Genomic DNA, 72,089 nt, shown 5'->3' with positions numbered 1-72,089 from the left:
TAAAAGATTAGCGCATGTTTGCACAGCTCGATATAAAAAAAGTCTGGACATCATCGCGTATATTTTCATGCGTGATGTAAATATATTGTCATCATCATACGTTGCAAAATCGTATTGACGTTACACCACGATCAATCAACAAACATTGTGATGTCCGCGCGATGAAATATTGAACTGTATCGGACACATATATAAAATTACAATAAATTAAAAATGAGGGCAACCGCAATAGGATAGGATAACGTAATCGATAGTTAACGACGAGAGCACGAGAGAGGCGTTACCGTGGATAACAATATTCGGAAAAATCTCGGTTGAAAATATAAAAATATCACACGACAATGAAATATCTATCACGTAGCTGTCAATACCGTAAAATAGTGAAGCTGCATTTTTACATATCTCGTCATCGAAGACTGATAAAGATAAATAATTGGATAAACAACTCGTCGCAAAAGATACAGAATGAATCATAAAATTCTATTCTGGATATATGGAAAAACACGCGAATCATTTTGGACAACATTGCCAAAAGTGTAAACTCTCTCTCTCTCTCTCTCTCTCTCTCTCTCTCTCTCTCTTACGGAATTCTTTTTTATGAATATCAAACTCATTTCATCTTAATCGACATTTAAACGAGAACCTGCTCGAATTCACTTAACGTATATTAAAAATGGTTTTAATTTGTTTGTCGTCCACATAGTCAAGAGATAATAAAATTTTATTTTTCAAATTAATTCCAGTTAATCTTAAAATTACATCTTATCAAAGAAATTGTATGAAGTTTATTAAACAAGATTGATATATTAGACTTTTAAAAGTGATAGGTACGAATTAAGATGTGTTATCATATATCTCTTATGATACTGTCACATCGAGATTAACCTACATTATTCATACAGTTCTACATTAAAACTTTTACTTATTATGGAATAAATTAATTTAAAATCTTCAAAAGTGAAGGCTGACGAATGCATTTTTATATGCAAAATCCCCAATACAGAAATTCCAATGAATATTTAAGCGACTTTTACTTTCACAAGAATCGAACTTATTCGAACTGACTGAAAATTAAACCGGCTTTTGTCAAGCAATTTAGGCTGTGTTCCAAATTTACTGCCAGCACGGAAAATGCTACAGTTTACGTGACATGCACTATAGATTTTCAGTACTGGAAGTCAATTTTGGAACATAGCCTTAATAAATGCCTTGCATCAGATGCTCATTCGTTGAATAGATAATACGATATATGTTGCAGTTGCAATATATCTAACATACATTTTAGTACAATATTACGTGCAGCACATGACCATGAAGTACATACTTCGGTTTTTTGTCACGGAAACTTTGACATCACGAGGACAAGTCGATACTACTGTCCGGTTATCATGCTAGTCCACGTTTATAATGAAAATAGTGAAATCAAATCCGTTGGTTTCCGCATATATAAATAATTGGTGGTTAAGTTGCGGGGATTACCGTTTCTCTTCCCCGTTCAAGGATTCTCGCTCTCACGCTGCTCTCGCGATTTCTGATTTCGCGCGAATTGCTGAGTTAATCAGAGCTGATCTGAATTTTTATATACCCGCTGTATATGCACAGAGATTTACTTAAATATAATTCAACTCTACGTGATTCTTCCCGAGTGCGCGATTAATCGTGGAAAAAGAGTTCAAACGTGGATTCTTCTTATTTAATACAATAAGGAAGTATTTAATTTTATTCCTTTTTATTAATCCCATGGAGAGAAAAATGTAAATATGCATTAGAATTATAGTAAATTTTATGGAATTGACAAGTCCATATAGGGACAGGTGTCGTGTGTAAAATTTACTTTAATTTTCTGGTAAATGAATGATCGTCGTATAGCCATACTAAGATACTTTTTACATTTCGTAAAATAAATTATTACACATCTTAATAAAATTTAATTTATGGATGAGTATTTATTACCTTATCACTGATAAAATCTTACTGCATAGTAAAAAGTACAATGTATAAAGTCCTGAGAGTTGTTTATGCTTACAGTCTTGAGAATAGTATGATTTATTTTACTGTAAATAATAATTACTTGAATGGATTTACTATAATTTAATGTAATGTACCTTTTATTTTATATCTCCGATATTTTTACCTTCAGGCAAGTAAAGCTTAAAGCATAAATTCGGTAAAAATAAACAGAATATATTTATTAGCCTTGTAAGGTAAAAATTACTCAACCATTTTACTCCGGTTTTGGTAAAGAACTCACATCGTTAGGGAATCGAACTCTGATTTCCATCTAGAATCAGATTGCTCTCAATCTAACCGATGATCATTATTGAACAATTGCGGGTTCGCCGCTAGTCTCATTACGAATTCGATTGACTTGCACCGTAAGAGAGACCCTCCCATTCAACTCGAGATTCTCACTTCGAGGTCTCGTTTGACCGGCTACCGCTTGCACCGGTAATGAGGAAGTAGTTTAAACTGATTGCGATCTTTGTCGGTTAAGATTGAATTCGGTCGAGCGCCGGATGTGAATCGTTTAATATTCCCGTCATCCAAGTACGCGAAGGACTCGGTAAACATGAATCGTAGCACGTAGCGCATCGTTCTTTCTCCGAGTGGGTTTTCGATGCTAATACCTCAAATTTGAGCTAATCTTGACTCGGTCAACCGAAATTATCGAGCCGAATAATTATCTTGGTTTCTTCTTTCTCGCCGCGTTAAAATCGTATTGTGTGAACTTAATAGCGATGAGATACACTTATTTTCCTGCTAAATCACGATTCTTTGATTCTCATCATTTATACGTTTTTTTCCTGCTAAATTGCGAACTTCGATTCTCATAATTTATACGTTAGGGAAAAAACATTTCAAAAGCATCGTAATGGAATTTTTTTATTTTTGTAATGAGCTCTTATTTCTTTCCTTTAAGGAAAATGATTTTAAAAAGAAAAATGACAGAATAAAGTTTATAATAAGTACTTACTAAATAATAAAAATTCCCTTGAGTAAATTTATCTCTCTTTGTTATTTTATCAAGCTATGAAGATTCACGTTATTTTCTTTCATTATTGATTATGACTATCGTGTTTATTGTTAATTTTTGAAATGGAAATTGAATTATTGGAATTACAATAAATACTCGTATTATATTATGATAACGTTTGTATAATATTTGACCACATTCATTCATCTGAAATAATATTTCCATTATCATTATATTATATTATCACATTATTGTCTACTTTCATAAAATTTTGATAAAGTAACACCATTAGTAATATCTTCGTGATGCCCCTACAAAATTATGTATAACTTGAACAATAGTTAAGATTGAACAATTCTGCTTCACGTTCTTGCTTCACGTCTTTGACTAGTTTTAATAAATTATTTGCTGCTATCAAGAGAACAAAATTAGAAATATTTTATTATTTATGGCTAAAATAAAAGGGCGGAAAATACTCTTATAAAAAAATACACCCAATTAGGTATTGGCGATCCGAAATGACATTCAAATTAAATGTTAATTTCCAAATAAACTTCGAAATTAGATTATTAACATTCAATTTGAGCGTTATTTCGGACCTTCATTATTTAATTGAATATATATTTTTGTAAAGATATACATATAAGAATAATTTCGAAAAATTCTCACGGACACTGAGGGTCGCGTCACGCACGTGCAAAGTGCAGTCGCACCGTGCTCCACACGTGGTGAGAGCGGGCGGCCTCTTCATGTATCATGCCTCTTCATTTTCTTCAATTAATGTCACACGCATGAAAAGAGTAAATGCACTAGCAAGAAGCAAATAGTATGATTTATTGTCCCATTATCCAATCTGCTCGTTTCAAATCCTCTGAACTGAACTATGTCGATGAATGTATAACGTAATTTAATTCTTCTTTTACAGGAGAATTAAAAAACAATACCGCGTAAAAAGAATGAAATCAAATCTTATATTATACAAATATATTTCAATCTAGCTTTTAACCTTTCTTAAGTTTCGAAAATACAGAAATGAAATATGACGAAGCCGACGCGAAGAACAAATTCTTCCCCAAACGTCGAGTCGATCGATCGGGTTGTGTGTAACACGAGGATGATTTATCTTAACACAACCATAAGTTCATCACTATTCAGTACAAGTAGAAATAATACGTTTTTAAATAAATTGATTAAATAAATACATGATTTAAAAAATTAATCCATCAAGCACCTCACCTTCAAAAAATAATTTAGAAAGTCTTTCTAATTTTTACAATCAAATTTTTTAAAGTTAATTTGTTTTGAAGAAATGTATGAGAAAATTAATTTCAAGTAACCCAAAACTTTCATGAAAAAAAAAACAGTGTTCCAATAATTAATTGATTTTTTAATTAATTAAATGTTTCTCCCTCTTTGGTATTTAACCTTTTATTTATAGAGAGACGGGGACTTACCCGCTGCAGCAGCCAGGAACTGGACATATTTGGAACCCTCCTCCGTCATGTCTTCGGGACCACTATGACCGTTGGTGCGTAATGACGTGCTCCGTATGTCCAATTCCACTGATTCTCTGACTGGGGGTGTATCATTCACCGTCGAAAGGGAACTCACTGGTACAGGGCTGTAGGCATAGTCTTTATAAGAGCGCCCCTCTATTTCCTCATTGCCGCGAGTGGGGGTCATTTTCTCGATCTCTCTTTCTCGCTCGACTTCCTCTGATCCGTCTCCCACTCTTTTCTTTTGCTGTTCCTCGCGAGGCGCGATCTCGATCGCGGGTCGATCGCGGTCGTTGCGGCGATACGTCTCGAGACCTAGACCCTGAAACGAGGCGCCTTGATCAAGGTCGCGCGGCATCGCCACACGCAGAATGGTGTCCACAAGAATCAATTCCATCGAAAGGGACCCTTGTCGAGAGAAGCATCGAGTAGGAGAACGAGATGATAGAGGAAAATTTTCAAATTGTTATTTGAGATCTCATCAAAATCCAATTCATATGATTTTGATAAAATGTTTGTGGAAGAAGAATTTTTACTTTAGAATGATAGATGAGATAACGTATCTTTTCCGATTCACATATATATTTGCGATATCTTCTTTGTATCAAGAAAAGAGATTCAGCTTTACAATAAGAAAATGATAGCACAAAAAAAAGCGGTAAAATTAAATTTATAGTTATATATACTTCCGTTTTGTAGAAAAAGAAAGAGAATGCAAAATTCGTCTATTAAGTCTAATTCGAATGCAGTTCCAGAGAATTTCTGTAGAAAAAGCTGCAAATACTACACGATAAATGCGCCCAATTATATCTTTCAATTTGCGTAAGCATCAAAATAAATGAAGACATTTATCTGACAATGAAGAAATAATTTGCCCCTAGATATCATCTTTCATGCTCACAAAAAATACTTTTAATATCAAATCTCCAAACTCTTTAAAGTATAGGTACGAGGATCTTTTCACCAAATTTTATGTGAGTTTCAATACGAAAAAAACCGCAAACCGTGCCAGTAAAATCTACTCTTCGTAATATACCACTCCAATTCGAAGATAATTCTCCTATCACCGGTGCTCTCCCTAATATAAGCCGAGGGAAAATCGATAGCGCGCTGTATCAAACGCGTTGTAATAATGTTAATGCAAGCGAGTGGCGCGATTGATTAAACCACGAAACAGAATCAATCGCAATGAAGCTTCGAGCCTGGACTTTTCAGTCCGTGTTTTGTGGCATTCTACTGGACTGATTAATGTACCCGTATTTCGGACGTCAGTCTCATGCTGTGAACACCCTGTGTAATGAGTCGACCGGTATTTGTCAAGAACGCCGATAAATCTCTTTTTTTTCTTTGCTTTTTTTCTTTCTCTCGCACGGAATGCGAAGAAACGGAACGTCGTATATAATATTTCTTTCCACTGATTAAATTACGCGTGGAACAAAGTAATTCGAAGAAGTTATTTTACGGCTAACTCGGCCTGCTTGTATCAACGGAAAAATCAATAATATCCAGGACGAGATTTACTCCGGATCCTACGTCGTCGACCCGTAACCGATAACCACGTTACGCACATGCGTGCCGTGTCCCGATTGCGAGTTGACGACGGTAGGTTCGCGCAGATACAAACGATCGTGTTGCTTGTAAAGAGAGAAAATAATATAACGAAAATTCAATTTCACGCGATAGAATACGTTCCGTAAATCACGCTTGGCGAAGGAGTGTCCTTTCAGTTTTAAATGCAATTACGTTACGCGCTTATTGGTGTAAAACTTCGAGGAAATAGAAGGACAACAGTTGCACCGCTTCGGTTAAAACTTCGAACGAAGATAAATAACTTATGAAATAAATGGTTTACAAAGCATAATCTGATTTACGAAGCTGATTATAATCAAATGAAGATATATAGATACATTGATCAATATCTTTACAGAAATCTAGCTAATACTAGCCAATTTAATACTGGCCAATTTATTGCTGAAAGACAGTAATTGATTACTTATTTAAAGCTAAAAACACTAGACAACAGTCCTTTTAATTATATTTAAAATAAGTAATTAATTATTGTGTTTTGATATCAAATTGGCCAATATTAGATTTTTGTATATAAAAATATAATAAATCTCAATGTGTTAATGTTCGTACAATTAGTTTTAGTAAAAGATCCTTACAAACTCGATGAACTCGGTGCACTTTAGTGTCAGTTATCCCTTTCGCGAACAATCATGGATTAGAATGTCCGCAGAACAATTAATTCAAGCGGATAAATATTATCACGACGACAAAAAATTCGGTTCTTCACACTTATTTGATTGCTTTCATCGGGAGGATCGATAATTGTTTTCCCCCGCCACAGTTTTTCACGCGCGACGAAAAAGAAATCACGTATCGATGAGATCAAATTGCTATTTATTGTTTATCAATGATAATCGCAATAGCTTCACGCGCGATTTGAAACAATGATAGTCGCGATTAATCTCACGGTGACCGGATGAGTATGTATCGGAGGGAAAATTGTGCTAACTTTCAATTGGTAGTAGTTAGGAGTACAATAGAAGTTAAAAGAACGGACTTACCGATATCGCACACGCACTGTCGTTAAAATGATCTTTTCGTTAAGTGAGAGCCGTGTTATAAATCTCCGATTATTTTCTTACGTAACAACGATAAATTATCGGAAATCTATATCGCTGCCAATGAATCGTACCTTGTATCGATGATGTGTTGATTGTTTGATATCTTTGTCACCTTACTGGTAGCTCTTGATAACGATAAACAAGTTAAACTATATAGCGGCGCCTCAATAACAATTACACGTAAATTAGTCATAAAATATATAGATCCACTGACGTTAGCGTGTTTTACGGAATACCAAACATTACAAATTGCAATTACGTGATTTATTGCGTTCGTGTTAATCAAATTTTTAATTGACATGATAAAATTCTGTTGCATTCACCAAAGATTTTTTTCATTTTCCATCGATTTTATGGAATTTACGTTTTTGCTCATATATAGGATATATTTTTAAAATTTTCTACACAGTTGGAAAAAATGTGTTGAATTTAACATAAATCGCATGTCCCAAACGGTCCACTCAAATTTTTGAGTTAATTTTACACAAGATGAATATGTTAAAAGGTATTATGTAAGAGAATAAATACAAAGAAAGATAACATCGATACAGTTGTAAACAAACCGTGGGAACATATTTTTTTCAGAAAATTAACATTTATATGTTAAATTAATACGTATTTCATCCGTTTGTCTTAGAATTTATGTTTTAAAATACATTATTTTTATGTTACGTGTTCACTTACTCATAAATTTTGTCATTTTGACTAATAGCGTTTTTGGCCCGATCGGCCCGATCCAACCCAGGTTGGTGCAAACCCGGCCGGGTCGAAAACGCTACAAGAAACATTGAATATCAATTTCACAAAAAATCTTCAAATAATATAATCACATTATGTTGTATTAATATGTTAAAAAATTCAATACAAACAATTAACACAAACGTGAGTGAACCGTTTCCAACACAAATACACAAATTTTTTTACTGTGTACGTTAAAAGAAATTTTAATTCGTTCGCGGCGTTAATAAAACTAATAAAAATGCAATTAAAGTTGAAAATTATACAAAAAAAGGTCACGAACTTCAGAGAATCAAAGAGATCAAATAAAAAGCAAGTTAGAAAACAGTTGGTACCAATAGATACGGTGCAATGTACAATCGAATGCTTGTGCATAATAAGCGAGCGTTTTATGTGACGTTTAAAACGCGATTGAACCTGTAATTACCGTGCAGAAGCGCAACTGCCGAGCAGAACAAAAAAAATAAGGAAGCAATTTATTCATTATATTAGCGTCAGAATTATTTTCAATATTTTTCAATAAACAAACATAATTGCTTCAAGTCGAAACGTGATTTATAATTTCATTCTGCAAACAAGCTTCTCTCTCTCTCTCTCTCTCTCTCTCTATACAATTTATTTCTTTTAATCAATCTTTTTGTGTGAATAAGAAGAACTGAACTAATCGGAATAAATGAATCGATTGGTACCGATTGCACACGTTTCTAAGAAAACTTACGAGCTTGTGTGTGTGTGTGTGTGTGTGTGTATAAATACCGATTAGAGTCAATGATGATTAATAAAATTCTTACCTGTTTATATTGCAACTAGGACTATATGATCTGGAAATAGACAGATCGCCAAGCAAAATTAATCAACTAGAATTGTCGATACATAACACTAATGACTTCGGAGATGTATTGCACCAATATAATATCGAGTAACATTAATCCTGGTGAATTTAATTTTCTAGCTTTATCCATATGCCGCGAGCTATAATTTAAATGGACAATCGTAATCGTTAGCGTTGATGATTTGAGGCCGCAGTTGCAACTGTCTCTGATGGAACAACGAGACAATGTATAGCGAATGAAGTGATTTATTGTTTTATTATAATTACGTTTGTTTAATATGTCCAGTGGCTGTTACAAGTCTATAAATTAGAGTGTACGCGAATTAAAAATAATCACCAGAGACACAACTCGTGATGATTCGCAAACAAATTGGATTAAGTGCGATTGGAAACACCGAGTTTCTATTGACACAACTGACAACTAAGCAAACATAATCACGAGATATTACCGACGTATGAAGTGACATTATAGAGAAGCCATCATAATGAGGGAGATTACAAAAAAAGTCCTCTTATACGTCAGTCATTTTTATGTGATTCTGTTTGTATATACGTCAACAGTGTCAACAAAAACTTGGAATTCGGTATAGAAAGGCAAATCGTTTAGATACAGTTTTAATTCGTTTTGTGTTTGCAGATCATATAACTTATCGTTATCAAACTTATCTTCGCAATTCTCTTTAATTTACGACACAACAGTTTACTTTCATTAATCACAGTCTGTGTTATACCATTTAAAGACTAAAATTACAAGAGCTCCGCTTTATTTTTAAAAAAGTTAATTAATGATGTGAATTAATTCACAATATAGAAATTCTTATCTCTTTGTTTTGCATTATCTGCACTGCTCTACAAAAGAAAGCAGCACTAGATAGAAAACTTAAAAAAAATTTGTAGAAAATTTGTGTCATTATTACAGATAATTTATTTGAAATGGCGCAACATGTTATATAAAGTTGAAAAATTAGTATATGTACGTTTCCAGTTGCAAATAACACGTTTTAGAAAACACCGATGTTTCAGTGTTTTCAACATATTGATTGGAAAATATCAAATTACAGCTCACATATTCCAAAGGTACTCGTCTAATTAACTAGGTAGTGTCCGGGAACTTTGGAGACTCGTCGAAAAAAGAAAAAAAGGTCTCTTTCTTAATGACGAACTTTGATTTATTAACATGACGCAAACTGACAATTAAAGCTCTTGCCATTTCCTAGTTTTACGTATAGTCACTGCAATGCGCGTAACTAGCTGGCTCAGTTGTTAACGAAGAAGCTACAATTTAGTTTCGGTGAGAGATATTACCTTCCCTTGACATGAAGAAGTTATTACCCTTGCCTAACCTCGGTTTTTATTCTGCATGAGCAAGAAGTCCTCGCCAATGGGATTTTCTGGCGTACGTCTCCAACTAATGATACACATTGCGGTAGCTACGTCATTATAGCTATGTATTCACTGTATTGTCAGTTTGCGACTGTATTTCGAGAAATTAATTATTTAATTTTTTCTTTTCTAACAATTAGAATGTCGAAAAGCTTAAGAAAATTTGTTTTGTGCTTGAAATGCGGCATTTAATGAAAACGACACTTTTTCTTTAAATTAACATAAATTGAATTTTTAATTTAAAATCTGCTCTAAAAATAATATATTAATTCTTTCTCTGTGAAATATTATATAATTATTTTAATTATATAATTTAAATACTAGAATCTGTGATTTAGAAAAATAAAATAATGTACCTGTAATTTCTTGTTAAAAGAAACTTGGAGATTGAATCTAAATTAATTGAAGGATAGAAGAAGAATGTGCTTGCTAGCGGAAAAATATCCAATATAGTTTATAAAATAAAAGTCGATATTTCTTTAAAGGATGTTAAAATATTTCTATTTATATAAAATTTTAATAATAAAATAGAAATAATGTGAATATAAAATAAGGATCTATTATTTTTTATTACCAAATTTAATTTCGGTAAAATATTGAAATATTTCTAGGAAACTCTGATTTTATTTGCAGAAGTAAAAGATTGTTGCTTTATATTGTACGATTTCATTATATTATGTAACGTGAACAATAAAATGCCATTGTGAAAAAATCAGTAGGAAAATTTATCTTATTACAATGCTAAATTCGAAATGGTGCTTCAACTTGATCAACAACGAAATCGACATCAATATCGTTCACCTAATCACTCCCAAGTGCGATGATAACGAGAACTCGGAATGTAATCATTGAACAACACACAATTTTCGCGAAATTATGTTGCATAATCTAATTGAAAAAATGCATGGCATATAAAAAGAAGACATAAAACTAGTGCTACAAGTGAGAGGATTAATGAAAAACGCGAAATGGGAGAATACGTGCAAGACATGATAAAGAGCGTTCATGTCGGAATGCACTTATGTTTATCGCTCACAGTACTTTGTGAGTGCATATGTGCGTTATTGAGACATGCCATTGCAATCTACGAACGATAAATAACAATCGAAGAATGATTCTTCCTAGTATAATTATTCTACAACGTTAAAGAACGAATTAAGGTAACACTTTACTACCTTATTAGGGAGTTTTTGCAATAGCGTTTATCCAGATACAGTGAACGCTAAGGTTAGGTTATCTTCTTCTTAACAATTAATTAAGAAAAGAATAGCGTGACTTTAGCGTTCACCGTATCTGAATTCACGTTATTGCAAAAACTCCCTATTATGTCAGAATAAATTAATCCAAAGCGCCTCAAAAGGAAAAAACGCATCAGAGGAAAAACACGCATTTTTTAATTATGAGTTTTAAAAAATATTAAAAAAATCTTAAAAGCGGATTATGTTTAATATCGGAAAATATTTTTCACGTTGAGAACTGATTCTCCAACATGCATTTTTCACTCATGACGTGTAATAATTCTTTTGCTTCATTCTACCATAATCTTTTTTTATTCAAGAATATTTTCTTGTTTTAATATTCTTTTTTAATTTAACAATTCATAAAATTTAATGCCGTTTCAAAAACTTGATTAATATTTTATGAATTCCAGCACTTTGTGTAACATCATGTAACACAAGCCATATATATTTTTTTAACGTTACTAAAAAATAAAGTATCGATAAATATCTGTAAACATTTTAACCGTTTGTAACCGCGGAAAATGTGTTCACATTGACTTCAGACTTGAGAACTGATATTTAAAAAGCGTTTTAGCGACAACTGGCAAAACATTTATTCACTGCACAAAGCTCATTTTAATCATAAAAGATGATTTGTGCGCCACTTTAAAAATGCAAAATCCGTGTTATTTCGCGTGGAAATTTTTAGCATTAAATATTAATCTTCCTATATATTCTATATACGGTACTGATCCTACAATATTAATCGACGCGGATGTTTAATATCTGTATCTATTAATTATATAACGATAAATTACACTCGCCATGTGCGCGCGAGGGTATCGAATAAGCGATTGACGTGTGCTACTACTGCTTTTATTATAATAAATAAGAGTGTCTCACACAAATTGTGTAAATTTAAAATTTTCCTTCTTGCAAATCTTAAATCTTCTGGAAAGTTTTATTTGAGTTTCCTAAGAAAATGACGTTATATTAACAAGATTTTGTCGATAATCCCTTATCACCGGACGAGATATGATTTTACTACATAACTAACTTTCTCGAGTGTCTTTGATAAACTTTCTAGTTATGGGATAAAAACTTTGATATACTATAGAAGAATCATTTTATCGTAACGGCTGCTATCATTCCTTTTCATACCAATAAAAATTTATATTTTTTTTTATTACATAATTTCTCAGTTTATTTATACATTTCTGAATCATTTCTTATTTAAAATTTTCTCAGAGATTATTTTTTATAAAAAATTCTAGTAAAATAATATTGATTTTGCATTCACCAAGTTTACGTATATTTATTGATTCCAATTAAACTTTTGAGATATAAAAATGAAAAATAGAATTTAGTTTTATTTTTATTTTCCATGAATTTTATATTGAAGCTTTTTCTCACAAAATTGAATTTTAAGTACTTTGTTTTATGAAAGCAAGATATAGAATACTATACCATTTATTGAATAATAGCAAAAGCGTTTTCAGTTCGCTTGCATCATAAATAAAATTATTTTATGGATATCTGATTATTACCCGTATTTCTATTCCTTGAGAGAGAGAGTTGGACATCTTAATAAAACTTTAATGAGAGATTATTATTCGACACCAGTATTGGAAGTATTTTAGAAAACGAATTAAGCCGTTAACTTTGATATATTGAAGTTTACTGTAAAATAATTAAAAGATAAAAATTATCAAAATTTTGTTAACATATTTATGTACATTTTTAATGTAAAGTATTTTTACCTGTTATATACATCATGTTAATGTCCAAGTATTTTTTATCGGTTATCTTTGCTGAGAAAAATTATCTTTTGTTTTATTTTATTTCTTAATTATGTATTAATTACAATAATAGTTTTAAATTTAGAATCTCTTACGCACAAATACATAACTATCTACATTTGCGTAAATATAAAAAAGTTAATGGCTGTTGCATTCCTTTCTAATCTCATTCGTAGATTTCACGAAAAGCGACGATGACTTCGCACTTACTACGATAACCTTAGAGCAATAAAAAGTTGAGTATCTATCAATTCAACAATCGCTATTTTATCAATACGTTTTACCGCAAGGGGAATTTCCATAATAAGTATGCGCAATATCACAAGGTCACGGTTACGATTATGTTACACAAAGTAAACTGCATACACGTAGAAAAATATATATAACAATTTTCCATTCAGATTTTAGCTACGTCATGAAATGTCGCTTTAAACATTTGTTTAAAACAGTTTATGACATCCGTTTGAAACACTTCCAATTATGTATTCGCGTAATTGTCAAGCGTAAAGCAGGAAAATAAGAATATAACACTGAATAAGTGCGCATGTTGCAAAAATCTTCTATTGCAAATTTTATACAAATCTATTGAAAACAAATTACTTTTAAGTAATATTTATTTTAAGTAATATTTCCCCCCTTTTTCTCTCTCTCTTGATATATTATGAATTATATCTGAATAATATAGGTATAATATGTAAATAATATTTAATAATACTTTCAGTTTTTTAATACTGGCGTATAGAATATTTTTTATGAATTACGTCTTTTATAACCATCTTATAAATCAAATTTTTGACTAGGTAGTTCTAAAATTTAAATGTTAAACGTTAAGTAAACGAAGACACAAAATTATGGAAGGGAAGTTAAATTAAATTTCATCACCCAATTCACGTAAAATTGTTTGTGACTTTAATCAATTGATTGCGGTTAAACAGCTCTTCGATAGCCTCAATCGTAATCTGTGTTATCTTACCGTATGATATTGTACTCGTCATGAAACGTCGTTTATGCGAACGCAAAAAGAAGATAATAGGAGTAAGACGCACCTATGTATACTGACGTTGACATTTTTTTATTCTTCAAAACTACGTAGTAGCGCTTTATGTTTATTGTATTCTAGAGCAGAAATATAATGACACTTTATATCATATAATTTTCTGAAAAAATGTAGTTAATGGAAATTGTTTTAATCGTTTTAGGAAATACATTTTTTCAGGGTTGCGCTTATCTTCTACAGTTGTAGAAAAAATAAGGTTACATGATTAGGAAAAATAAAATTTCTTTTGTGGAGAAAATGTGATTTATATATCTATCTAAACTTGAATAAAATATTACATTCGCGTCTCTATATTAACTTAAAGTAATATATCACGGAGTTTATAATAATATATTAATAGCTGTTCTTATTTTTAAAATATTTTCCAACATTTATAATAAACTAATAATTCGTTTTAAGTATATAACATCTATTATTATCGCAATTAATTCTATTTCTGGCTATAATGTAAAAAAATTGCTTGACTAAATGCATATATTTTCTTATGCTATCCTAAGTAGAATGTCACAAAGATGATTAATCGTACATTTAGTATTAATTAAAATGAAGTCCCAAAACATAAAGTGATGCGATAGTGTTTAAGATTGAGATATTACTTCTTATTATTTTCTTCTACGATAATGCACATGTGTTTAAAAAGTATAATAATTTAAAAATGTGCACAACTGATAAAAATCACACGTGTCGTGTACACATCGATAAATCTATGTAAACAAAAATTATATCTATTTTATAGAGGGATAATAACAATATGTTCAAACATGGAAAAATTTACGGACGAGAGTAAAAGAATGATAAGTCATTCATTAAATTTAATTTTCTTTTCAATTTTTGGCAGTTTATATTCTTTAAGCAGTTTTTTTCTTGATGTATCGCTGATGTATTAAAATATTTTTTTATTGTTTGTCCATATGTCATGCTACAAGCAGGTAAAAAATTCATTAATACAATTTAAGCGTTCGTCCTCTTCGATTGTACGTTGCCCTGCAACTCTTCCTGAATCTCCTGAGAGGTTTTTCCTTTGGTTTCCGGTATGAAAAAGTACGTAAATGCAGTGCCGATCGCCATGATCGTAGCAAAGATCCAAAAAGTGACGTCTGCGCCCAAGCCTTCGTTCATCGTGGGAAAGGTCTTCGTCACTAGGAACACCAGGAACCAGTTCAGCATCACGGCGATACCGGAAGCGACCGCCTTGGTCTCCGCGGGAAACAGTTCACCCATCAGCATCCATGGTATCGGGCCCATTCTACGCATAAAATGTAACACACGCAGTTGATGTTTTACTCGTTCTTTTTAGACAATTTAGACTAATTGTTATATCAAATATTTCAGTCAAAATGACGACAAATCAGTTTGTTTGCTAAAATCTTTCTTTTTCTATTTACTTATATTATAATAAAAAATCTATATTGTAAATTCAGAAATTATTATAATCTATATTATGGGTTGTGATATATATATATAATTTCTGAATTATATCTGAAATATATTTAATAGCAATCAGATAATAGAGAAAAACGAGGGTGGCATTAATTACATGGAATAATAACATGAAATGATTTTCTGGGATAGTCTACACTACGAATATGAATATGTTATTCCAGATTATTTCAAAAGATCCGAATGCAATTTAGTTGCAATACTCACCCAATAGAAAAGGAGATCATGAATAACGTCAGGGATGTGAGTGGTAGCCAGCCGAGATTACTGACATCACTTCCTCTCGTCTTAGTATTGAAATACAAACCGAGGGCCACAAGACTGATCAGCATGACACTCGAGGAAAATATTAGTAGCGGTTTCCTTCCGGCACGATCCACAATCATTGCTGCTACAACTGTCGTAATCATCTACCAGAAACGATGGTTTCAGGTAAATATACTGTGGGTACGGTCCACTTGATGCTATAAATGCTTCAAGTTTTTGATTGACCAATCGGAAGAAAAAATTTTACTAATTGACTAATCAAAAATGCTTCGAAAAGTATTTATAGATCAAGTGGACCATAGCTTGTTTAATCATCGTCCATGATAAACAGTTAATAATAATTGCAAGGGATAGTTATTGCGGTAGATATATGTTTTTAATATATACGTGTATATATATATATATATATATCATCGACAACGAATATCATATACAAGGAAAGAACAATTTTAGAATATTTAATAATTTAGCGAAATATAGGTCTGAAAATAATTTTGTTGAACCATTAAAATAATTAAAAATCTCAAATATGATGAAACTGTTTGCAACGTTTTATCATGTTTGAGAATTTAATTGTTTTAATGGTTCAACAAAGTTTTGACATTTCAGCAACTAATTTGAACGTCCTACACAATTATTTTGATATCCAACAAAATTATTTTCGAGTCTGTATCTAATTAAATTTTTAAATACTTCAGTAAAACTGTCTTCTCTGTATAAAATTCAACTGCGAAAAACAAAAAAAAACCTACGAATTGTATACATGATATCACATAAAAGCATATTCGATATAATTAACTCGCAAATATTAAAAAAAACTTTAATTATACTTTAGTAAGATAATTAAACTCCGAAAATTTTCCCAGGAAAAGATTCTTTAGGTCATATTTCTTGTCTGAACAGAAAGTATTGTTATAGAAACACAATTCGTTTTCTATGAAAGAAATTGTATGAAAGTATTCTATAAAAATTCTATGAAAGTATACAAGCTTTTGTGTAAGCTATATATACCTGAACGATCGCTACGATTATAGAAGCGACATCCGGCGACATTGAGCTTCCGGATGCCTGGAATATAGTAACAGTATAGAAGATCACCGCGTTTATGCCGGACAATTGCTGAAAGAACATGCCACCCAACGAAGCAAGCAAAGCTTTTCTAGCTGCCGAGGTTCGTATGAGATCGAATACGCTCGACTTTCTCGATGCTGCTTGTTCGGCTTCTCGCTGCGCTTCCGCGAGTTCCTCCGATGGATCATAAGAATTTCCTCGGAGGACTGACATCGCTATCGTGGCTTCCGGTTTCCGTCCTTGGTTCTATAAAGATTCAAGACATATTCAAATTTTTCTTCGTGAATAAGTTCAATCATTATAATTAAAATATTTCTTTCAATTTAACGGTTGTTAACTGTGTGTTATAAAATTATTTATAATATAATTCAAAATAACCTATACATACATATATATATATATATATAGAAAGATAATCAAAAAACGCAAATCGAGGACTGTCGATTAGACTTACCACCAGCCAAATAGGCGACTCCGGCATAAATATAAAACAGCTCAAGAAACCGACCTCTATGAGGGCGCAGACTATAGCGAACGCCGTGTAGTTCATTACGGCACCGAATATAAAAGCCAGTAAGATCCCAATTGTAATAAACAACTGAAACATGGCACCAAGAGAGCCCCGAGTTGAAGTCTCCGCAATTTCGGAGATGTAAGTTGGCACGACGACGCAGGCTGCTCCTACAGCGGCACCAATTATGAACCTAGCTAGGTAGATCAGCCATAATTTGTAGGCAAATATGATGATCACCCAGGACAGAAGAAACGGAGCAGCCAGCAGAAGAAGTGTTTTCTTTCGGCCGAGTTTGTCGGCCATCGGTCCGGATGGAACAGCGCCCAATATCGCGCCCAAGGCCAGCAACGAGCTCACCCAGGAACCCTGTTCCTTAGTGATAACCAGCCAAGAGCTCTCCTCATACAGCTGGGGTAGAACGGGAGACGTCCAAGCCAGAGCAGTGCCAACGGCGAGCGCCATCAAGCTGGCTGGAGAGCATTTAAACGTCGAATTGATTAAAGAGAACTTAAAGAGCTTTACTGAGCAGGTATTTTACTTAACATTTAAAATTAAATCTTCTAATTAATTAAGTTTGAAAACGTTAATAGGTATCGCGAATAATTACCTTTGATTATTTTTTGAACCAATTTTATTAGACTCATGTTGAATTACCGAAATGTTTGTAAATTAGTAAAGAAACTTGTGCTTATTTTAATATTAAGAATTGAATATTTTACATTCAATATTAAGAACTGAATATTAAGAATAAGAATATTATTTTTAGACCGTACCATGTGAGAAACACAATTAATAATAGAAATTCAACAGCCTATACCGGTCGAAGCTAGATCTTTAATGCTTTAAATAATTCAATGTGAATTATATATATTATATGTACTTGCATATATAACATATTTATAGTCCTTCAAACTGCGCGCCGAATTGGTTTTCCGGACTTATAAACGCAATTAAACTACTCGAATAATATCACGAATTAAATTAAATTTTGACAAGCAATTCTTAAATAATTTTGATGCACAATCAGGCATCATATTAGCAAGATGTTAATGTGCTGAAAAAGATCGTGATATTATTCGAGTTTAATTGCGTTTATAAGTTCGGAAAACCAATTCGGCGTGCAATTTGAAGGACTACAAATATGTTATACTATATATGCAAGTATATATATATATAGTATATATATAATTCATATTGAATTATTTAAAGTATTAAAGATCTAGCTTCGCGACCAGTATAGGCGGTTGAATTATGTTTATAAATTGAATATTAAGAATTTAATATTTAAGAAAATAAAAACTGAATGTTAGATTCAATATTAGAAATTTAAGAACTGAATATTTAATATCATGAGTTTAAGAGAAAAGTTTTTTGGTTTAAGCATTTAGCTTCATTGTTATCAATCGTTCTACAATCTCATTACATCATTACGCTCGTCTGACGAAATATAAATTATCATCTGTCAGAAATAATTTATCTTTTTCGATAAAAAACATGCCAAATTTCACGAATTCATTAAAATAACTTGCCGCTACATCCTCTGAGTGAATAGTTTCTTTCTTACAATGATCTATCATATCACCGGCGCCGAATGGCATATGTTCAAATATTAATGCGATAATTGTAAACTAAATCCTTTTCATATCGTGCTAATCCGCTGTTGGCACTCAGAAATGACTGTAACGCGCGCGATAAGGCGGACAGAATTATTTTATCGGGCACCGAAACTCTCCAGACGATAACAACTACCGTCGAAAATAGACAGTAGTGCTTTATAACACACCGAGAATGAATTGAGTCAATTCGTGAAATTATGCGGAACAAGGAATCTATTGTCTTTTGAAATTTCGCCAGCCATGCGTCTCAAGCGCTTACAAACATCGTCGGATTTTATTGGCGTGGCGGACACCTCCGTCTTTCAGAGCAAAGTACGATGCTGTTTCAATAAATATCACGGACTTATAACCGAAATATAATATGAGCTTATTCGACGAGATTTCATAATAACGGACGGTCTAATTATTACGGACGGTGGAACTACGACCTCGTTATATCTAATTTTGCAGGAAAATCATGAAACTTGGGAGATAGTCTGCAAACATAATATCCTCCTCTTTTTAGCGATATACATACTTGTGAAGTTTAATCAATATAATAAGCTCAATCCGATTGACTGAGTAGCGTAACGAACTTATTGGTGTCCAGTTAAATCCACTTTGTTCAATTCGTTAAAGCTCAATTCAAAATCAAACTGTAGATTTTACTTTGATTCAATGAAATCGCACTAATTAATGTCATTTTAAAATAATGTTCTAATTAATAGCACTTTATTTAAAAGATTTTTAATGACAGGTTGTATATAATTCTTTGATAGAATACATAATTTACATGGTTTTTATGTAGCTTCATCTGTTTGGAATACCAATGTATCTAATTATTTACCAGATAAAATGCAAATTTAATTATTTATCAGATAAAATACAAGTAAATTTAATTCTAAATAAAAACTGTGAACATTGCTAGAAGATAATTTTGTTAAAAGAACAAAAATATGAAGTAGACTTTGTTATTAATATCATTATCGCCTTTCTCGATCGTGGAGTTCGAGTACTTTTATTGACAGGAGAATGTAATTTCTTAACAAATTTTGCGGATAACGAAACTTTAGCGAGTTGTGTTAATCTATATTGAGATATATGTCTGATTACATCTTTAGCAATTTAATTAAATTGTGATCTAATGATCATTTTATCTCTACTTGCAATACAGGAATTTCATAAACAACAAAAAGAAGCGAACAAGAAATCTATATATTATCTATGATAATTTAATCTTCAGGAAACATAAAGCCTCCAAGAAGAAAATGACTTTCGTCAATTAGAATTAAATATTTAAGTATTTAAATATTTAAGTACGCTTGATACATGATTATTGAAGTTTCTCTCGTAGTTACGTCAATTGATAATTTATGATAACAACATTGTGATTAACGATCATCAGCTTGATAAATATACTATAGTAAATTAATATTACCTAATTGAACAATCATTTTGTGATATAAGATAAGTTTACAGTTTTTAATTAAATTTTTGCTTACTTCTGAAAACAAACTTAAAAACAAAAGGAATAAAGTAAAAAATCGTTTTATTTTTTAATGCAAAACTAACATGGCATTATTTTTATTTATTGTCTGCAAGTTTTAATGTTCTAGAAAGATAAGTACTGCGATCTATATTTCTGTAATCACTTCAAGACAATTTTTACTTATCTTTGTTTAAAAATAAATACTTTTTAATCTAATCATTGGTAAAATTATAAAATATGCATTACAAATGACATCGTAAATATGTATAAAAAATATCAAGATCAAATATATATCAAATATTAAATGATATTAAATATTTTATTAAATACAAGTAATATCAAATATTTGAATATTGACGTTTAAAACATATAGATTAAAAAATAAATTGCAAGGACAAATGCTAAATATTATTAATGATATTTCCAAGTCAGTTGCACATTTGCAATATTTACTGCACACAATTTGATATAACATATTCCATACTCTTTTCGAGCAGCAGTTAGCTCACAAATAAACAGTATAAATTGTATTTAAATACACTCTCGGATACAGCTGGCTGTTTATTGAATTACTGCTATGCGCTATAAACTCAGACACGTATACGCATTGCATTTTAAGAATGCAATTACATAATATATCGGTCATAAATAGAAGTAATTATCAGAACAAGATTTCTCACAATCTCCACTTCATCACTCAATGCAGATCCGATGCTTCCTTCGATCTGTATAACTCACCGTAAAAAAAAATATTATACCACGAGCGCTAATAAATATCCTTAAATACCGGAAATGGCTGCAAGATACTGCCACAGCTTCCTGCCTTCCTGATGCACAGGGACTCCGGTAATCATCCCCGTGCCCTCCATTCTCTCCAGCGAATTAGGTTGCTTCTTCAAAGGGTATCGAAAAAAGACAACTTTGTATCCGATGCGACTGGGTATCGTCGCTTTAATTAACACTTTAACTTGTCTCCTCCAATTTTTCGCCGCGAATAACACAAAGTTCACCGGAGATAAATGAAAGATGCAAACTGTTTCGGCGCGAAACGCACCAAATGGACAATTTGATATCGGAGTCACCATATATCACTACCATCACTATCTGGTCATCATTATCACTAATCTTTCGCTTATCTGATTCGATCGAAACAGCAAAATGATTTAGAAATCACGATAACCACTGAAATGAACGGGAGTATACGCAGAATTGAAAATCCGAACGAAAGCAACGCGCTTTCGTATAAAATTTTGTATAAAATATTTTCATATAAAAGCGCTCCGTTTTGATTTCATGATTCTCGTCACGCTTTTTGAGATTTTTGTTTAAAATAAATAGATTAAAAATTGCCAGTGAATATCTCCATTTTTATAATATCCCAACAAGAGTAAGAGAAACTGGGTCAAACTGAATTGCGGTATATTCAAGAATGTTTTTTGAAGGAAAACACAAAATAAGAAAAATACAGTAATAATTTTTCTTCATACTGATAAAATTATATTTTTCTCTGATATAGAGATTTAATATAGAGATAAATAGAAAAAGAGATAGAGAAACGAATATAAAGAGAGTTTTTTTAAAAATAATCTTTTCGTCTAATCTCAACTTTCAATGTTTACCTCAAAAATATTTTAAATTATTGTTTATGCTATTAAATTATTTTATACTATGAAAATATTTTATATTTACAAAAATTTTAATAATGTAGAGAGTATTTTTGAGCGTGCGAAATTCTACTCGTTAAAATAATTTGTAGGAATAACGATGTATTAATTTGCGCAATGCGAATCGAAAATTACGCGAGAGAACGTGTACGTTTGAATCACATAAAAAACAGAAGGATACGTATAAACAAACCGCGAATGATAATTATTTTATGCGACAATGTGGCAAAATTCGTTACGTACGTACGTGAGTCGAATTTACGGAATATTTAATAAAATAAGCAAATGTGTCCAATGTAATCGTGGCGAACCGGACGTGCAACATGCGGATTGTCCGATTTTCATAAACGGAACATCCGACGCGAAAATACCCCACGGATTTACAAGAATGAAAAGAGAAATAAAAGCGGCCCCACTAAACGCGGTTGCTTACCATTAACTGGTGAGTCTTGCTTCTAGTCATATGACAGACACTTCAATCCGATTTCAATCGCTTGCAGAGCGCAATTCTCAATTTTTCTCACCGTCGAGTCGAATTTCTCGTTTAACGTTCTCCATTTCTTCCTTTCCACGTCCGACATGTTCTCCTTCGAGTTTCCCAACGGAAACAGCTCGCTGACGTAGATTATTGCATTCCCCTTGTGAGAAAAGCAAACGGATGCATCTGAGGAACACCGCATTGTGTAACTCGTTGAACTTTCTCGCACCATTTCGCACGTTTCACCTCACGGAGACTACTGTCAAGACATTTTCATCATTTTTCTCTTCTTCTCAGCTTTTTCCTAGCTAGAATCTCTGTCTGCTTCAATGTGAAAATTTTTAATCCGTGTTGGTGTTATAACTAGACATCGGATTCTTATGCAATTTTATATTTTTTTAGAAAGTAGATTGGAAAGTAACATCAAAATAGAAAAATTTGTCTTATTAGAAGCATTTTAAAAATGCATATTTATTTGTGTATATTGTGCATATTTACATATTTGTGTAAATTTGCATATTTTGTACATGTCTACAAAAAATATCTGCATAAAAATCCGATGTCTAGTCATAACGCAAGATAAATATCACTTTTTTTTTATAAAAGAACATTCCTAGAATTTTATTAAATTTCGAGAGATTTAAGAAAACTTTCTTATCAAATAAAATCGTTGTTAAAGCTCGTTTTATTGCGTTTAATGTTAAACGTAAATATTGTAATTTTGACGCAATCGCAAATCTTGCAATAAATTTAACAGCGATAATGAAGTCAATAACTAAATAATTTATACGGTACACGATTATTATTATTATCTGTGCCAATAACTTCTGTCAAACGAACGCCCGCTTGTCATTTAATAAACATAAATTAAACCGGTCACAGAACATATAAACGGTAGCCGCGCTGTCATTCGTAGCAGGATTAAACGCGGCATCGTATTGTCGATAAATTTTCCATGACATGCGTTTCTCTGATAAATTGCACGCTATATTTAATTATGGAAATACCTAATGAATGGGACGTAATTCATCACTTTCCTACCTCTCGCAAGCGACAACATTTCTGGATTCAAATAATAGCACATTATCGTACTTTAACGTAATTTTATCCTACATCAAAAATATGACGATACAGAAAGAAATCAATACACTGAAAAAAAAGATTGGCTGCTGCAGCAAATTAGATGGTAAAATATGGCATAGCATTTAATTTTTGGTTGCTGCAGCCAATTTTTGGTTGTGTTAGCCTATCTGCAATGTCAGTAAAGGATTTTGATAGGCTAACACAACCAAAAATTGGCTGTCGCAACCAATTAAAAATGCTATGCCATATTTTACCATCTAATTTGCTGCAGCAGCTAATCTTTTTTTTTCAGTGTAGATTTTGACCTTATAACATAAAAAAAATTTTTTTAATTTAAAATTGGAATAAATATTCCTTTTTGTATGACAAATATTCATTTTAGAAAATAACTATCTCTACGGATTTTCTATTTTAAACAGAATGTTTGATGGCAAGTTAGATAAGACATACTCAATAGGAATTCCAATAAAATCACGCTAACAAATCAGTTATGTATTCGATCATGGATCGATATCGAAGAGCGATTGTGTTTTATCTATCATCTTCGCGGAAATGATGAAAAATCGATGCACGAGCATAATAGATATTGAAAAAGCTATATATGTTATCTTGATTATTTAAGCGAGAAATGCATATACTTCGGGATTTATTTAACGATTAAATCTTCTTCCTTTAGTACAACGTAATAGTCTCCAGAACAAATAAACATTTTCCTTTTATAGTATAAACGCCACTTTACGTGCCATTTACGACTATTTACTGACTATCAAAGGGAAATGATGGTGATAGTCTCGGCCCATTTTTACAAGTGTTTTACAGCGATCTCATTATTCCGTTTTATTCAAATTGTTTTTATTTGTAAATGGCATGTAAGAAAAACGTATCGCTTATAACGTCACGATTCAATATGATTGAAATGAGGATTCAGGAACTTTAAAAGATATGAGAAAAGTAGGGTAAACAATAATAAATAGACAAATTCCAAGAAAGTTTCCAAGGGATGAAGGTCAATAAATAATCTCTTACATCAAAATATAATATCCAAATTTATTGCGCTTTCGAAAGGGATTGGTTGCCCTTCGCAAGATAGAAACGCAAGCAGCTTTATTCATCACGTCAAACCTACGAGTTACAATACGCTGTAAAAAAAAGTATAAACAAAAGTAGAAAAAAATCTCCCGAAAAAACACATAGGTAATACAATGAAGTCGCTACTGTGTACAGGCGAGAGGAAAAGGGAAATATGCGAATTAATAGTTATGGAATGGTTTTCGGTAAAGCGGCAAGGAAAGCGGATTATTCTTACGAATAAATGAAGGATTTACAACTGAAATCGCGTAGCTGAATAGCTGCACGCTAAATTCATGTTAAGTGCATATTCGCGAGTGCGTAACAATTGAATAATAATGTACTTGTAACCCAAAATTATTCGCGAAATATGGAACGAGATATATATCTCTACATGTTTAGATTGTAGCACTAAATAAATACTCACGTATTTGTTTAGTACAGTGAAATTTTCACTTCCAGAATTAAATTGTGTCTTGAACCATATTATATTATATTATATTATATTATATATATATTTTGTCACTTATTTATATAGAAGGAACGTCTATTATTTTAAACTTACTTTGTTAAATTAATTAATCATATTATTAAAACTAAATATTATATATTACGCTAATATGTGACTTTTTTACACATAATAAAGTTCCATCTGTACAAAAAAATAAATAGCAAAGAGAGTGAGATTCTACATTCAAAACTACAATTTCAATTCCAGATGTATTTTAAATTCACCGTTCATCCCAAAATATTTCCTCTTGGATTAAAATCTTGAATTCTCTTGAGAGTCATTAGATTTTTATAAACCCATGATATTCATAATTTTTTTAGATCTTTTATCATAAAATTTTGACACCGAATTCCTTGATGATCAGAAAAAGACTGCCTGTTTCGCGAATAATGCACTTTGCGAAAATTCAAATGCTGTGCGTTCGCGCGATTAACAATGAAAATAATAGGATGATCGTCGCAACGAAGCTATGATCGATGCAAAGAAAATCGCATTATTAAGTATCTGTCGTGCTGAACGTTCCTAATGAATCTTATAATCGCAATAACGCGTTAATGGGATTTTAAGTCAGAAATCCCGCTTTCGTGGTGTACGTTTAATGTTAAAGGCATCTCATCCTCGTTGCTGATAATCCAATGTGCAATTTAAATTCGCTAGGAATGAACAGTTGTACTGTTATTAAGATTATCATAATTACAGATTATCATTTTAGCGTTAAACGTGCCTCACGAATACAAGTGGTTCTCATGCTGCTCAGAATTATCACGTAACTAAAATGTAAATAATGCAAAGGCAATACCTTAATTTAGATCATGTATTCTTATCTTTTTGCGCGAATGCGCATTTTGCACGATAATTCCTGAGTTATATCTTCGGACATCGAATGAAATGAAAATTCGTGATTTTTGGTAAATGAAAATTTCTAACAAGCTGAAGGGAAATTTTAAGGACTGAAATTTAATATTTAGAAGGCAAGATAATTTTCCTCTCGAAGAATATTCTCACTCAAAAACAGATTCATCAGATTTTTTTTATTGATAATCTGTAATTATCAATAAAAAAAAAGCTAATTTCTCACCCAAAATATTACAGATGGTTTACAATTTACAACTAATGGTTCTAATGTAAGAAAAAGGAGAATCTAATAGATACATCTAGAATTGTCATGTAAGGTTTGTTTTTTTTATTCCTGCACAAGAATTCCCTTTCTAATTATTTTTGCCAAATATCAAACATATATCTATCTTACTGTAAATTCCAAAAGTGTACACGAGTTTAGCCATAGAAAACAGATATAGACATCTCTGCACCGCGAACGAAGATATAACTTATTAATTTAAACGCGAGAACCACTTGCGCAGGTTTGTGTTGCTCACTACAATGTTTTAAGAAAATATCACCTTACGCGCTAATAAGGCCTATATTTTATGAGCTTTCTACAATAAGCCATTACCTAAGCCAAAGTCTTATAAGCCGTAAGAAATTAACCAGTCACAGTCAAATGTATGAAAAATAATCGATTATGATTGATCAATTTTTCATATCTTAAAACTTAAAGCTTAGATAATGGCTTATTATAAAAAGTCCATTAGGTATTACATCTCCATTCTACGTCGCACGTGTAGCATTAAATAGCGGGTGTGTCGTCGTTTCGAGTTCCGCGATCAATGCATGGATCAAACATCATGGATTATCGTTCCATCTACCGCAATTTGATCCACTCAATATGGGTAACACGCAAGAAGGAGTAGTGTTTGTAATGCAAATATACATGATGAGATTCGGACGGTCGCTCCTTCTAGTTACGAATTATTAATATTTGCGCGGCACGAATGCGGAAGCCTGGAAAATACCTGGGATTAGCTTGCTCGTTTATCACACATGATAACGCACATCGGCGCGTGTGCGGGGTGATGATTTCCGCGTTCCCTTAAAAAGTAAAATCGTCGCATTCTGCGTAAAACACTCAGTTACAGTTACTAGCTTGTATCCTAAATTTTAAAAAACCGTGCTACCGTAAAATCGTACGGGAGACGTTTCTTCTCGTAATTTTTTTGTGTCTTTCTCCCGGAAGAAAGATTAAACGTCGCAGACGCTTGGAAATCTCAACTTGAGCTCTCCAAGCGAGATTTATCGAAGTCGGATTTTCGAGTGGATTTTCTCGGACCATTAAACGATCGCGGTTCTCCTCTGAATTATCGTATCAATCACGAGTCTCAGAATCGTCCCTCAGTGAAGATTTCTCCTTTATAATCTCTAAATCCATGAAACTTCGGAGCTTTAAATGGCCGACGCGATTTCTGTATCGCAACGATTGCGAAGAGGACGGAAGGGAGGAAAGGAGTCATTACGGAGACAAGATTAAACGAGGCGTTTTTTTAGCTCAGGTACGGAGGAATTCATTTTTCGCTTTCCGCTACGGTTTCAGCCACCTGTTTTTCCTTTCTTCTAACGTAAAACTAATTTTACGTCACACAATGCCTGAGCGAACTCAACGTCCACGACAGGAAGCACAAATTAACTTCGAATATTCATCGCGCGAAAATGTCAGTTTGACAATCTATTTAACAAATATTGTCTATATTAAATTAACATCACATTATTTTCTATTGGTATAATAGCAATGGAAAGAAACGATAAACGGGTGAAATGATAAGAAATGACGATTACGCAGTCTATGTCCAACATCATATATCACCATCGTATATCGTTCTGCGAATAGATGAATTGCATACATAAAAAAAAATTTACTAAATCTCAATATATATTTGTTTGAATAGTATTAAGTAAACATTTGCTTACAATAAATAAATATTTATTGAATAAAAAAATGATAAATTTAAATGGTAGTTGAATCAAATGGTTTTTGGATCGAATAAATATATGTCTATATTTAGTAAATATTTACTCAGAGAAGTCTCAGAACTATTCAAACAAATATTTATTAAAATTTATTATTTTTCTTCAGTGCAACGATTATCAATTTGCGGTATGGAGTCAAACGGGAATTGACACACCATCATGTTTCTGAATCTCGACTACTTTTTGATCTGGACATTTTTGTTTTTATTGTTTTTATTGAAAACATAACTATTTGTAATATTCATCGGTGTGAATCATTCGTTGATTATTCGCGTGTCTACGGTACGTACGAAATAAACAGAGTATTATGTAACGGCGTCGCACGATGAAATTGAAATCGTCGCGAAGAAAGTGAGATGTCACAGGAATACCTAACAAACGATTCTGCGTTTCTGCGAGATGTCTTTATTGTATGTGTCGTCTGCACGAATAGAAAAAAAATTAAAAGAACACTCTATCTGGCTGATCGGTGATCATCGACACGAAAACTGAAAACAAGAGAGAGAAATCGTGGCACGTCTCGCAATAAAACACAGATATAAGACGCAGGTATAAGACACGGAGAATATATCCGGAGTAGGTTTAACGACTCGCACGTAGCTCTTGTGCTTCCGCCGTATACGACCGCAAAATATACGCGCGCGCTTAGAATACCATTTTTCCTGCGGTTGAGGAGAGAAATCTTTACATCCCTTATTAATCTTTCACATTCGACACGCATCGAGAATGCCGAGGATTGATATAAATCTCTGATTCTTCGAGTCCAGTGGAATTCAAGTCTTCGGATTCATAATTACAATTTGGTCTTCCGGAAATAAGGATAGCTCGTAAAGAAACTACATATGTAACAAACTCGAGGATATTCTCAGATCTTACGTGATTTGGAGCATTGGAGTCAGGGAGTCAATCGTGTAACTTTTTCCTTAGAGCGAAAAAATAAAAAGTAAAATTTTTTTATACATATATGTGTATATGTATATACCATACATACATAAAAATTTTCACTTTTCACGTTTCCACTCCAGAGAAAAAGTTACATGATCGATACCTTGAGACACTTTGAAGCTGAAACCTCAAGTTCAAATCACTTGAAGTTGTGGCCGTTCGAAATTTGATTCCAATGTTCTTAATTTAGAACTCGAAATTCTCGAGTAGTCTGAAAATCGAAGTCCTAAATCTTCAACTACTTACAGTTTTGACTCTCAACTTTAAACAGTTGAAACTCGATACGATTGTAGTACTTTCGATAGTAAGTTCTTGAACTCATTAGTCTCTCGAGATTCGATCAACGATTGTTATCGGTGAACTCGTTATCGCGGATAAACATTGTTCTATGAATTGTGAAAGCGACGAGTTTTATGGGAAAGAGACTAACAAACTGGGGAAGTCGGCGCAGAACGAATTTCGCGGTTGATTACGACTGGGATCCTTGATACCACAACGAGTTATCCCTCTACGTGATACCGCGCTTCGAATGAAAGAAATATTTCCAGGCAGTGAAATAAAATATTAAGAACGGATCGAAGGTAAGGTGGGTTATCTCGAGTCGCTCAAATTATTTTATATATCCTATATTTTATATATCCAGACCAGTCTATAACCTGAGTCAAATTTTAAGGAGAGTGTCGTACAAGAAAATCGACTTTCCAGTGTCTGTCGTGTGTACGAGCTTGTACCTCCGGCTGGTCATCTTGTCGATGAAGCTCTTTGTCTCCGCCTCGCTGTGATGAGGACTCCATCGTATCGACAGTATCGATATTTTTATGACGTCCCATGGGATGGTGTCGAGTACCTGCGATAATTTTCAATGCCCTTACGACAAGCCCTTGCGACGCTTGTTACCGGCTTTGTATTTTTATCACTCTCCGATCGATCACAATTCTAAAGCTCGTACATGTTTTTCAATCGCGAAATTATCATATTACAATAAAAAAAATACGATATTTTTGACGCATATATAATAATTATAAATCTAAATCTCGACGTCTTTCTCTCGTCGTAAAACTGTATCTATTTTTTTTACTAAAGAAAACGTAACAAAAATATGCGTGATGAAATAAATAAATATACTTTTATATATGTACTTTTCTAGACGCGAGGAAATAAATGTAAAAATTTTTAATTGAAAAATTTTTTTGTTTTGTGCAAGTTATATATTTCGAGGACTCTAGATTATTAAATTTATGTTGTTTACCTGACCATCGGGAGCGTCGGGACTGTCAAGACTTAAGTAATCCAAGATCGTGGCATTATACGCTAACAGCACGCTGTAGAGAGGAAAGCACTTGAGTCTAGTGGTAGGAAAACCGTCATCCGACGACACGAGGCTGTTAGGACCATCGCCTAACTTGGTGACCTGGACCTCCGATTCCTGATGATACTTTATCTGCAATATACCATTCGCCCGCGTGAGACGCGCATTCTTATTGCGTTCGATTTATCATCGGCCTCCTTCCAGGACGACCTCATCCAGTGATGACCTTTCACCGCTTTCTCACCTCTTTGGTATCCGTGTCCGTGCTGAGACAGGCATGGAGGACCCTCGATCGCGGGTGTCTGGTACTTCGTTGCGCTTCGAAGAAGCTCTTGGGCTCGGTGAGTATCAAAACACCGCGCCAGTTCAGATTGGACTCCAGCCAAGCGGTGCTGGAAATCGCACCTATCTGAAAAAAAAGATGACACCTAACGGTGATGGATTTGCAGGCCTGAATCGTGATAAGGAGGTAAATTGGCCTAATTCCCGCCGGTCTAATTCCCGCTTTCAACGAATAAGATAAATTGGAAAGAGCGTGGAGAGATACCCAACTCATCTATCTCGTTCATCTATTTTTAACTGGTTGCGTGCTGACGGCGATCCGCTACTTTTGCGTGTTTCGCTAATGTTACGGTGCACTATCATAGGCGATAAAGAATTGTTAGCGCAGCCGTGCGGTATCTAAAGCGAACTTTCAAGACTGCTGAAGTACCGGTATACTTGGCCCTAATTTAATCCGAAATTTGATAAGATGTAAGAAAGAAGGCGTATGTAAGAGAACGTAAATTTTCACTTCAAGGGGGATTCTATTCTTAGTTGTTTGAAAAATATGCTCGTGATACTTTCATATATTATGTACCGTACTTTACACACACTCTCAAAAATTCATAAAAGAGTACTATCGACGTATGAAATAATCTGGAAAAATGTAATTTTCAACTCTTGCAATGCCGCTATAGGATGTTTCAAAATTGCTCATTTTAATTTCAATTTTAAAGAGCGAGAGAAGAAAAAGAGAAGAAAAAAGAGAATTCATATTTTTCTAAAGAATTTTGGAAAATGGAGAACCATCATTTACATATTGTAACTCTTCAATAATTAATTATAAGTATCTCAGTAATATTAAAACTAAAATTGAAATTTCTAAAAAATGCTTAAATTGCAAAACGCGGTTATTTAATTACGAAAACTTGCTTCGCGGAAACCTCATCATCTTCAGCCGCTTATACTTGGGAAATTGTCGATGCTCCGACTTTTTAATTAATGAAAGATCACCCAGAAATTGATTGAGTAATTAAGGATTTTAGAACATCCCTCGTAATACGGACCATCTATTCTTCAGCGTCTGTAAACCGCAAGTTTCACGGACAAAGATATTACACCGTCACATTAGAAGGATGAGACTCTCAATGTGCACAACGGTGACACGTGAGACATTAATCACACTCCCGAGGGTTGAAACGAAAGATTCCTCACCCTGCTGATGTACTCTGCGTAGATACCCTCGCGCTTCCCCTGCGACAAAGAAGCCACGTACTTCTCCTCTGAGGTCTGATTGGCATTCAACGGATCCTGATGGGTAGTCGGTTTCAGATGTACTTGTCGTATGTACGCCACCAATTGCGGATTGTCCATCGAAACGCTGTCCAGCACGTAGTCTCTGGTCATGTTAGCGTCGAATGCCTGTCTCCTGTAACGGAACATCCACTTTAAGCTACACCAGTGGTGTTCAATCTTGCATAATCTGGAGCTCGATCGTGTAATCCTCTCGTAGCGGAGTAAAAAAGAAGTGAGGAGTATAAATTTCCACACGAGCTCGCCGAAATCCGATCGCTTCTCTACAGTGAATCGCGAGTCGCCTGCAGGCTTTGCGACGCAGAACGGTAGGATTTTATGTACGAGATAAATGAAGAATTCGAAGTAATTAAAAATACTGAGTAATGAGACTGCATAATGATGTCAAATATTTCATAAAAATTCAACAGATTCATATCTCTTATTGTTTTAAAATCACAAAAATCAGTATCATCTTTTTAAATATTAGGAATGAGAACTAGCTTGGTCGAAAGTTAAAAAAGATTTATAACAATATCAAAATAATTTTAAAAAATCCATATTTTTCTTTATTTAAAAAAAATTTTTAATTTAACGTAAAAAAATTAAAAGCAGCAATTTTTACCTCAAAGCCGCAGCCTCGCTCCAGAAAAGAAGCAGAATCATAGCGGTGGAAAAGGCAATAAGAAAGGCCAAGCAGGGGGCTACTCTCCTCCACCAGGTCCTTTTATAATTGGCAAACGATGTGCCGGTTAGTGTGGGCCCTACAGGCGGTGGCAGACCTCCATTTGATGAAGGTGTCCCTGCGGGAGCCATTCTGTGGAAACACAACGAACGTGTAAACACGTGCTGCATGCAAATTACGGAAAAAAGACATCCGTGACGAGTTGCAGTCCCGACAGCTTATTGACGCATTTCACGTATTCCCAACTCTATTCTCCGAGGGTGTTTTTAAAACCCGGGATTTCGGCAGCGGCACGTAACACCTTTATAATCCCTTAATAACATTGGAATTTTAAACATCCATTGTGGATAGTCATAATTTTTTTCTAAATTTTCCGGTAACTCAAGTTAATCTAAATTTAAATAAATATAGATTAAAAAAGAAAAGAAAAAGTGTTATCCAGGATTAAGAGATATTATCGAAAGGATATTTATTAATAAATTAATAATATGTCAATAAAATCTCTTGTCTCACAATTAACGTACGGAACAAAAAATTCAGTGGAAATCGATGAAAGAAGAATTTATATATTGTATAATTTGAGGATAACACTTTTGAGGCTCAGTTTGCAGATCGCTGTGTCGTAATCCATTGCTAACCATTAGTACATATGTATCGCCGTACACGACGATAACCCGTAAATTCTTTGATACTTCTGAATATAATTTAAGGAATTTACAGTTTGAAATTTGTCCGTGTATCTTAAAATATTTCAAAAAATGCAAAAGATGATTTCTAAATTTCCTTTGAGAAAGGTATCCATTTTCGAAACGATGCTTACAAAAGAAACTGCAATCAAACAGATGGGACACCCTGTAAACGCGCGCGGCAATGCATACAGGTATGAATCACCCTGCACTTTCTAACCAGCATTTTTTCAGTCACGTTCAAGTGAATGCACGCCTAAGGATTCGAGACAGGAAGACCCTCATGGATCAGATTATAATTCGTTTGTTGCCTATTATGCGTCGGAAGCTACCGCGCTGAATAAAAATTCACTTCTCTACACAACTATTTTTTTTCTATCTTTTTTTTACGATATAGATTAACTTTGTATTGTATTTTTCATTTATTTTATGGTATATCCAAGTTTGATAGAAAACAAACAAAACAAAACAAGTGCGTAAATATTTTTATAAATTTTTTTATCCTCTAAGTTATTGAAAAAATAATTATTATTTGTTTTATAAAATTGAGATATTCCAGTGAAACGAAATAAATGTTATATTGAGTATTAATTATATGGTACAAAAAAAAACATTCGAATTCAAGTAATAAAAATAGGCCGCCGTAAATTGGCGGGATCTCTTCTCATCGGAATTTACAGAAATAGTTTTTTTTCGGTGGGAACGCTGGATAAGTCTACATGTGTTATGCCATGCATAACAATGTCTGTTCCGTTATTTGTCTCACACCACACTATTAAGCAAGGTTTGTCGGTACCAACTTCGCATCGCTTCGAGCATCGGGAGGTTTGCCACTATAATTTGCTGTAAAACTTTTAATAGAGACAAAGATGATGTGTTCGCTTCATCAAGTTTGCTTATCTAAATTGAAACGGTTCTTCTCAATGTTTTGCGGCGTATATTACGAAACTTACTCTCTCGCATTCTTCGATTAATCAATCTAATAAAGTTAGTTCCTTTTCGTAAAAATCATCAAAATATCAACTGTTTTCATTGAAAATAACCAAATCACTCGGGGATTGCATTCTATCGGGGGAACGATAATTAAAGCTCCATTTATCCGAAAATTTTTATTTCGAGAACTCCACATTCACGATTTTGAGCGAATCTTGCTTTAACATAATTAATTTTAGAAAAGGAAAAAAAATTGAAAGTTATGGAAAAAATTTTCTGAGAATCCAAGACAGCTTAAGTTTTTCCAATTCGAAAAATTAATTTACAATTTTAAGAAAAAAATAAAGTAAATTAGTAAATTAAATGTGATTTTATGATTTTTACCTGCTAGTAATTAATTAAAAACAGGGTTGGTAAAAAACATGTTTTAAACGCGTTTTAAACACTTTAAAACATATTAAATTAATGTTTTTAATGTTTTAAATATGTTTTTTTATAGTATATTGTTTAAAACATATTTGAAGCATTAAAAACATATTTAAGAAGAAAAACAGTATGTTTTATTCTTAAAAAAAAAAAACATTAGTCTTTACCAACCCTGATTAAAAATAATAATATAAAACAAAACAAATCCAATAATCCATATCATTCGATTATCCTCATCCTCTTGAGTTAAAAAAAAAGTCAACTCTAATTTGTCCTTCATCTAAATAAAATCCTGGCTACGCCCATGTATCGAGTAGTCATTTCTATTTTTTTAGACCAATATTATATTTCTCGTGTAAAAGATAACTGTATTCTAAAATTCTTTGACTTTTCAGTAATTCTGTTCTTTATATTAACGAAATATTTGGTTTTTTATCACTTTCTTTATTTTCATAATAATTTATTCACTCCCTTTTAATGAGTAAGAAACGTTGGTAATATTAACGAAACTTCCATCATATTCCACATTTTTCACACGCATTTAAAATCGAAATTTTACGTAAAAAATGTACGGCGTTCGGTCGAATCACCGATGAGATAAAATCAGACTCGTTAAAGGATTCATAAATGAAGATCTTCATTACCCTTGGTAATTCGCCGTCGTATTTAATTTACTCACTTCATTTTCGTCGGCCTCCGCTTGTGTCCCCTCTTATCCGTGAGATAGAAACTCGAGGACCATTTAAGTATCTCCCGTTCGTGATAAAACACTCACTTTTTCGCTTCACAAGCGCTTGCCATCCTCCGCGCGCGAGTTCGATTGGAGAGATTAGAAATCGCAACTTGCAGCGATTACGTCTTCGAGTTCCTCGACACAACACGCGACACGCGTCTCACGTATCAAGTCTGACGTCACTTCCAAACGTCACGAAGTATCGCGCAGCCACAATATTTGGTAGCGCCGGCTGAACGCCGTGTCACGTGGGTTCGACCTTCGCGGCGTGTTGTCTTCGTCAGTGTTGTGTTGTCTTGGTGTCTTGTGTCAGATCGTTTCGCTTTCCGCCGCTCGTTTCGCTCTTCGCCCTCTCCTCTGAGAGACGCGCTGCAACGGAAAGATTTTTCTCACGTCGACGAACGGCAGGAGAGTGATCAATCGAAGCCCGAAGCTCGTTTCCTCGCGGCTCCTTTGTTTCCGCGGTTGTTTGTTGCGGGTGTGTTATGTAACAAATCGAATATCCGGTGCAATCTTCCTCCTCGATCAAATGGAGGGCTCAAGACATGTTTTTCTCGAGATGTGCGTCTCTCGGTAAAAAGTTGTGTCTACACAATTTTCCGAGATACGTTCGAGTAAGCTCCTCTCCTCAAAGTAAATCGAATGATTTCAGAGTCTTCAAAACGCGCAGTCCGATTTTTTCAAGGACTTTGTAGATGCTCAATGTGATTCGACTTGCAGCAATTTTTCGGATAAATCCAATTAAACAATCGTCGGATCCTCAACGGTTAAATATCCTTTGATCGTTCCACTTGTGGTTTACGAAAAAAAAAAATTGAGTCTCTCAGAAGGTTGGAAATAATTTAGACTTTAGACGATTGGTTCTCGAATCTCCTTGGATGCAGGACCAAATGCTTCAAAGAACGTTCACTGCATTCCCTTCTTCGTTCCTTCGCTCTTCTTTGCGAGTGTGCTTTTTTTTCTTTTTCTTTTTTTATTGCACGGCTGTCCCCTAGAAGGATTCTCGTGCTTCTCGATGCAGCTGGATTTTTATAGAACCGAGTCCTTGAAGTAGTAGTTATTCACTGCGGTTCCCTTCTCTGGATTTTTCTCCCTTGCTCTCCACCCGTGTATTTATTGCAACGATGCTGCCTCGAAGATCTTCCACGTGTTTGTCGACACGAGCGGAATTCTCCGCGTGATTGGCATTTTCCATGAAATATTCGATGAATCGCGATTACTTTTCTCCCTCGGCTACACTGAACGGAAATCGCTGAAGGACAATCGCTGTCACTGGAGAATCAATCGAATATTCGATGCAGGCACGGAGCAATCCTGTCCCGCAAAGAATTCCTCGCCGACCGACCGACGAATTTCTTTCGCCTCGGAAGATTTTCCCCTCCCGGAATGCACTCGGGACCACTGCCGCGGGGACTCCCCGGCGAATTCCCGACGGATAGAGGGGATCCGATGGGCGAGAGACGACGACGGGATCGTATCGGCTCGCTGACTGTCGGCGCGATTCGCTCCGTCTGTCTCCTCGGTCGCCGACTTCTTCGCCGACCGACATCGAATTACATATATATGTATATACATGTATCGATTCGAGCGAGAGACAACGACCGTACGCAAGAGACGGGCGGGAACAAAGAGACAGACGGGAGACGCCGGAGTCGCGGCGCGGTGCGGCGCGGTGCTACGCGACGCGACAGACGAACGTTCCGCACGCTTGTGGCGGCCGAGAAAGCGTGTGTGTCGTGTATATTATGGTCGAATGTCGCATTGCAGCGACGACGTCGGCGGCGGCGACGGCGGTGGCGGCTGCACACATGATGAAGCCCGCTGCCGCCGCATCTGTCGTCCTCCATCCTCCCCGCACTCACGTCTGACTCCATTCTTTGCGTTTCTTCACTCGGGAACTCGAGTCTTGGAACCTCTGTTCCGTCAATGTCGATATAGACCCTGCTGCGCGACAGACGGCGAACGTGGTGTGCGAAAGGGCCGAGAAAAAGACCGTAAGGCGTTATTAGACGGAAAATCACCGAGCGGCGAAATCAACTTTTAAGGCTCGGTGCCACCGATGTAAGATTAATGTTAATCTCGGTTCACTTTGTTCTCTGTCTTTTTCTAATGCTCGTGTCTACCACGTGGTTTAATTTTAATCTTGGTTCAACTAACTCTTCATTTTTTCCTACTTCTAAAAAAAGATGAAAAGTAAGTTGGACTAAGATTAAAATTAATCTGCGTTGGTAGAAACAGATAAATTCTAACAATAAGAATTTTGGTTCCACTAATAGAAGATTTAACTTTAATCTCGGTTTAACTTTTTCTAATTATAATTTATTCTTTTCTAATGCTTAGTAAATTGAATTTAGATTAAAGTTAATTTTACATTAGTGGAACCAGGTCTAAGTGGGATGGCCACAGCGCTACTAATTTTTTTTAAACCTAATTTTGAAAAAAGAAACTATAAATTATTGTCCAGGTGCTCAGTCTTAAAATTCATTATTTTTAAGAATATAATTAATACAGATTTATTAATTATAATATAATATAGTAATAAAAAATATAACTATAAAATAAAAATTTTTTTAGCATGCTACCAATTAGCTTTAAATCACCTAATATTTATTTAAAAGTTAAAGAAACTTCATCGGTTGAAGTTTCCTCAACCTTATTTGCCCATCAAATATAAAAAAACGGAGGTTTTTTTATATTCAAGTTAATGTTATGTGAATCAACCAGCGTGTGTCTACAGTATTGGAATTTTCGATCCGAGTTTCCATTATTTGAAATCCTAATATTCGGAAATAATTACTAATGGTTTCGAGTCATTAACTCGGAAAAAATTGGCTAACTCGCCTTTACGTCTCTCGCGTGATGGATTCGATTGGAAGCAATAGCGTACACTGGTGCGCACAAATTGATTAAATCCGTATGCTGATAGAATACGAATGATTCGATCGATACAATGGTGATGCAACTACCAGCGTAGGTCATTGTCGTTGACAAAACTTCTGCTGGACCATCCCGGCTATCAAAACAATCGTAGACCACGTTTACCTAAATACTCGAGTACTTGGATAAATTTGTGCGAACAGCTTACACACACTGAAAAAAATGCATGTAATTTTACATGAAAATTACATGTCTATGATCGGAAAATTATCTAAATGATTGGAAATTTTCAATTTCCAGTAAATTTGCAATCATATTTATGTAATTTAAGTAATTTTCCAGTCATAAACATGTAATTTCCATGTAAAATTACATGCATTTTTTCGGTGCAGTTCACCAGTGTATGTATGTGTGCGTACCAGTGCATTCAACCGAATTCGCTACAGGCATAGCCAACGGATTTGCTGGTAGATAAAATATCATGTGAAGCTAGCCAACTGATAGGTTTGTTTAGCTTCCTGCACGCTATCTTCATCACTCTTATTTAACAGAGTCGCTCAGTGTAATTAAACGTATATTCAGAATGTAGAGAAGATAATTTCGCGAAATTTTTTAAAGCTAAACAAAGATTTTTTAATGAGCGGGGATAAAAATAATAGTAAAAAATATTATTGTATAATTATTTAGTACAATATTATCGATGCCCTCTTTAAATATAAAAGCTTTAAATCAAAACAAACAGGTTGAATTAAATGGAATTCTGGTTAAATCTAGTAAATTTAACCAGAAATCCAGTATACTTAACCAGAATTATAGATCATTTATTTTTCATCAGAATTCCAATTAATTCTAGCAAACATTTTTCTTCGTGTAATAATATTATTGAGTGTCGAAAGACTGCTTAAGTGTAATATTGGTCAAAAATTTTTTAATATTTATTTGAAAGTTGTATTTTTCATAAAAACTTGAATATATAAAAAAAATTCCTGAATATATAAAAAACTTGAATGTATATAAAAAAAATTTTTATATACATTTTGTATATAAAAAGATATTACATTAAGCAATGTATGCTAAATCAAAGCGTCCATTTTTTTATGTAAAAAGTTCGCTATTTCAAATTAATTGAAAAATGAAATTTCAATCTATTTACGCAAATAATTAATTTTATTTTTTACGTTATTAGAAATTTCTTTCACCAAAACAATTCAATTTCCGATGATTTCGAAATATTTTAAAAATAATCGCTATTCTTTTTAATTTCTAGTCTATCTGCAAATCATGAGAGAAAGTGCGACAACTCTTCGGTCTATATATAGTACAGAATTGCTAATAGCACTACAGTGTGATACAATGTTTACAGTAGACTTCAAAGCGTTATGTTACGTTTCATCAACTGTTCCCAAATTACATGACTGTACCGCGATAACTTATCTTGCTGAATTAACGACGCAATGATTCACCTTCATTACCTCGTGTATTTAACGAAAGTGTACATTCCCCTAGGGAGCATACAATGACTTGAACTGACTCTGACTCACTGAGTCAAAACTCCGCTTATACTGAAAACCGTCCTGCCTTAGAGGTTTGGAAATGGGATTTCTGAACCGTAGGTACGGCAAATCACGCTTCACTAACTCTTACGCGAGACTTGCGTGAATCACATTGCACGCGCACTAACACAGGCGATCCGTTTCACCATCGCTTTACTGCGGAACACGGGATATCCATCAGCTCGGGGAAAAGATCGGCGCAGGGGAAATCTTCAACTTTAACTAAGAGAGAGACGTCCTTCTTCTACCTTTTACCTCCGCCGCCGCCAGAACACCTGGGCGGCAGACCTCCCTGTATCTTTTCATTATTACACGGTGGTTTGCGTAGACACGTTTCTTTTTTTTGTCCTCAAATCGTGCGCCCGAATACGAGTGGCTCTTTTTCCGCGTACCTGTACCCGCTGCGGCCTATCCTTTCGCGTCAGTCAGGATCGGAACATCGTCCATGCAAACAGGTTTCCCTCTCGGCGGCGCTTGTCCTGCCAGCGTGTACTTTCCGCTCCCCGCGGTGTCCCCGAGGACGACGGCGAGCGGATCGCTCGTGATGACTCGACCCACTGACGACGGAGTCGCACACTGCCACGGTGTTTATGACACTGCGGATGATGACACGCGAGAGTACCCACCGAGAGGAAGTTCTTTCTCTTTCTCTCTCTCTCTCTCTCTCTCCCTCTCCTCTCGCCAATCTCTCGTTGGCCTTCTCTCCTCGCCTCCCACACGCGGAGTTCTCTTGTGGAGAACCTCCGTGGAAGCCGAAGCAGACGGATGGAGAGAAAGAGAGACGATACGTCGCGGTTCACACTCGCGCGACGCGTTCACCGCCGTTTGCGAGATGACACCTGAACAGGCTAACTGCCAAAGAGGAAGCACAGGCAACGTACCACTGCTGTGCCTTGGGCTCGTGGCGAGTAGACTGCCTCGACTGCCCTCCAGCACCTGGGACCCAAGCGCCTGACGCCGCGCTGGTTCGTTCGCCGAGTACAATGCCTCCTATATCGGGTGTCCTTCTTTAAAACACCGCCTACCTCCGTCCTCAACTATCCCCTTCAAGCCGACGAGGCTGCCTTCTCTTTCTCTCTCTCTCGCTTTTACGAGGACACGCTCCGCTCTCCTAGCCAGGTAGTGGCCAGTGATTCTCATCCCAGGTGAATGGTCCCACGGCTGAGTATAGATACGGTATTTATGGGGAACTTGACTCGATTACGGGCCTCTCAGACTCGCCTGAGAGTTCGAACGAGACTCCTTTATCTCTAATCTTTGACGATTTTAATCGGGGATTTGCTCATCGATGAAATGGAGAGAACAAATGATGCTTGGCTTGAAATGGAGTCGGAAAGAAATATCGCAAGTATATCTGTATCTCTTTTCGATTTTAATTAAACTTTTTATAAATCTTTCGGATTTTGCTTTATTTTTGCATTGCAAAAGCTATGTTTACCATAAAGATAAGAGTATTGTAAAATTATGCAACATTTTTATTTTGCGTTAATTACTTTTTCAAAGAAGAAAAGATTTTACAAAAAGAAAATAGGTCAACTTTTTCACAAAACATGTCACGATTTCTCTGCATTATTCTTATTTATTTCGTAGATCGTAGACACAATTAGATCAAAAGATTGAAAATTGCACCAGACAATTGTAAATAGATACGCAGAATGGAATACGAAATAATTCATTTTCCGCTAATGCACCCAAATGCAAATGCATGTTTTGCCGTTTCGAAGTTTGAAACAGACAATTCTCCGGAAGTTACCAGCGCTCTCCTGTTTACATATAATTTGATGTTATGATTTAATTTCTAACTCTTGCTGCTCTTACTATTCCCATACTTCTTGAAGCTATGTCTTGAAACAACTATAGCATTACTGGGATCTTTTACAAAATAAACTTTGAAACTTAAAGCGCGGAAACTTACGCGAAAATACATAGAAAAGATGAGTATCGTATTTGATAAAATACTTCGTTCCCAAATTGTTGATGAGATTGGCAAAGCGTTAACTCGAACGTGGAACTTCAGCGGACTCGCATTATCGAAACAACTACGACTGCATACAGTTGTTTCGGGCGCGGCTAAAATTAGCGCGAAACGGCATAAAAAGCCCCGTTAACTCGAAAGCCGGACACTGCAGCTCAGCCGGTCGGGCTGCATATTATTGATCCTGTAAGTTGTGCCCTTTGTATCGCAGAAACGTCATTGCTGAAGTGGACAAAGGCGGCCGGTGGTGCACGCGGTTCCTTGATCAATGCGGAATGAATTAATTTTAGATCGGAGAAGTCTAGAGAGGAGAAGTTGAGCCTCATCTGTGTGCACACGATGTATCTGTCAAGGAAAGTCGATATAACTTCGGCGACTTCCAAGCTCCGACTTCGTCTTGTAACGTACGAAAGTGCAACATCGCTCGACGTGTCTACCATAATGTTCATATTTTATTATGCATTATAAAGTTTATAATTAATCCGGAAATAGTCACTTGGGGCGTTTTTATATCGCAGCGGTGAGAAAATGTTGTAAAATATTGTTTTGTATGAATATTGTTTAATATATTTTCTTTCTTTTTTAATAATAATTCTGTACAAACTTTTAAATGTGCAAACTTTTAAATGGATCCATCGTAAACCCGTAATAAAAAAACGTTGTGTTAATTAAAATCTTTATTTTCTTTTAAATATTGTCATAATAAGCTACTTAACGTGCTTATATTTCATTTAATATTTGTTGGATTTCTACTTTTTTTTTAGAAAATTGTGAAACGTATATCTATAGTGTTCTCAAATACTAATAAATTGGAATATTGGAAAACAATCAATAATATACAATATGTTGAATAAAAAATCGGATAACGATATAATGTACGTTTCTATCATTATAATTACTTTAATCTCGAGTCAATTTACTTTTCGTCCTTTTCTAGTTCTAATTCTTAGAACTAGAAAAATGAAAAATGAAGAGTAAGTAAAACCGAAATTAAAGTTAATCTGCAATGAAAAGGAATATAATGTCTATTTCTATCAATTAATTTGGATTCACAGATTACTTGGTATCTTGGTTCAATTTATTCTTCATCTTTTTCTAATTATTATAATAGAATTAGAGAGAAAAAGATGGAGAATTAGTTGAATCAAAATTAAAATTAAACTACATTAGAAGCGTAAGTGTGAAAAATTTAATCGACCGGCCAAAATTATACCGACAAATCCCTCGGCGAATCCTCGTTCCATTTATGCGACATTTCCTCCATTGTGGTGATAAATTCTAAATACGCCGACCTTGGCGACGTGCTTGTATTTGGCGTATCGAATTTTCACGAGGGCAGTCATCGAAGGTGGACGCTTATGGATCCACGCTCATAATTCAAGAGGCTGTCGGCGGCAGGATGGCGCGGCGATATGGCGGCAGAAAGGCAGCATTTTTTATTTAGAAGCTCAGTGCGGAATAACGAGATCGTCTTTCAGCGAGAAGTGGAAGGAAAACTTTTAAGTATGCGACGACGAGGGACAAAACGAATGGACACGATAACGAACGGTAGAAGGAAAGGGTGGAACGATATAACAACGGGGTGATTTCACCGTCGCAACGTGTGTACATACAACCCCGGATTTTGACGGGAATAATCCGAGAAAAAAAATTCCGAGCGCTGGTGAGAAAAAACACTCAAAATAACTGCATTCGTGAGTTATATTTTATTACGGAATGTCCAGAGATTGTCAATGTCGGACGAACAAAAAAACTGTCTGGAATATTAAAATAGATTTCAGTGATCTGACACTGCAATTAATAGAAAATGTTTTATAAAACGCTTATTAATAATTTTTTGTATCTTCTTATTTCTCTTTTATCTAATTTTACAATATATTTGATTTAATCAGTTTAAATAAATATATTTATTTAAAAAAATACTGATTTCGGAAATAAATTTGAACAAGCACGTTTATAAAAAAATAAAGACGCTGATTACGACAATGAAAAATAAAATTTTATTCAACTCAATTTGTCTGTCTAGGAAAAATTTTAATAGCTATAAAACTCTTGAAAGACTGTGAAACAATACACTTATTACGCAACGCAACGCCAGGAAAAACGATTCTTTTATCCTTCCTCTTCTCAATTTACTGACATATTTTATATCCACTAAAACTTCTCGCTATGCAGAATTACGTAGATGTGCAAGGCGGAATGTAAATGTGCCGCATAAAATTTATAACGCGAGATGATGTAGCGATTAGCGTTTCATGCCATTGATTCGTGCATAGCGATGACAACGCTCGCGAGATCTATAAAATCATATAATCAAAGTTTATTCAGCCAGATGATCAAATAACATTAACGATTCCGCAATAACGATTCGACAACCCGCTCTATTTACCGGTTAATTCACCATGTTATCATTTTCGTTGGACATGACGGTCACAAAAATATAGGATGAATTTGAATAATTTTTAGAGGTCTATTCTTTATTGGCTGAATTAATATATTTGTTGTATTTCAAATGAAATAGACATATGTACTTGAAGTTTGGCGCAAGCGAGATAAAAAGTTTTAGTGCAGTCCAGTTCAACGACAAAGAACTCGCTTTAGACTTTAGAGAAAAGAGTGAAAGGTGTCAGTTGTAGCTTTGTGTTGTAGCTCGACATTGTCTTATATTGCAAACGACATGCACTCCGCCGGAGGCAGATGGTATGAATTCAGTGACATTGAGAAAACAGCTTGGCCGTCCATCACCCTTCGCCGTGACGAACAGTACAGCTGCATCTCCGGAGGGCACAGAATAACTGTAGTGTGGTGTGCCATGCCGAAAGTAGATAGAATTTACGCAGTAAGATTTCTGGTAGCCCCCCTGGCTCGCCGGACGGGAAGCCATTTAGATATGTCGACTAAAAGGGTCCAAATGTTTATCTTATATCTCTTATATCCCTCGCTCTGCGCTCTCGTATAATATTCCACATCGGTTTTCGTGCAAAGTAAATAAATTATGTAAAGTGTGCGCCGTACATGTATACTGAATATTTACATCATGTTCTTCGTTTCTTCACTGTCTCATTTTCACGTATCGCCACTTGACTCTCGAGTATGTATCGCGTACACAAAAGACAACTGGCTATTCCGAATATTGCTGTTCGCCTCCGTCCCTCATTTTCTTTACACCGTATTTTTATAATCCATTTCTCGAGCGCCGTAAGCACCGCGCGAATTATGCAAATCGCCGGCTGCTCTGAATATTTAAATTATATTCCGTTTCTCTCGTTTCTCTTTCACCGCGTATCTTCGTATCCATCTCTCGATCCTCGAAGATCGCAGAGGACAAAAGCGTCGGTTATTTTGAATATTTATCGCACTTTAGATCATTCCTCGTCCTTAGGTACCATCCGCTTCCAGGAAGCGCGAAAGTATCGGTTATTCGTTTTACATCCCGTTTCTTATTCCTCTCGCGTCGTACTTACTTCCGTGTCTCGGAATAGTGGATTACACGGAGTCGTGGCACCCTACGTGTTTGCCCCTCGTTTTACTTTGCCACTCCTCGCCCTTCGTCCCTCTCGTCCAGCAGGATCCCCTCGTGCACATGGCACGCGGTATCGCGGCGGATCCGCTCGGGCGCAGACGCGCGACGGCCGCGGGGCGGACGTTGCGCGTTTCCAACGCCGTCGAAACCGGCTGCACAGGAACGCTCGTCAGCGGCGCACTCGTGCGCCGACCGCGACCGCGAACGCGGTACGTTCCGGATCCTCTCCTCTATCTCGCTCCGGAGTGCTCCGGAAAAAACGCGCGCGGCGCAGCTTCCGCGCGCTATCGGAGGATTTCTCCCCCCTCGGTGTGCCCCGGGTGTGCCCAGGAGGTGCCGACGAGGATCGCGGCTGAAACAATCACGCGGCGAGACTCGGTCGACCCCGACACCAGACGCGGGAAATATATTCAGTGTTGTAATCGTGTCGACGCGGCCGAAGCTGAAAGTCGCTCGATGCTGGAGAAGACATATCGGTATTCCGTTAAGAAAATGTTGATGTCTTTTAGGTGAATAAGCGTTTTCGCTTCGACTACCGCTTGATGTATCGATTGTCTTTTCTGTTTCTATTATTGTCTTCAGTTTATCGTCATGACGTTATTATTTTTGAGTTCGCATTGATTACTTTGAAATTGCTATTGTGTATACCACATCGGAAAAGTTGTTTAACATTATAGTTCTCTATATTGTTCTGTCTCAATAATTGAAAAGCATAAGTTTCCATGTAGTTTCATACTGGATAGATTTTAATTACGTGAGTTGCATGGTTGTTGCAAACGGCACTTTAATGTGTTTAGGAAATCACTCGCGACTTCGTTGCACGTGTTACGTTAGCGGGATGCCCAATAGTTCCATTACTGTTTCATTTAGAAGCGCTGTCGATATTAACATGGGAATGTTACATGGAAATGTTTAATGATGATATAACTGGGATATTATTGATAATTTCACTGTTAATTTATGGGCCCTTCAATAAATTGGGAATTGATAGTTGTGTATTAAAAGATTTAATGGGAATTTGACATCTCTCATCTTCTTAATTTTTAAACAGCTGATACCGTCAAAAATTTCTACTTTATAGCGTAATATAAAATTTTTATATTTTTATCTAGAGTTTTTTATCCTAGCCAAGTTTAGAAATAACGTTCCTATAAGAAACTCTGAGGCTTCATATAATTTTAAATAGTTTTAGTTATTAAAGCTATAGTCGCGGAAAAATTAACTGCTTTACGAAGAAATCGTTGTCATTATATTTGTATAAAGGTTATCGCAGATAATGGCACAAATAGAACTGGTACTCTTCAATATATATTTGTTCTGTAAATTTGCTTCCATTACGTTGCGTTTGACATCGAAATGCAGACAGACTACTATCAAGGAATAAAATCGCTATTACGTTTCATACTCGCAAGATGTGAGTTCATTTATCGTACAAGATTTATGTCAACAAGATTTATTTGCAGTCCAACTGGAAGATTAAATCGCACAATACGAAAACTTAATCCTAAAGTAGTAGATTTTCATGGCAATTGATACTGCAATTAATTATGAAAATTAATTATGAAAAGTACACAGACAGCTGTGCATATTTCATACCTCTTGTTAAATAGCCACGCGTAGGTATTTCATATCTCTTGTAATAATCGTTCTCGTTGTCAAAATACATATATATATTACTTATTTATATAGAACTTATACAAAATTTAACATTACAGAAGTTGAATTTACAAAGTGCTTTCATTCGCAATAATTTCGAAATCAGACAGAATGCTAGATTATTATTACGATACTTTGTTGAAGGGCTTTTGTCCGAAATAGTCGAAACATCAAAAAAAGGAATGCGTTACAGAACTGCGTAACCGGACGCTTTGAAATATTTTATTTGACGAGCGGACTTTGAAACGCTTGTTTGAAACACAACTACAACTCTGTTACTCGATTCTGCTTCGGAGAACGAAGCGCATTGTAATTGAGGGAAGCCTCGATGTGGAAGTGCACGTTCTCTTGTTTGTAAGTTATAAACACTCCTTCCTAACTTTAGTTCCACAGATTTCGATGTTTATGATAGCATGAGTTGCATAAAGGACGAAAGATCATGTTCTCTCCGCGTCTTTCGTCTACGTCACTCGCAAAATATCGTTTCCAACAGCATGAATAAAAGGTATCTAGAAAAGATACCTAAATATTAGAATATCCTTTGGATGTTTTCAATATCTGATAATAGAAAACAGCATCAAAAGAAAATCTTTTATTTTTAAAACGAATCGTGACAATGCGTGTTATAGCACATTCGTGAAAAACCATTATAACATGTGACATATTAGTTTTATTTGCGTAATGTATAATTGATGCGTTTTATCTGAGCCGCGGAAGGTTCAACATGAAAACATTTAGTGTTCATTGTTCCTCTCTCAATGTTTTTGCAGATTCAGTTTTGAATTATGAATGTTTTCGCAAATTGCGTTGTTAGACTTGAAATGGTCTTTTCCTCTTTCTACTGTACAATATATGTATGTATATCAGAAAAAATAATTTTTTATTTGAGATATTAAAATAGAATTCCGGATATCAGCATTTTTAATCTCCTGGAATTGATTCTCGAAAATCTGTAAGTTACTAACGCTGGATCTATAAAACCTCTTCAATTTATATTAATGTTAAAAGGCACTAATTAATTTCAAAGAATCAACATGTCATATAAAAAAATAATGATATGGTAAAGAATACGAAATATTTTTAAAATAATCCAAATTTACAGATGTAACATAAAAAAATTTATTTTTTTGACAAAGAGATTTATAATTGAATGAGTAACAGATTCACTGACAGATTAAATATAAAGTTTATTTAAGTTTCTTCTCAAAGTTTACTTTAAGTCTACAATTTCTACCAGAACTTGACATAAAAGTCTATTTATAATTCTGACTGCCATGCAGCACAAAAAATATTTAAAAATCAGGAATATGCGTATATATAGTATATATATAATATTTATTAAAATGAATGTATGCGAAATGTCAATAGTACTCTATCCTAAAATCTGATACGAATTTTATAGATCGCATAAAATTTTGCGAATATGTTATTACTTAATATATATATTATTTTGATATATATAATATATGTAACATACCTATATATTTTATATAGATACATATATTCATACATGTGCTATGCAACACATAAAATTTGGACCGTGCGGAATATGGAATGAAGATCCGTAGGTATTATTTATGGATCTCAATTTGCAGCTTTAACGCAGAAAAATTACAACTTTCATTACGAAATTACCTAACACGACAAGCTCTCCAATGCAGGGAAATTCTTCTGGACGTAACTTCGGAAAATAGCGCATCTACTTTTTTCCGCACGAATACGGTTCTCACCGAGCTTATGCCTGTTCATCGAAACGTGCTGTTTAACGTACAGTACGCCGTGTAATTAAATTCGGCAGCTCTCATTCGCGTCGTCAGAAGACAAGTTTGTCAAATCCGCATTACATGGACGTGTAAATCGGATTTGATGTCAGTTGCAAAGTAATTCACGAACTTTATTAAGGCGTTTACGTTCAATTCAACGGCGTCGAATAAGCAAAGAACGCCGCACTAATTATATACGGAAAACTGGGTTCCGATGAAATGAATTGATTTTCACATATGAAGGGTTGAAAGCCATAGTAATACAAGTCAATTATGATTTCGAGGAACAAAAGGTTTCTTCAACATATTTACTTCATTAGATTGCACCAATAACCTCAAGTCGATAGCTTCAAAAAAGTGATTTACATCACTATCTCTTTTACTCCTTCATATATTATAACTTATAATGTGAACAAAAATGTTATATACACATGGCTAAAATGATAGACAGTTCTTGAGTTATGGTGTATCAAAAGTGTAAAACTTTTGTTCACGGAGCGTATTATAGTATAATAATTAATACAGGTCTCTCTCCCCCTTTTTCGTCGTTCTTTTCTCCACAGTTACACGATAATAAATGATGCGCGATTTTTCTATCGGCGTTTATTCATAAAGTTCGGACCCTACCTTTGGAGATAGCAAGTCAAAAGTCGTCCGAGTGGAGATCAAAGATCGTGCGTTTAGCGGATTTTTTATTCAATTTTTAACGGGAAGTTAAAATTCGCCGCGAACTCGCTACGAGACGCGCTATACGTCGAAATGTATATTCCTAAATAAAAAGAAATATTTTTTACCGTTTAACACAAAAATTGTTATTCAAACTTCATTACGTTTTCCAAGCAATATTGCGCGAATATTGATATTAAAAGGTCACGAGAGTACAATGGAACTCACTCGCGCAAAGCTTACTTGTAAATTAGTATGCAAATTAAATAAAGTGGATGGAGGAACAAGAGTGAATCCTTGACATTTCAAAACTCATTTAATTAACAATAATTTAGTGATAATCGGAGAGCTTTGGATATTACATCCAATTACGAATAATGACGCTAAGTGATATTTTTGAAATTTATAGAAATGTCATTACCATTTCTATATTTTTCACTGACAGATATTTCCTAATACAGCTATTTTTTATTCGTCTTGTGTTCGTCTCTTAAAGAGTATTTTCCCTTGCATTTAACACATTACGTCGAGCATCACGATATTTTGTTAAAACACACGTAACCACGTTCCTTCTATTGATAAAACGTGATGGTAAAGTAAGCATGATGGATGAATAGATGATGTACGTCTCGACAAATGTGTATTCCGAACTAACATCACCAGAGTCGAGATCGAACGAAAATGTCGAGATATGTACACGACGAAGATTCATTCACTCTAACGTTTATTCGACAACCTCGATGTTGCCAACGATAAGAAAACTCCGTCATGGGCGAAGTTTGCTTATCTGGAAAGTTATTAATGGAAAGTTTTCTTCGGGGACTGTAGAAAAATTTTTTACGTTCTTTTATAAACGCTCTAAATGTTAATGTCGTTTCTTTGAAATAAAAAAAAATAGAAACTTATCCCCAGTTGCAAACCTGCAACCACTCTACAGTCGCGGGCATTAAACGGTAATAATTTTCCGATATCCGTCAGACTTTAGTTTTTCTACATTTTTTCATAATCCGAATTCCTTCCGCAGATGAAATTATAGTCCGATTATAAATAGCAACATTCTGAATACAAATGACGTGAATCTGCCTGTAAATGGCGTTTTAGCATCGCCGTAAGTTGAAGAGGCCAAGAAGCAATTTAGATTCGTTATCAGTTATTAATACGCCGCACCGCTGTCAATATCGATCATATCGAGATTATATTTGTTTATCTGGCAAATAAAGGGAAAGTGAAATAAGAATGGATACGAGGATGGCGACGCCTCAAAGAGCTATTACGATTTTGTCGTGAGTCGTTCGTCTAATGACGGGTTGCGGTAAAGATACTTCGCAAGGCATAGTGCACGTGAGTGGCCCTGCATGCGTCAAGTAATGTGAAACGCGCCGACACTGAAGCTTCAGCATCATACATGACACCTCGAAGAACACATGTGTAATGGCGCGAACGGCGTCACGTTCCTCGCATCCGACATGTCTCCTACGATATAAATTTAATATCCTCGCACTCGTCGCTAAATTCAATCTCGAGTACTTTTTCGCGTACCTTCCTCGTCGTATACGACGATCCTAATAAGCTCGATTCATCTTCGGTGGATATAATATGACACTTCTTCGTTGTAGCGGTAATCATATTTGAACCCTTCGGAATGGAAAGAAAGTTTTGATACACGAGCATTATATGTATAAATTCGTAACTTCGTATTATTAATAGTTATTTGAAATTTTATTATTACAGTCGTATGATATAACTACATTACAAATTTATAACTAATAAATTATTAATTGTAATTTATTAACTATTTACTAAAACTATTAATTAAAATTTAATTATTATCTAAAATTATACAATAGTTGCAGATATTATATATAATTATATATATATTATATATAATTTTAGTTATTATATAATTATTAATAATTTAAAAGCTACTTGTCACTGTAAATTTCAACGTTTCCAAATAGCTGTATCTTTCTTTTCAATAGCCATCGAAGTAACTGATTTTATAGCAGGCTTGTTTAGTGCATCCGCAATTGGACGCGTTGCTCATTATCGCATTTAATATTACCCAGTTAAAATAATCATGCTCTGTGTTAAAAGGTAATGAAGCGTGTTTCGAGCGTGGCTGTAACTGGGTCGAAGATGAAGATTCATAATCGAGCATATAAATAATCAAATACGCGTGTACAACATGTGTGTATGACACATGAGTCTCCATTCGTGCTGCAATGCCTGCAATTTCGGGTGGCAGTTACCTATACGTCAACGTTTGCTACCCGTACTAACTAATCAACGTTGTTAATTGACGCCGATGCTACGCGTTCCGTCCGCTCAGTTGAATCGCACACAGAAATCCGCCGATTAATGCAATGTTACTAAGAGAGAATCCGTTGTCTCATTGATAGACAGAAATGAGCGATTGTTCGTGTTCGATCGAGACTACTTATGAGAATGCTCCAGAATTCATTCATATGAAAGAGCTCTCTATTGTCATTCGATGGGGATAATTTCAGCATTCTGAAAACCAGGCTGCATCGCCGTAGATCCTTTTCTTCATTCTCACATTTTTTATTGTCTGTATGTAAATACATTTTCTTTCGTTTATTTTCGATGTCGAAAAGTTTTTTTTAACATTTTATCGCTCTTTAAGAATACTAATAGTCAAGGATATAATCATATTATTCTTTTACATATCACACTATTATATATATATATATATATATATATGAATTCGTAATTATATCTAATTTCGTCGAATTATATCTAATTTCAGTTATATTTAATTCATTCTATAGATCGTTTCTGTCATTAATTTAACTAAAACAGAGTGGAGTTAAATAATTTAACAAGAAAATATATTAAATTTGATTCAAATTTCATTTATTATTTACTAGTACACGTTAATATGACCGTCGTTTATTTTGAAACTAATCACAGAAATAGATTGATTTACGTTTTGACACATATAAAAGTTAAAAATAACAAAATATTAAACCTCTAACTCACGGGGTTGGGTTATAATTGCTCCTTTGATGTCTAACCATGAACAGCAATTGTTGGCATATTTAATATTAAAGGTCATGTTTGTCAAAACTATTATACAATCAGGTTTAATTAGGTGAGCCTCGTCTTTTAATCAATTCAGCATACTCACTAATTTCACAACACCTCGTATATATCGTTCATCGCATCACAGCTCGTTGGTCTTTCACCTCAATTAAAGTGACAAGGAGTAATCACGGTACATTCGTTATAGGAATCAGTAGTCGTCGATGTTCACGTCATAAGACTCGATGTGCCCCGCATTGTCATCTCAGGGATCATCGACGGTGCCTGCAATTATCCCGCGCGTTAGCGCGATCCGTCAATTAAGCCGCTTAAATCAGCAGCGGCGGGCCGCTGCTAATTAACACCGGTGTCCGCCCCGTCACCTCCGCCCTAGCCGGAGGACATCGCCTGGATCAGCGACTGACGGATTAAACGAGATATACGAGAGGTCATTTGCCACACGTGACGGCTACTCTCTTCCTTCTTTTATGAGTCTTTTCCGATCGTGGAAGATGATGCACGTCGTCCGATGAAGGTGGGTCCGCTTGACGAGGTGTCGCGGCGCCGTGACAATGCGGAAATATGAGACTTCCCGGACCGACCGGATCTCACCGTCGTCTTCGTCGGCAGTACGCTTGCACCGATGCGACTTACAACGGTTGCCGACGAGTACGTCCGACGTCCATTGAGGAAAAATGGGTGCCAATCAATCGACCCGGAGCGCGCCCACCCCCGGAGAAGAAGGTAATACCATCTGGCTTGCGAGGTGGAGAACGCGCGAATTTTTTATGAGCCTTGGGCACGTTACGCGAAAATGCTGGGAATTGGCTCTCGGTTACGTACATAGGCATACACACATACACACACCGTGCGGTAGAATCCGATATTTTATGAAGTAACGGAAAGAATGGGCACAACTCTCGACTTCAAGCACGTTCAAGATGGAGTGATTTAGCTCTCTATTTTTGAAGAATTTTTTAGTATTTTCTGTGAAGGTGAATATACAAAATAACGTCAACTTTTCAAGTAACTAAGTTATCGATAAAACTATTTCTTTATTGCGATCTCCTATAGCATTTATCTAAATTTATCTAAATTTAACTGGCGGAGAAATTAGTTTTCACGCTAAAGATAGCAGTTTGCTGATCAAGACAATTGACTAGAAGCTGGATTAGTAATAATTATATAACAAAGATAAAAAAAAAGATATATTGAAGTAAATTACTTTCTATAGATATACTTGACCCTGATTGAGATGAATTACTTTTATAGCAAGAATTAAAATGTCCTTGATTTATATTTATTATCAAGACATTATTAAATATGTAAATATTAGAAAGGGATGCCATCCCGAGTTATAACGTTCCGCTTGGTATCGTATAATTCGCATAACTTGAATTCTTGCTCGAACGGATACGCATCGACAACTTGCATCGTTTCACAGGAGATCACCTTATTCTATCATGTTTATACCTCACTGGGATCGTAAGCTCTCACAATATAGCTCACAAAATACGCGATACGGCGCGACGTCGCGTGGAAATGTTCGCCTACGACTCGATTACGGAATATCGAGCTGTTGCTGAAGCTATTAATAAATCTTTTCTGTCGGTTGTATCGACGGTCCCACGAACATTTAATTTCGCCTGGAAAAATCCAATATTCAATCCCATTGTAATTAAATTCCTGGAAAGAGGTGCCTTCTCCGCAATTCTTTCTCCGCGTGATTCCTATTTAACTTCTGTGACGAATATTAAAAAAATAGATTTTATCTTTCCATACCTGACAAGTCAGTCAACAACTTTAAGAAGGTCTCACTTTTATTTTTAATATATTTATATTTTATGGAATCCTACTTATATTTTATACAATTTTATTGTATTCAGTTTTTTTTTAAATGTACTTACTTATATATCACTTACTTATATGTATAACTTACTTATAAATAAATATAATTTCTATAATTTCTATAATAAACATAATTTAATCATCAGTATACACAACGGGTTAACATAACCCGATCTATTTTCAAAACTGCACGTTTTTTGTCGATCCCTTTTTACTTATTGTAAAATATCTTTTGCGTTACGACTTTTTCAACTTTCTTGCTCGAAAAATCTTTTTTTCTTTAAACGGTCCATTAAAAAAAAATTAATGAAAATTTATGCATTACAATCCAAGATACAAGCAAAATAAAATGCAGAGTAAAAAATATCCGTTGTGTATACATAGAGATTTTTTTGGATTGTGTATACTGAGAATTAATGTTATACTGTTTTATTAGGGAGTTTTTGCAATAAATCCAGATACGGTGAACGCTAAAGTCACGTTATTCTTTTCTTAATTAATTGTTAAGAAGAAGATAATCTGACCTTAGCGTTCATCGTATCTGGATAAACGGTATTGCAAAAACTTCCTAATATTTTTTAATTTCTTTAAAGCTTCTTTAATATTAAGTTCATGAACTGTTAAAAGATCCCATTCTTATTTTTGCGTCAGGACCCGCAGGAACCCTGCTTCAAAATTGATTATCTTTATCGTGGCGAGAACATGGTTCCCACGCAAGACAAATCTGGAGAAGATCAAACTCGAAATTCTGAAGTTGTTTGAACCTCTCCGGTTATGCGGTTTGGCTATTTCGGGAAAACCGGAACTGCGTATTCATGCAATATAAACTGTACATCTATCGAGATCGATCCCTGCGAGGATATGTAGTTCATGCATGCTTTTGATACTGCAGTTTGTAAACACTCCTAAATTTTTTGCGGAAGTGATAAACTTTCCAAATAAATCTCTGCCAAAAACTGCGATTTCTGTGTTTACTAAAGCAGTTGTTTAATTAACAGTCACATTTCATACAATTGCGGTAGTTCAATTAACAGTCACAATCACGAGTTGCTATCTGATAAGACACCTTTATGTTTCGCATAAAGAGAATTAGCAATTTAGAAATTGACTTATCGGTGAAACTAATGTCAGTACTAACTATACGAAAGCTGATCCCGATTAACGTCGAGTTTAATCCGGGAATAATTACTTAGGGTGTTTTTGTACTGTAATGGCGAATAAAATGTGAATTGTTATAAAATAGATAGTTTTCTTTTTTTTACATTCTTTCTTTCTTTTTTAATAATTATTCTTTACAAACTATTCTTTAGATGTGCAATTTCATCGAAAATTCGCAATAAAAAGGCATTAAATTAATTGATTTATTTTAAGTAATTGAAAACATTATGGATATAAGTTTAATCACAATTTCCTGAAAGAAGTAAGTAGAAGTCAAACAAATATATTAAATGATATCATAATAAGCTAACATGCTTGTTCCATTTAAATTATTTGTTTGATTTTTACTTATTTTCTTTTCAGGAAATTGTGATTAAATTTATGTCCATAACGTTTTCAAATGCCAATAAATCGGAAAACAATTATTAATATATAATATCTGCTCGGTTTCTATTTTTTCCAAAAAATTCTGAGTAAATCCATATTTATAATGTTCTCAAATGCCAATAAATCGGAAAACAATCAATAATATACAGTATTTATTTAATTTCTACTTTTTTCAGGAAATTGTGAGAAAATCTATATCCATAATTTTTTCATGCATAGGTATGCCAATAAATTGGAAAACAAGCAGTGATATTCAGTATCTTATCAATAATAATAATTTTAATTGGGATATAAAAACACCTCAGATGATCGTTTACACAAAAAAAATCACTCTCGAATTAATATTTTGCAAAAACGCAAAAATACGATAACGAACATATAACGATTCTGCGAACCGTTACGATTATTCATCCCAATCGCACTTCGATAAAAGGGGAGTCAATATGCTACCTACCGTTAAATTCGTCATTTCGCATTACCTCAATTGATTCGAATTTCTCTGTTGCAGTGAATTTCGATCATTTTCAAATCCTACGCGCCATTGGGAAAGGCAGCTTCGGCAAGGTACGTCGTTGTTTTGCAGTCGAATCACGAAGGGATGCTTACATATCGTTATAAACGAGCATTTTCGCGGCCCTTGTTTGCGAGTTTAACGATTTTAGAGTCGGTCCAGACTGCGGTTTCCCGTTTATCCTGGCAGGAATCCCTACAGTCTGTGTTTTTTTTTTGTGTTTACGTACATGGTAACAAGCACACCACTGTTCCCTGCGGTCTCGCTAATACATTCAGCAGTGAAGTAATTTATACGTCGCTTTCCAGCCGCACGGAAACCGCGTTTGAACCTCGGAAATGAACAGTAGGATTTCTGTCTTCTTATTATTAACACAGTTCAATTTCTTTTGAGTCGCCCGAATCGTACATAGTCTATTAGTTACTTTTCGAATTCGTTTATAACATAAATATTGTATATTATTCGAAGAACAGCACGTGAACCAACAGGCGCACATTTATTCGTTCCGTAACGTAGAAACGCGGCAAACACGAATTGCATTTATGCCGCTATAAAATGCATTACGCTCTCGATCGTAAAAAAAAAAGCGCGTCCCACGTCGCTTTTATATCTATCAGTAAGGTCGCTGCGAAAATTCCGAAACTCGTTCCCTCACTTTTTATGGGCTAGCAAGTACGCGATGCTCCCCATTGTTGAATAAACATTAAAATGTAGGAATTAAATGTTCATAACAGACAATCGCAGTCATTTACTGCTTAAAATTGTTTTCAGTTTATTCCAGATTTTTTACAGAGGAACTATACGAGACGTATTTTCTTTCGAATAACACATAGCGATACAAAAACGAAATATAGTAAATATCAACGTTTACCGCAAACTATCTAGACAAATAAACGAAGACGTTTTATTGTCTCTTTTTTATTATTATTCTGCGGAATTAAATATTTCGCGAATATCGAATTCACCGATTCGAAAAAACTTGCAGACGATTTTAGTGTGGAAGCCACGAATTTGCAGGAATTAAGTTTTGATGCAATTGCTGCCTACAGGTTTGCATTGTACAAAAACGTGACAGTACCGGCAATATGTACGCCATGAAGTACGTACATAAAAACGAATGTGCGGAGCGTGGTGCCCTGAAGAATGTGGCGAGGGAGGTGGAGATCCTGTCGAAGTTGGAACATCCTTGCTTGGTGAATTTATGGTTCAGCTTCCAAGGTAAATCGTTTTTTGAGACATCGATCACACTCAGTCATTCTTCTAAATCTCATGGAAAACTCATAAAATATACAAAAGTTCTAAAAGTCTTGGAAAAAATTTTTCATAAATTTTATCGTTTCGTCTCCTTTTTATTGGCGATTTGAAAAACATTAACACTACAATATTTTTGTTATGAAAAAATCAATTTTAATCACAACCGAAAAATAATGAAAATTGAGACTAAAATAGCTTTTTAATGAAAATAGCTTTTTAACGAAAAATTAATAACAAATTGCTTATAAATAAAAACAAACGCTGTAGAAAACAATTTGTAATGTATATATTTATAACTATGAATTTTAATGAACGCTAAAATTATAATATTTCGTTGTGAATTCACCGAATTTGTGTATAATAATTGCTTTTCATTGTGATTAATAAAAATCACGATAATTAACGTGGTTGATGATTATCCGGAAAATTCTAATTCACGAGAAAACGATCAAAGACAGAGAAGCGTTTACGGAGTTAATGAATTTAGGTATTTATAAAAAGGATAAAGAGTCTTTGAACACTTTAAACTGGTTTTTAATAAACACTGTAACTTTTCTCGCTGTTCTTTGACTTAATATCTTTATAATTAAATTCTGAATTTTTTTTCTTGAAATCACGTTTACATTTTTAAGAAGGTTTTAATTTACTAATTATTTTAGATATTAATATTACAATATTCATTTATTACAATATTTTTTCTTTTCTGTAGGAATAAAACGAATAATATTTCTTATTTGTATGTTAATTTTTACAATTTCAATAGATTTTGCCTTTTTTTTATTTAAAAAGGGAAGACCAGATAATATATCATAAAAGTACAAAATGAACGGTACTCTTGTTATTATTCGAAACTATATAGGTACGATGTCTCTTTTTTGAATCCTTTTATCCAGTCGACAAACGCGTATTAAACGATTATGCTTTATCTCGCAAAAACACACAGCATTTTATATTGAAAGAAGCTGAGTCCTCGACGTCGGGAATACGGACGGTGCATACAAATATTTATGCAAAAACGAGCAATATGAAACTCGCACAGTTGCCGTGAAGACTTTAATGAGAGTTCGTCTGCCAACTCTGTAGGTGGGTCAAATATTAAACATTCTAAACGAAATGCGCATATCGCTTGTAAAAACAAAACTATGTTGCCGAATTTTTTCGTCGTTAAATGTTCTGATGGATAGGTCGCGGATTAATTTTTAAATAATGAAAGTGTAACCATTAAAAAAATTACTAGGATTCTTCTCGCGAAAAACGGATAATAATTGAACAATAAGAAGCAAATAAAAGAAATAATCTCGAAATAACGAAAAAATATTTGTCATAAATTTAATATTTTTGACACTTTCCGAACCGAATTCAATATTGAAACATTAATTATACAGTTTGTTCATAATTAGGTAAATAATACAATTTATAAATAATAATGATAATTTATTTTATAAATAGTTTAAATTTTGAGAGATTTCTGGTATACCTATAGTATTTTGCATAAAATTATATATAGATGTAAATATTGATATGGTCACCGTGTAACAATTAGCAGATTACAATCTCTGTTACTGAGATTACAATCTCATATAGCTTGTGTCTATACTGTCTATCAGAATAATCAAGTTAAAAGTTTCCTCATGTTCAGCTATTATGGTTTCTATTTTCATTTGTTTTATTCGAAAGATATCGCTTTGTGACACATTTAACAATACGTGGAATATATAAAACGAACCAACGAGCACGTGGATACAAATTGAACGCGTAGTTTAATTTTTAACAGAAGCTGCCCATATTTTAATTTCTTAATTGCTTTAAGTATTGTATAATTTAAATATGTTTCTAATTGTACTTTGATCTTTGTGATTTACACTTTAATCAAAGCCCCGTGAATATATTTTGCTATATAACGCTATCGAATAAAGGAGCAGCAAATTATGTAAACAAGATGATAAAGTTACAGCGATTTCACGTGAACGAGGTAAATTACTCGACTCGATGAAAATGTATTCGACAACTGTATCGATTAACAATATTATACCCAAACCAGGAAAGTTACAGCAACTCCAATAATTTCGTTTGAACGTTTTTAATAAACGTCGCGCCATAAAATTCACGTATGCAGTTTCGCGGCGCGTCTATTTGTTAAAGGTCCGTTTATACCGCGTATTGTTTGAAATCGGTTTTATGGCTCCGTAGATGAAATATCGGGACAATAACGCATCTCCCGAACTCCGTGCTTGACTGTACTGGACCAATATTGATCGGTCAACCGTTCGACGAACCATGCGTCGCTCTCATCTCGCGAACGCGCGACGTGTGAATGTGACAAAAAAGAACGACCTTTGGGTAGGAGGAGAGAATCAAATGCTTGTTACGCCCTGTTGCAGACGAGGAGGATCTCTTCATGGTGTCGGATTTACTTTTGGGCGGCGACCTGAGATATCATATCCAGCAAGAGATTGTGTGCGTCGTGCTATTCGTGGCAGAAATCGCACTGGCGCTCGATTACTTACAGACTCACAGGATCATCCATCGAGACATCAAGCCGGACAACATATTGCTGGACGAAGAGGGTGAGTCGATGATCTCTCTTCCGTTCGTCGATGATCTCTCAAATCCTCATCTTCATTCGCGTCAGCTGTAGTCGACTAAAGATAATTAATTTCGTCGAGAGAATTTAAGGGGTTACATTTTGGATCCTTAAAAAGAAGGCTATTTTTTGAGAATTTTTTGTGCAAAAATGATAAAGTAAATTAAAAATCTATAAAAACATTCATTATGTATTGAAGTATACAAAATTTTTTTTAAAGAAAATGGCACTGTAGTTGATTGAAATAGATTGATTTTCAGTGAGCACTCGATCGACGTATAATTACTACGAAACGATTTGATCTAGAACAAAAAATAAAGAATTTTTATTTTCTATATAACATTTATTAAAGAAGTACATAGGGGTTTTCAGAAATATATTTTTTTGTGAAAATTATGAACATTTGAAAAAAAACGATCATTTTTTACCAAAAAATTTTGCACAAAAATATTAATATCAATAATTCATAACTAATCATAAAATTGGTATCTCTGAAAGTTTCAAATAAATCGAATGAAAATTGTAAAAGTTATGATGTATGCCGATTTGAAAAATGTCGTTTTGAAAAAGTAAGGGGATACGCTTCAAAGGATCAATTGTAACTTTGTAAATACTTTGAATTTTCCATTCCAAATGGGGTTATATTTTTACATGTATAAACTATTAAACTTTAAGGGAAAAAAATATTTTCGACTTTTTTCAAAGTTTTAAAGTGGTGTAACTTTTTAGTTCCGTAAATGCCATGAGATTTCCTGAAAGTTTTTATCCAACTAGGAATCTCGGAAAAACGCTTCAAAAATCTGACCGTCGTTTTATATAAAGCTCAATGCACGAAATGTCTCTTACTTTGTAATTTTATATAAATTTAATTTAGAGGTTTTTAACTCGTAAATTGTTTAATTGTTTTACCTCCGAGAGTTCTGCATGTGTATGCATTTGCATTTATAATATGAAAGGCATTCTCATAGGAGAGAGCTTTTATTAATTGTTAAAATTAATTATTAACAAAATTAACTGCGATTTAATTATGATATCGTGTAAAATCGATGCGTTACATGCGTTCATTAAATAAAGCCGTACAGCTTATTATGAATTTTAGAGGAAGGATCACGAAAGGATTTAAGAGCATAACGTAATCTGTATGACCAACGAATCAGTCGACATCCCTCGTCACCATTTTAAGTCATGGCTTTAACAATGGTCACATAATCCCGAGTTTCATTTAACACAATGCAAAAGTTGTACTCAATGTAAACATGAGATGAGACACTCGAGTAACCTCTGCGGTGAATGTGGACATAAATAAACTTTGAATCTGATCAATTAGTTTTGCACGTGCGCGTTTATAAATCGAGCGAAAGAGCAAATATTTTCAACATATGCATAGAGAAGGAAACGAGAGATTTCCCGGGAGAAAGGATAAATTTATTTCTCCGCATTTATAATATTTACCATATTTTTGTACTTAAATCATCGAAACTAGCATTGGCGAATTTAGAAATTTGTCAAAAGGGGATCACAAGCGAAATTTTTTTTTTAAGTTCAAATATGAAAAGATAGAGAGAATATTAAATTATTATTTAAATATATGATTACATTGAAAAAATATTATTTAAATGTATAATTCATAAAACCTTTTATTTAAAATTATATTAACATAAAAAAAGAATAATATAATAGAATCTATGTTTTCTGTATCTAGCAGTTTCGTAAATTAAAAAATATGTTTGGAATGTCAAAATTGTGATTAAGCATTATCGAAATATTAAAAATATATATAATTTTTGTTGTAAATATTTTTAAAAAAGGAGAGGGAGGCTACTTCAAGGGAGGCTTCTATATGACTTCCCTGTGAATCCGTCAGTGAGTTTGGTGCGTCGCAAATCTCAAAATAGTTGTCATTAAGCTAGAATTAAGCTCTTGTCCAACACTGATTCTCGTTTGCATATCAAGCACCGATCTGGTGGTCACTGATGTCGGTGACACCACAGACAAACGTTTCTAATCGCGCCCATGATTCAGTTACTCCAAAACGCCAAGCAAGAACCGGATTATCCTTCGGGCGAGAGAATCTCGCACGGCGAATGAGATTATTCGTGAATACGGGCCGCTGCAATCGGCGGGTTTTAGCGGGATTAACCATCGCCTACGTTCGCGCGCCATTCATCCGCCCATCACGTTCACCCTTAATCTTGTGAGATTATTATATATCCTGAATGTGGATTTAGCAGATTGTAACGATATATAAGACGCCATGACGCGACGACGCGTGCGACGCGAAAATTACCTGCGAGGAACAGCACGGCCGTACATCGTGCTAATTGTAACGAACGTCGTTCTCTTCGTAAGCAGAATTAATATGTTGCGGCTTTCCCGAAGAAGGATTTTCTATTATGTAGTCTTCCGTAATTACAATTTTTAAGTATTATCTCTTAACTAGAATTTCGAAAACTAACTGACACCTTACAGAAGTTTTATTTCCAATTATGGGCGTATCCAGGAGGAATTTCGAGAGTCCAAAACATCCTGAAATTTTGTATCCATTTATTCATTTTAATTGTAAAAAATACAGCTTTATTTTTGACTCTGAATATCTTTTTGTTGCTACAAATATTTTTTTCTTTCCGTTATGACAATGTAACTAATTTTTGGAACTTCCATTAGTTAGAGCTTTGACAGAGTGTCCAATATATCAAAAAAGTTTTCGCAAAGTTTTTGAGCCAGAAAATAGAATATACGCTATTGATCGGTACTCCATTCACAACTACACATGTCGTTTTTAATAACTTTTTAATAAAATTTTATTAATACTTTTTTCAGAAAAAAATATAAAAATAATAATCATTTTCAAAAGGAATAAAATGAGGAATAAAAAAGAGACATTCTAAGCTCTAAAATACCTAAAAAAAGTAATTTATTAATGTAAAAAATTGCTGTTTATATGATAACAGAATTGATAAATTCCTTTCCCCCTGTCTCTCTAAATCCTGAATACGCCCATGTTTGCAATAATATCATTTTAGGAAGTTACCTTCAAGGGAATAAGATTTTGAGGATCCTTCAAGATCTCAATGCGGCTCACGGAATCTTATAATGAAATAAGCAGAGCAAGGCCTTATTATGTACTTTTTACCAGATATTGATACTCTCTCGCGTATCTTCAGTATTTCGCTCGTTCTCAGAGATTCTTGAGAACGACGAAGCGCGATGAATTGCTTCTCTTGCTTTATCAATACGGAATGTCGCCTCTCATCCTCGCACGAGCTAGGATTCAGAAATTATCGGTGACGCTTTTTCCGCCTTGCTTCTCCTCAGTGATATCGATTTATTGTCAAAGTATTGAAGACTTCACCGGAAGTTGCCATAAAAGGGAAAAGCCGAGTAAATCTTGAGTGAGACGCTAAATAATACAGACACTTCGGGCTCTTGAGCTCTTGGCTCCTTGGATTTATATACATTTGTTAGTCGAGCGAAACGAACAAATACAAACAAATCAAGAGCAAGACCAATCCGCAAGGCGGATTAGATTGCCGCACGAGATCGAAGGCTGTCACCGCTTGGGCACCCGCGAAAATTCTATTAGCATAAGCGTTAGAAAATGATATATTCGGTTACGTCCGAGCGATTGCCTTATCGATTTTCCGTTAAACGAAAATTAAGCTTGTGGCGGTAATGACGGCAAACAATGCGTGGGTACATATTGTACCATCTTTGACGTTGGCAAAATTACAAGAGCGAGAGGGAGATGAACAAATAGGGATGGCGAAACAAAAAGAGTCGTGCTGAAGGTTGGATCCTCTTTAATAGAAAGATCGACGAGGGTGCGACGGAGAGTGCGATGGCTTGTTTCGTCAGGAAGTGCCTCGGGGACGTGAAAAGCAGATACGTACATTTACGATCCCGAAGAAGGGAACGAGGTGGAGGTCGCAAGGAAGGAGGTTATCCTAATTTTCTCTTGCACCTGGCCGACGGCTGTTTGAATCCCGAGATTGCCTCTGCATCATTTAAAATTACGCACCGGTGTCCCTACTGTTATCGCTCGGCTTTCGTATCCTATCTAGCGTAGCATGGGAACTATTCAACCGGAGAAAATATCGCTCGAGGGACATCAAGCGACATAAAATACAGCTGTTCCGTGTGTGGATTCATGCCAGACGACATAACGAATGACAGAGCGGGTCTCAATCGATTTGGCTTATGTGAGAAGAGAAATCGATTTCGGAAATCAATCGAAAGTGAAAAATGCTTCCATAGAAATTGGAATCGCGAGGAGATATCTTCGAAATTTCCTTGTGCAGAGAATTTATTGAGGATGTATTACATATTTTTGAACAGAATCTTTATGAAAGTAATACAAAAAGTTTGGCGACGATTTAGAATCTGAATAAAAAATTATTTCGATAAGAAGCAAACATGATTTTAAAAAATAATTAAGATAAAATGAGAAAATTTTAATTTAACTGTAAAATTGTATTGTTAAACATAAATATTAACCTTATTAAATTGTTTCATTTTTCTATGGAAAGTATTAGTTTCCAATTCCTGTCACTTTTTGCAGAAACTATACACCTGACATATAACATTCTTAAATAATTATCCAAGAAAAAAACCATTAAGTAACTAATGAGTAAATCTCCTTCCTTTACGATAGTCTCTCGAAGTCTCCTCTTAAAGGTCACTTCACTTGCTCGCTCGCTCGTAATTCCATTATCGCAATATCATTAAAAATAATTATAATCTAGAATATTTGCGTAGTTGAGGAAACTAAAGGAGCAAGGTAATTTAGCATAATATGGCAAAATGAGGTGCGGTTAAGAACTTCGGAGGGCCAACCTGTAGTCTGATCTACAGTCTAGCATCTTGCGCATAAAACTTCGTTCTTTCGGGAGAAAGAGAGACGTAGAAACTTTACCACGTAGAAACTTTCATTAAAGTCTAAAGCGTAACTACAATGGCGAACGGGACAAAATTGTGAAAATATGATAGACCACTTCTCACTTTCTTCCGCATTCTGCGATGCAGTCGTCGCAATTTATTCCGTTAATTTTACCTAGACACGACTTCGCGCACGCGAGATCATGAGACGTCAGTAGACGTCAGTAGGAAGAGGCAATTTAGCAGATTGAAGCCATCAAACGTTTCATGAGCTAGTCAAAGTTAAGGGAGCACTCCAAAGGAGCGTCCCTAATCTATCTTGAAGATATACGAATCAGTGAATTTCGCAACGATGGTCTCTCACATTATTCATGAACGAGTTGTTTAAATAATATATCACTTGTTTTTCATTTCCGTAGACGGCTGTCGATACCAAAACTGAGTGGTGAACGCAGTAGGTATCGATTATTTCCATCGGAAATTGTTATCGAAAGCTTATACTTCTAAAAGTGGTTGTGAAAATAAACGTTTAATTTTAGAACATACGCTCTAGCAAATTAAATGGCTAATAACTTCCACTTTAAAAAATTTTTAACAATTTTCTGAACGTTGTACGTTTTATTATTTTTTAATTATAAATCGATTGGGTAATTGATTGCAAAAAGTTATACGGACAACAAATATTGGCTTAATATCGGTTTCTTATTTCTATTGACGAGCAATGAATGATAAACGATCACCTCAATGAAAAGATTCTGCTTTCCTTAAAGAGGTCGTCAATTTTTATATCCCTTTGTATACAAGGTGGGGAAAGCTATTCTTCCCTATATATACGCAAACTACCCACGTGCCTGGCACTAAAGCACGGAACTCAGCTACAATGGGGTGATTGTGTGTTATTGCGATGATGTGTGCGTCGGAGTTCATTCTCTCTCTCCAGTTTACATCGTTGCTCGAGCCACATTGCGGTCGACACGATGTTTAGAAAATGGCAACGGATAAATATTGCGGGTATAGCGTGGCGCACGCGAGAGAGCTCCGACATATAGCGTTGGAAAACCAATATCACGCGCGCGTGCGTGTTTGTATGTTAGGTGTATGTATCCATCCCTTAATAGTCCTCTGATGACTCATAGATATAGCTATGCAGTATATACTGTATATAGTTAGGGTCCGTTAGGCGTTCATCCCACAAGAAACATCTAAAGATCGTAAACTTACACGTGTATTATTCACACGTGTTAATTGCCATTATTATACCCTATCTTTTTATAATACCTTAAGCGAGGGCTGGGAAATATAGAAAAATATGCTTTACCACTTCTGTAATTTAGAACGTTAAGGCCTACATTCAGTCATTTCTTACATTTAAGATCTTCTAAAATGTCATAAGCTAAACACAGAGTCCTATTAACCGTACGACTGGAATCAGACTACGCATTGAAGATTGAGATTGAAGATTGAAGATTAAAATGTGATCAATAAGGACAAAGAAATTTTATTTTGATTGACTGGTCTAAGACATTACTTAAGATGGTCTTAAAATAAGAACGGAATGTGAATATCAGTCTAAGTTTTGGGTTGCAATAAACGCAAGATTGATTAATTAAATTTTACAAATAATATTGGTCAACAAAGTTTCGATAACATTTCGGTAAAACCTACATTTTGTGTCTCTGTTGACTTTATTTTTCATGTCTGATATTCAAAAAGGTACAACATAGCATTTTTATGTCATCAAAGAGAAATTGTTTTTAAAAAATCTAAATATGTGTGTGTGGCGAAGTCTCTTCTTACACATTTTATATAAATACGTCAAATGAATTTTGTTATGTGTGTGGCTGTTTCATTATGAAATCACAAAGTATATCGCTTACAAAAACTTTGAAGGAAGTTTATTATTTGTATTTCACAAGTTAGAAATCAGAATAAAAGTTGGATTCTTCATGTACGCTGTATACGTTATTATGTATCTCTTTTCATATTGTTGAAAGGAAAGAAAGGAAAATTTTAAACCTATCTGTGTGTGTGACGAAGTAAAAATGCAACTTATTAATCGATAGTCATTACGTATAATTGCTGTTTTTTTCCTTAAGAGAGATGTTTCAAGGCGCTTAAATATTTCATTTAATTAATTATGAACTTATGATGGCAAACTACAGAAGATAATTTGCTTGTTTAGGCCACGCCCATGTGACAGACTTCAACATTGCTACTGTACTTGAAAACGGACAGTTGGCAACTTCGATGTCTGGGACAAAACCATACATAGGTATGTGTTAACGAATAGTCCCATAACTTTACCTTATTCCACATAATTACGTTTTAAATCACGCGTTTCGTTATTTAATTTCGATATTTTAATCTTTATTTTCACAATATATTCAATATATTTAATTAATTTCAAAACATCAATAGCGTTTTCTCTCTCTATATATCATATTATTATTTAAATTGTTATGCGCGCACATTTCTCTCTATACATATTTAATACAAATGCATGTCAGGTTTATAATTTATAATTGCGGTCAATTTTATTATTTTCATAAATTGTTTCTGCTGATTCTTATTCATCTCATACGGTAGCTTTTACTTTACGAATCAAAGAAAGATTCGCGATCTTTAAGTGAAAGCTGCATCCTTACATCAAACAAGATATTGCGTGGTATCAAGAGAAACTCATGTCTAGAGAAAAAGGGTCACATTTCAAAAAGAATAACGAGCTTCCTTTGTTCCCATGCATCGATTCAAATCCATCTTTTATGTCTATTTTAAACTCGGAGTCGCTCTTGCGAATAATGTGACCGGTACGCTTTCTTGCATTTCTTCTTTTTGACATGGATCAGCCCCGGAAATTTACATGTGTTCTTGTGAGGAATATGGTGTCTTCGGCTACGGATTCGCGGTGGACTGGTGGAGTCTGGGAATCCTCGCTTGGGAGACCCTAGCCATGGAGAGACCGTACCCACTTCACTCCACAACGTCCAACAGGGAGGCTCTGAGGATCTTGAAGGTAAGATACAAGTGTAACAAAAAAATATGAAAATTTAATTCACGCGAGATAAAAAAAGTGCTTCGCGCGAGACTCTTCATTTATTTCCTCTTCCACCTCGTCCAAATAAGTTACGAGGTACAAGTAAATTTTTTTGATCGTTCTTGAGTATTCTGTTAATTAAGGTTACATCATGTCTCAGTTGTAACGTTAATTAAGGACTTGTCATGAGCGCGCCGTTGGCGCGACACGTGCCACGACGTGTTATAATGTTCTGCCCTGTGCGTCCATCCGCTTGCATAACACGAGCATTTTAACATGTCTTGCAACGTTTCAGTTCTGAATAAATTCAAAAGTAAATACATGGGATATACAACGTGAAAAATATTATGTATTTCAGTATATAGGTTCTTGGAATTATGTTCGTGATTATGAAATTGATCTAAGTCTTTTTTATTTGGAGATAATCAGGATTGTCAATCTTGAAGGATTATCTCTTAATAGTTTATTAAAAAAAAAAACCATTTTATAGTGTCTTTTTTTATGAAACAGTTATATAAAAAAAAAACATGTTTTGAGGTTTTGAATTCTACGTTTTCACAAAAAATGTTTGGTTGTTCACTTTTATTTTTACAACGAACACGAGAAGGTACTCGTATGATACGAATATCTCGTTTTTCAGGAGGAAAGGCCGGTACCCTCACACTGGAGTCCGTCGATACGCGATCTCCTGGACCGCTTGTTAACTCTTGCGCCGAGCACCCGAGTGTCGTGCTTGAAAGAACTAAAGCGGGTGAGCGCGATGAGGGATCTGGACTTCGACAAGGTGCTGAACAAGCAGATAAAGCCGCGCTTCACCCCGCCGAAGGATCATCTGAATTGTGATCCCACCTTCGAGCTCGAGGAAATGATAATCGAGACGAAACCGCTGCATAAGAAAAAGAAACGCCTGGCTAAACAGAGGTCGGTTGCTTTTGCGTAATCATCGTTTTTTTATTGTTAAATAGAGTGAAAATTTCGCTGACGAAAATAATGACACGAGTTGTCACTGACAATTAATATTTTATTTATTTTTAATGCAAACACACCCAGAATGTTTGTCTGTATCTAGAAAGATATAAGACAGAAGTTGTGTTCGCATTAATATAAATACGAATTTTCAGTGAAAACCCGTTTACCGTTCTCAGGGGATTGCGGCCAACGGAAATAAGATTTTTACCGTAAAATCTGTGATAATCGCAGTATGCTGCAAGATATTTTAAAATTTTCTATATTTTGAATTGATATATTTCCCGGAAAAGACTCTTTCTGAAGTAAAGCTTGTATTCAACTAGTATTCCTATATATTCAGAATCATAATATATTATATTTTTGTATTTTTAAGAGCTCGCAGTTCACAATCACCGTAAAAAAAATACTTAATTGTCTCTTTTTTAGATTTATATATATATATATATTTTTAATAATATTATATATTTCATGAAGACTTAAATCGGACAGTCTCATATAAATGTGACATGCTCTTGTTATTTCTCTTTAAAAAAGACATTATTTTCAGGTTAAAATTTTTTCTTTCTATGGCGTTGCAGAATCTATCTTCGAAATTATTTTCACGCCAGAAAATTACCATGGTGTCCTGAATAATACAACGCAATCTCTAGCGACTGTTATGAGCTCAAACATCTTGAAATTTACGTATTTCTCTCGCGATCCCGAATATTACCTAGGTAATTAATATGCTAATTGTCGAAGTAATATCTCGACATCCCGTTGCAGGTCGCTCAGGGTCGAACACTCGGCGGAAGACGCCGCCGGTGGGTTCGCCGAAGGGGCTGGATCGAGCGTAGACACGCGGAGATTAGCTTACATCCCAGAATACCGGGTGTACAATCGCGAGCGCGAGATCGAGAGACAGGAAAGAGAGAAGAAGGAAAAACAGTGGGAGGAGGAACTGAACACTGCCATGAAGGGTGCCGAAGAAAGACTCAAGTACGCTCGAATAAAAAAGTTCCTCGGGGTTGTTGACACATTTTCTCTTTTTTTTTCCTCTCTCATCTGTCCATCGATAGCTATTGTTGAAGATTAATGTTTCAAATTGAATAATCCTGCGCTCTATTTCGTTTTTTAAATATTGCCTGATATCGTACTCAACTCCCGCAAATAATCCCGACTCCTGGAATTGAAACCTCTCGGACGACACCGTGTACTTTAATCTCTCTCGAGCGATACGATATGTCTTTCCCTCAGCGCTCGCAAGTAGCGATATATCCGTGTCGGAACCCTTTGATTACAGAACAAAGCAGCAACATCTGCCAGCCCAGCGAACCGGAAACCGACTGAGCGTCTCGACGACGAGCGTCAAAGCGCGTATAAACGCGTCGCCGAGGCAAGGTCGCCGAGCGAGCGCCGCGACGTCCTCGGACATCGACTTCATCGACGCAAGTCCGGAGCCTAGTACGTCTTAGATAATACTGGACACGCTATATTCGATGTAGCCTATATGAGAGCAGTAGCATTGGCGGATCCAAAAAGTCAAGGGCCATTGGCGCGCCGAAAGCGAAATTTTTTTTAAGATCAAATATGAATATAGAATGCTAAATTAATATTTAAATTATTGTATAGAGAAAATATTATTTGAGATGTATAATTCATAAAACGTTTTATTTAAAATGATATTAACACAAAAGAAGAATAATATAACGAAATCTATGTTGCTTATGTCTAGGAATTTCTTAAATTAAAAAATATTTTTAGAGTATCAAAATTGTGATTAAGTATTTTAGAAATATTAAATATATATATATTATTTTGCTAAATATTTAAAAAAAAAGGAGATTTCAAAGAGGGAGACATAGCCTCCACCCAGTGAGAAATGATAATGGAATCGACATCAAATCGACGTCGATTCGACATCGATTTCATTGTCATTTCTCACTGAGTATGGCTCCCGTGGATCCGCCAGTGAGTAGACTTCTTCAATCCTACAAATGCACGCGGAACTCCGACAAATCTCGCACTTGTCATAAAAAGAAGTATCTCTCTGGCATTCAATTATCTCCCACACTAAAATTTCAGACGAGGAAAGAAATAAGAAAAAATTCCATTTGTAGATGAAGTTTTTTATACTCTTCTTGAAAAGAATATGACGGTATATATTACATAATACTTCGCTCTTATTTTTCTACCTATCTCGATTCAATGTGGGACGATTTATCTTCAAAGTTTCTACATTGGATCTTCATGGCCGCAATGTTTATTTTCGATTACGCTTCGAAAGGAATCGAGAAACGTGAATTTCAAGGCCTTCGTATTCTTTCTGGTGCTATGCTGAATAAATAATACATGACAGATTCGAACGTTCAGTTTGGATTTTTTTGGGGGAATTTTATAAATAGACTGATAACGCATCGGTTACCGCGATATCGCAATTTGTTAGAATTATAATTATTTTCATTCGCGATATCTTGAAAATGTAGATAGCAGCTGGAGGTAACCGCTCAAATCAATAAAAAATCAAAATGACTTTATTTTGATTCTTAACGTCAATAAACAGTTAAATTTTGTAATGAAAAATCATCATTTGGACTTTGATGACGTCAACATAAAGTCATTTTGACTTTCTCTTGACTTGGTGTGTTCCTTGGGCGCACGTCGTCGTAAGCTCTATCAGACTCCAGCAGTGTGCACTTAATCACTGTACCAGGAAACATGCATTTATGAAATTACCATTTTGGATTATTCCGCAACCTCCGACTAACAACATAGACTTATTTTCGAAATAATGAATAACGGATCTTATCTTTATTCGAGTAGCAAATTTTTTTATTGCTTCAAAGACCTGGTTGCGTTACGACTCTTAGATTAGAACGCACGTCTCCGATCAATATAATATAAATTAATCCTTTCAGTACAAGTCAGACCGTGCATCACTTCTAAAACTCTTTGAAGAAAATATCTTTCATCACACTTTCTCCGAAGATCGC

The 72,089-nt window shown here is 34.8% G+C and overlaps 4 protein-coding genes across 8 annotated transcripts in view; 1 reads left to right on the top strand and 3 right to left on the bottom strand.

The window, feature by feature from the left end:
• The window catches only part of LOC108728619 (solute carrier family 2, facilitated glucose transporter member 8), an 18,584-nt gene extending 11,476 nt beyond the window's left edge, over positions 1-7,108 (bottom strand). Inside the window, exons 1-2 of one of the 4 annotated variants that reach the window (XM_018457283.1) lie at positions 7,041-7,108; positions 4,429-4,792 (exon numbers count right to left, since the gene is read on the bottom strand). In XM_018457283.1, coding sequence (XP_018312785.1) covers positions 4,429-4,657 — 229 coding nt within the window. In that variant the 5' untranslated portion in view covers positions 4,658-4,792; positions 7,041-7,108. Of the gene's footprint in view, positions 1-4,428; positions 4,879-6,635; positions 7,003-7,040 lie in introns of those variants that run through there. The other 3 variants (XM_018457281.1, XM_018457282.1, XM_018457284.1) reach the window with 3 other exon arrangements.
• A 7,802-nt stretch (positions 7,109-14,910) lies between these two features.
• LOC108728620 (facilitated trehalose transporter Tret1) lies at positions 14,911-21,552 on the bottom strand. The gene is made up of 5 exons (XM_018457285.1): positions 21,293-21,552; positions 17,362-17,891; positions 16,848-17,153; positions 15,777-15,979; positions 14,911-15,375 (listed from the first exon to the last, which is right to left on the bottom strand). The coding sequence occupies exons 1-5, from the start codon at positions 21,372-21,374 to the stop codon at positions 15,081-15,083; spliced, it is 1,416 nt and encodes a 471-aa protein (XP_018312787.1). The 5' UTR covers positions 21,375-21,552; the 3' UTR covers positions 14,911-15,080.
• A 7,985-nt stretch (positions 21,553-29,537) lies between these two features.
• Positions 29,538-40,492, bottom strand: LOC108728494 (protein Star). 2 transcript variants are annotated; one of them, XM_018457058.1, is made up of 6 exons: positions 40,265-40,492; positions 32,605-32,796; positions 31,902-32,115; positions 30,670-30,834; positions 30,366-30,557; positions 29,538-29,963 (listed from the first exon to the last, which is right to left on the bottom strand). In XM_018457058.1, exons 2-6 carry the CDS (start codon positions 32,793-32,795, stop codon positions 29,778-29,780), a joined length of 948 nt encoding a protein of 315 aa, XP_018312560.1. In that variant the 5' UTR covers position 32,796; positions 40,265-40,492; the 3' UTR covers positions 29,538-29,777. The 2 variants fall into 2 exon arrangements, with proteins under 2 accessions (XP_018312560.1, XP_018312559.1); XM_018457057.1 differs by lacking the exon at positions 40,265-40,492 and adding an exon at positions 35,389-36,157.
• Positions 40,493-45,565: 5,073 nt separating this feature from the next.
• Positions 45,566-70,670, top strand: LOC108728469 (serine/threonine-protein kinase 32A). The gene is made up of 10 exons (XM_018457026.1): positions 45,566-45,879; positions 52,706-53,241; positions 56,399-56,454; positions 57,451-57,619; positions 60,037-60,222; positions 67,297-67,386; positions 67,961-68,127; positions 68,789-69,069; positions 69,883-70,095; positions 70,400-70,670. The coding sequence occupies exons 2-10, from the start codon at positions 53,193-53,195 to the stop codon at positions 70,569-70,571; spliced, it is 1,383 nt and encodes a 460-aa protein (XP_018312528.1). The 5' UTR covers positions 45,566-45,879; positions 52,706-53,192; the 3' UTR covers positions 70,572-70,670.
• The last annotated feature ends 1,419 nt before the right edge of the window (positions 70,671-72,089 follow it).

The sequence above is a fragment of the Mycetomoellerius zeteki genome, unplaced genomic scaffold, assembly GCF_001594055.1.
Source record: "Mycetomoellerius zeteki isolate Tzet28-1 unplaced genomic scaffold, Tzet1.0 scaffold62, whole genome shotgun sequence".
NCBI lineage: Eukaryota > Metazoa > Arthropoda > Insecta > Hymenoptera > Formicidae > Mycetomoellerius > Mycetomoellerius zeteki.
Note: the sequence above shows the minus strand (reverse complement) of the source record. Positions and strands in the feature narration are given on the sequence as shown.

Excerpts from the sequence above, each read along its gene's own strand:
- LOC108728620 (XM_018457285.1), bottom strand. The coding sequence starts at position 21,374 with ATGGAGGGCACGGGGATGATTACCGGAGTCCCTGTGCATCAGGAAGGC. Across the intron at positions 17,892-21,292 it reads GTATCTTGCAGCCATTTCCG|CCAGCTTGATGGCGCTCGCC; the intron begins GTATTTAAGGAT and ends AATGCTCTCCAG. Across the intron at positions 17,154-17,361 it reads AGTCGCCTATTTGGCTGGTG|AACCAAGGACGGAAACCGGA; the intron begins GTAAGTCTAATC and ends GAATCTTTATAG.
- LOC108728494 (XM_018457057.1), bottom strand. Across the intron at positions 30,835-31,901 it reads ACGCAGAGTACATCAGCAGG|ATAGGTGCGATTTCCAGCAC; the intron begins GTGAGGAATCTT and ends CTTTTTTTTCAG. Across the intron at positions 29,964-30,365 it reads CCGACGCTCCCGATGGTCAG|GTACTCGACACCATCCCATG; the intron begins GTAAACAACATA and ends AAATTATCGCAG.
- LOC108728469 (XM_018457026.1), top strand. The coding sequence starts at position 53,193 with ATGGGTGCCAATCAATCGACCCGGAGCGCGCCCACCCCCGGAGAAGAA. Across the intron at positions 53,242-56,398 it reads GCCCACCCCCGGAGAAGAAG|TGAATTTCGATCATTTTCAA; the intron begins GTAATACCATCT and ends TCTCTGTTGCAG. Across the intron at positions 70,096-70,399 it reads GGTGCCGAAGAAAGACTCAA|AACAAAGCAGCAACATCTGC; the intron begins GTACGCTCGAAT and ends CTTTGATTACAG.